Genomic DNA, 72,089 nt, shown 5'->3' with positions numbered 1-72,089 from the left:
ATCCAAGTCTTTAATATAGATTGTAAATAGTTGGGGTCCCAACACTGATCCCTGTGGCACCCCACTAGTTACTGATTGCCAACCCGAGAATGAAGCATTTATCCCGACTCTCTGTTTTTTGTTCGCTGGCCAATCCTCTATCCATGCTAATATATTTCCACCAACCCCGTGAACTTTTATCTTGTGCTGTACCCGTTTATGTGGCACTTTGTCAAATGCCTTCTGGAAGTCCAAATACACCACATCCACTGGTTCCCCTTTATTCACCCTTATCCATCCACAAAGAATTCCAGCTTATTTGTCAAAAATGACTTCCCCTTCATAACTCCATGCTGACTCTGCCTGACTGAATTATGCCTTTCCAAAGGTCCTGCTGCTGTTTCTTTAATAATGGACTCGAACATTTTCCCAACCACAGATGTGAGACTAACTGGTCTATAGTTTCCTGCTTTTTGTCTGCCTCATTTTTTAAATAGGGGTGTTACATTTGCAGTTTCCCAATCTGCTGGGACCTCACCAGAGTCCGGGGAATTTTGGTAAATTACAACCAATACATCCACTTTCCCTGCCGCTACTTCTCTTAAGATCCTCGGATACTAACCATCAGGTTCAGCACTCTTGGCTTGGAATGTTTATTTTTAATCATGGGGAGGAGACAGGTCCACATCTCAAAGTAGTACACAGGCTATTGCTCATTATGTCTGATTGTCAGGCTCCGCGATTTACACTTTTGGACCAGCACCCAGATGGCCATCTATCAATCCTGCCCGAGTAACAAATCACCACCTTCAGAAAGAGGAAATAATGATCTGTAAATTGAGAGAGTGTAAGTGGTAGCTTTTTGACTTGGTGCAGGAACAGTTTAGCAGCACCTGTAATGGTCAGCTTGCTGGGGCAACTTCCGCATCCTTTATGGAACTCACAGTATTTTCTTTCCGTTCACATGATTCGATCAGACCGTGACAAGCTCCTCAAACTATTCTCCTTCATACGCACAATGCTTAGTGTCCATGCAATAAAGATGTAAATATAGCACTAGAGTATGCTGAATGGATGCAGATTTACACCATATTCCGTTGCAACTTCAGTGGAATATCGGCACAAGCCAGGCAGGAAAGCCACTTTCTCTGAAGTTTTCACCGAACGTCCACTGAAGTTACGGTGGGCTATCAGGACAACATCCAGGAGCATTGTATCACCAACATTCGACGACAAGGTACAACACCGCCTCCAGTGCGCCAGCGCAGCCTTCGGCCAGCTGAGGAACAGAGTGTTCGAAGATTGAGAATGTATACTGAGAATGTGTACAGACATTGAAGTTGAGAATGTGGGAAAATGTATAGGGACAGTGAAAATTGAACAAAGGATTCATGGTAATAGCCTTAGGAAACTCATGCTGCAAATGTTACAATATTGACACAACTAACAAACTGACTCCAAGGTATTAATAAATCACACCACTAAACTTGAAACATTAACAGGGAAATAAAGACTTTGTGTAAAAACAGCCCATACAGATGTCAGCTCATGAGTGGACAAAGGAAAGGAGGGATCATAGGGGATAGGCTGAACTAGGATGTCACTCTGATTGTATCTTGTAATGAAAATGAATCACCGTTGTGCCTTTACAATGTAACGTCACTTGTCCGTAGGAAGTGGGTGCGCTCTATCGCGAGAGCATTCCTTCTGTCTGATAAGTCCCGGCTGGTGAATAACAATAAAGTCTGCTTTGTTATAAGCGGTAACGATGTTCGACTCAGTGAATTCGCTGAACCAGATTGAGGGAAAAGAATCCACATTAATATTTGGTGTCAGAAGTAGGATCTCAACAGACGACTGCCGAAAACTTGCGAATTAAGAGCCAGACGAGCCTTGGACGAGACGGAAGGAAAGTGGCCACTGGAGTGAGTATAATTTCAATACCGCTCCAAGTTCCTTTGGTTTCAAAAGTCTGAGGAAAGTTTAGCCACTCGCTGGTTCTCAGGTAGCATCCGAACGAGATCCAGGACAATCTGGTGAATACCTTTTAAACTTAGAATAGGGAAAGATAGGGAATTCGTGCGCCGACGCGAACCGGGCAGCGACACGGAAGGATAGGTTAGAATAGGTAAATCTGGAACCTGGAACAAAATAAGTAAGGCTTACCGCGCGGAGATGCGTAGGAAGGAATCGCGCGTCGTCGCGAACAGGAAAACCTCGCGGAGGGATAGAGAATCGCTCGAGACGCAGAGGTTCGGGAGTTAGGTAAATTAAGCCGCGGGGCACGCGGGACTGTGTAAATTTAAAATTGTACTTACTCCAGGTACGGCGTCAATCTTGTATATCACTTGGTCCGCCTACGCTCTGGGTAAGATAACTGAAACCACCGCAGGGCGAATCGGGATTAATTAGGACCCGGACCAAACGCGGGGCGACGCAAAGGATCGGGATTAATTAGGATATCCTACGCGGGGCGACGCGAGGATGGGTAATCATTTAGATAGAACCACGAATACCGGTAGTCCACTACAAAAGTTATGTGAGGAATTCCCTGGAAAAGCTGAATAATTTAGACTGTTATCTGGAACTTTGAATAAGTTACTAGGAGATGATCAATGGCCACTAGGGGGCACCAAAAGCTCGGAGGTAGTAAAACGGGCGCAGTGAATAATCTGTTAGAAGGGACGGGGGAAGGAGATATGGACGGGGGAAGGAGATAGGGATCTGAAGGAGATAGGGATCTGATAGCCACATGGAGGCATTACTGTCAAAAGCTAAAAGATGCATCAATTCTATCGAGTTGGCAGGAAAACGCTACTAAATTAGGGATTTCCTTTACAGAAGGAGGACATATTAAAACCATAGACATCTTTAAAGAAAGAGTGCGCACACGAGAAACTTACTAAGAGTTCCACTGGGACCTCTGAGAAAGGTATTGACCGACTACGTAGTCAAATGTTTAGCCTTACGTTGACCGAGGCTGATGAGGAAATTGATAAATGGTCACTGACTCGACGCCCAACGACGCTTTCCGCAGCCCCTGGCCCCTTACCACAGTCCTCTTCCCGTCCACCTCCACCTTACACTCCGGCTGTAGGAGGTAAAGATAAAGATAACCCCACACCAACGAACCGACAAGCCCAGACGGACCCTTCATCCTCTGATAGCGACTCAGATCCCGAGTTCACGAGCCATGTAGCCGAGAGGAACAGATCTCACACTCGGAAGGGCAGATCGACATCTCGAAAGCGCAGGCAGTGCCGTGAATCCACCAGTCAGAATACCAGTCGTGAAAGGCAAAACAAACCCTCCCGCCGATCGGGATGCGGAGGTGCTGCATAGTCAGACGGCTCCGAGCCACCCTCCGACCCAGAAACGTCTTCCGAGGTTGACGTCCCCATTCCAAAGCCCCTGCAACAATTCCCAGTACGACCAATGCCAAACCCTGATGCACAAAAAGCTGCAGACCATAGATGTCTATGTGCCTTGGAAACCGAACGAAATTATGGCCATTCTGGCCACCATGCCAGATTGAAAGAGAGAACCTGTCAAGTTTATAGATCATCTTCGAATTACGATTGCAGTTTATAATGCAGAGTCAAGGGACCTGTGGGCCCTGGTACAGCAGACCCTATGCCCAACTGAGCATGCCCGATTTCTAACTCACCTAGGGCGTGCTACTCACGATGCATTGGTGGCTGCTCACCCTAACAATGCCTTTACTGCTCTCACCACGACCCTTCAGAAGCCCATCAGTGTGGACGCAGTATTAGAAACTAAACCCACACGAGACGAAACTGCCAACGAATTAATGGAAAGATTCATTGAAATATACGGAGGTCACTCAAGAGATAATGCCTTCAGGGCGGGAGAGGATTCACCTCAATGCTGCGCTATCCTACTTCAGTGTCTGCCCTATTCGATTGCTCACGCTATCCGGACAAATAATATGAATTGGGCAGATAACAGTAAAGCCCAGATGGAAAGGGCGGTTAAATATTATTGGCAGGAAAAGAAAGGCGAGTGGGAAGGTGCGCCCCCAACCCGTGTCAAGACTGAATACGTGACTAGAAAGGAAGAGTCGCCTCGGGTGGAAGGACCAAAGCCCGACCGAAGGGGATACCAGATGGAACCGCAGTATTGCGTGCAGGGTTGGGTGGATAAACAGGGATACGGTTATATAAAACACCCAAATGGCCCGAGCCCTGCTAATTACGGACCGCCCTACTGTCCCCGAACTGGTATGGGAAGAGTTCAGGGCTGGGGAAGACGAGATGGATGCTTTAATTGTGGGCAAGAATGACATTGGAGTAGAGTGTCCCTTCGGCACGAAAGAGGAAGAGGAAGAAGAGGGGGGCAAGGGGGGGCGGGGAAAGAGGACGGGGATCTTACACTAACTTCTCCCAGAGCAACCCCTTTGCCCAACCGTCCCCCGATTATTCGTATTGATTATGTAGCTTGATTGTACAGGGAACCTCCCCGGATGACGAACCGATGATATTGGTAAAAATTCGGAATGAGTGGCAACCATTCTTGATAGATACGGGAGCCTGTATGTCTTCTGTACAATCGAAGCTTAAACTCCCCGCCTCCTCTGAGAGACAGGGACTGTTAGGATTCCTGGGACAAGTCTCTACATTCCCGGTTTCAGAACCGGTAAAAGCAGATGACTAGGAAGAATCGGTGGAACATCGATTTGTTATCACAACCAATCTGGACTGTAACTTGATGGCGAGAGACCTCCTCTGCAAATTTCAGTTGCATTTGGAGTGCGGAGATGATGGGATTATTGTAAAACATGGAACCCTTAAGCGGCAGTATTATACCACTAGGACCCCTCAATGGTGGTCTGTGGACCAGCCGCAGGCACCTTATCATGTGACATTAGCATACGATCCCAGTGTCAAGAATCAGGATCTCCAGAACTTTTATCAGGATCACGAAGGGGAAGTGAAGGAAATTCTATTGAGGGCTAGAGTGACTGGACTGAAAGGGAAGGCAGATTTTGTGGAAATGGATAAGAATCTGGGGAGACAGCCCCCGACGGTGGCACCACATATTACTCGTGAAGTATTACCTCCCCACCACGCTAAAGATTTAGGAATTATGGTGTGCCAAGCTGTAGACGAGGCTGACCCTACCAGCCTGGATTTACAGATTGTAAAACATGGCCGAACAGTCCAATTCCACAGGGACACCGAGACGGTCTTTACGACTCTGCAGCATCATACTGGCTCTGACTTACCTGACTATGTGGATCCTCATGTGTGGGCAGAGGACCCCTCCCAAGTGGGTTATACTCCCATTGATACGATTGAGATCCCAATGGAGGGCAATGTGGACTGGCCCTCTATCCGACAGTACCCACTGAAACCACAGGCAATACCAAGTATCCGCCGATTGATCAAGGGCATAGTGGAACAGGGGATTTTGGTCCAATGCCAGTCCCCGTGAAATACCCCTATACTGGCAGTCCCTAAGCCAGGCAAGCCAAACGAATACCGCTTAGTCCAAGACCATCGAGCTATCAATGCTATCGTCCAGCCCCTGCCGGCTCTGGTTCCCAACCCAGCACAGATACTGTCATTAATCCCAGCAAACGCCAACATCTTCGCAATAATAGACCTCCAACACGCCTTCTTCGCTTTGCCGCTAGCCCAGGTGAGTCACTACCTATTCGCCTTCACTTACCAGGGACAGCAATATACCTGGACTAGACTTCACCAAGGGTTCATCCACTCCCCGACCTTATTCTCAAGGTGCCTGCAGAGACAGTTACAGTCCCTCACGCTGACGAAGGGATCCACTTTGATTCAGTATGTGGACGATTTACTGGTAGCCAGCGCAGATGAACCAAGTAATCAGGAGGATGCTAATCAGTTACTGAATTACTTTCCTCCCTGGGATACATAGTTTCCCCATCAAAGGTCAAAATTGGCCAGTCTCAAGTCAAGGTCCTTGAAATCATTTTATCAGGCACCCACCGAGCCTTGGAGGCTAGCCGAGTCGCACCGATTTTCCAGTTTCCAGTCCCGAGCACGGCTAAACAAATGCGACAGTGGTTGGGATGATCAATTACTGCAGATCCTGGATCCCTAATATTGCCCTGATGACTAAGCACCTCACACCGTATACAAACAAGGAAGGCAGCTTTAAAATAAAAACCTCAGACGTCCAAGCTTTTAAGGAACTAAAGACAGCCCTGCTGCAAGCTCCGGCTTTCGGCCGGCCCCTCTATGATCGGCCCTTTCAACTGTATTGTACGATCCTGAAAGCCTGTGCTACCGCTGTCTTAACTCAGAAACACGGGGATAAGCATAGGCCTGTTGCCTCCTATTCTTCCAAAATAGACCCTGTTGCCTTGGGGCACCCTGTATGTACTCAAATATAAACCGCCATCTACAATAGCCTTCAATCCGCTGCCAACCTTACCCTCCAACAGGATATTGTTGTATACACCTCTCACTCCGTAGCTGCCCTCTTTGGTCAACTGCAGACTCAACATCTTACCATGGCCAGGGAAAGCAAATATGAGATCTACCTACTAAATAATCCTAAGCTGAACTTTCGGCACTGTACGGCCATTAATCCCGGCCTGTTTTCTTATTGAGCCACCCCAAGATGAGGAAGAACCCAGTCATGATTATTTATCTTTAATTCAAGAGTCCACCTCGGTCAGGGAAGATTTAGTTGATGTACCAATGGCGGACCCAGACTGTATTATGTATGTTGACGGAAGCTCTTCTATTGATCCACAAGGTACACGAATCTCAGGATACGCCACAGTAAACCAGGAGAATCAGGTCTTGCAATCTGCCGCCTTTGAAACCACCTTTGAAGATCTCAAGGTCAATACCTACACCGACTCTAGGTATGCCTTTGGGGTAGCCCATGATTTCGGACAATTGTGGAAAAATAGGGGATTCCTAACCTCACAGGGTAATGAGATATCCCGTAGGCAACTAGTGTCTGACTTGTTGCAAGCCCTCATGCTCCCCAATCGCATTGCCATTGTTGAATGTACTGCCCACACCACCTGAAAATCCCCAGTTGATATAGGGAACCACTGTGCTGACAGAGAGGCAAAACAGGCCTCTCGTGGACAACAAATGGTCGTGCCCAGAATGATGAATCAGACTAAAAGTCCTGCAAAGGATAAGTTAGCATCGGAAAAACCAATGCCAACGATCCAAGATGTCATTAAAGCACAGGAGGACGCTCCTGAAAAAGATAAACTGTTGTGGAAAAATTATGGATGTACTTATGACAATGTTTCTAAACTCTGGACTACTCCCGCGGAACAGACTTGCATGTCTGATGAGTTGGCCTTATGGGTTATTGAATGTATGCATTTTGCTACTCATTGTGGAGCTAGGACAACAAGTGACAAACTTTTGGCTACGTGGTGGCATCCTAGACTCCAGGCGCTGGCCCAGAACATCAGTAGTCGTTGACTGGTTTGCCAGCAGCATAATCCAGGGAAGGGAGTCCCCTGTGATTGGGGTAAGATGCCCCTCCCGAAGGTCCCTTTGAGACATTGCAGCTGGACTACATTGAGTTGCAAAGATTTCAGTGTTACAAATGTGTTAGTAATAGTAGATATGTTTAGAAAATGGATTGAAGCCTACCCTACCCTGGACAATAAGGCTCAAACTGTTGTTAAGGTGTTAATGAGGGAAATTGTTCCGAGATATGGTATCTCAGCTTGACTGATGACCACCTATGTTCTTTCTCTGACTCAGGCTCTGCGACTAGTCCAGAACTAGGTTCAAGATGCTCACCTCGACCTCCCAGTTTTACCTGAATTGCCCCTCGTGGCACCAGGGAAGTATGGATTCGGAAGGGATTAGATCTACAATGGGAGGGGCCTTTTCAGGTGTTACTCACTACCCCCACTGCAGCCAAGGTTGAGGGGAAAAGTGCCTGGGTTCAACTGCACCACTGCAAGCTCACTACCCTCGAACGAACATATTGTACTGGTTATTGTAACTCCTGTTTCTGTTCCAGACTTCCTCTTCTCCATAGCTGAACAAGGCCGTTGACATCCTAATTGGAACGTGGACCAGTTTGAACTTTTACCCATGGTGATAGACAGCCAGCTACGCCGACGGTGACCTAAGAAGAGAGACGGGAGAACCGAACTCTTTTCATCAGCAAAATAATTGGACTATTTATCAGAATCCTGAGCCATAAGATGAAACTGTGTCTGTATGCCACAGTCTGTAAAATATGGCAGTTTCGGCGCATGGGAGGGGAGACAGAGACAAGAGCTCCATGTAAACACCTTTTTGTACATGTCTTATGTTTATGCGCAAAATGGGAACTTTTCTAGATGCTGGGTGTGTTCACATTCCCTATACATTTCCCTATACAATCCAAAGGGGGAATTCCTTTGCGCCCCATTCCACTGACCCTAACTGAGACTGTCAGATGGATTCAGAGCCAAATTATGACGAGAGGAGGGGGGTCCAATACAAATACGAGAGAGGAAAGGCAGGTCAAAAGAGGGATCACAGAGATCAGGAGGAGTATCATACCGTTACCACATGAACGACCACGGGGAGGTCACCAAGTTGGAGAGTGCTGGAGATCCCATTAGTCAGACATTCTAGGGATGGTACCAACCAACCTACAACCGTGAAAAGAAACCCCCATTCAAAGCCCTGACCAATACCTCAGGAATTGGGAGGCCAACTGGGGACAAATGTCGAACCCGAAATGACAACAGTAACAAGGAACATATCGTAGGGTACAGCAATTGCCCACACAGTCTCAACCTCACCACAGGTGCACGAGTCACCATCCACTCTCACGATCCGAATTCCTGGTTGTCTCGGCGATGGACAGGGTTCTGCTATCTGGGATATGTGGTGCCATTTGTGCGGCAAGTACGTACCCTGGTGGAAGCACATGGCTCCAGCCGATACAAGCGAGCCATCACCCACACCGACAAGTTCTTTGGGGTCTTAATGTTCCCAATCGGGATAAGACGTCTCATGGACGAAGTACAGAACCTAGAGACAATATTGGAACAGATAGCTAACAATACTGCTGAAGCTCTGGAGGGCATCACAGCTGAAATTGTAGCAATAAGGACCATAGCATTACAAAACCGAATGGCCCTCAATTACCTGTTAGCTGAGAAAGGGGGAACATGTGCCCTGATGGGATCTGAATGTTGCACTTACATTCCTGATAGTTCAGAAAACATAACCAATCTCGCTGATCACATAAGAAGGGAGGTGAAGAAGTTATCCACACCAGCAGAAGGATCTAGCTGGTTTGATTGGCTATCAGATGGATCTTGGAGATGCTATCTAATTGTTGGTTGCCTTAAACTTTGTTGTAAAGTAATGATGGCAAGGTTAGCAAACCCTCTTGTGGTCAAGGGCTCCCGAGTTATGATCCAACGAACTAAATAACTACTCGACACTAACAACAATATGGATCAGGAAAGAGAGTGCGAACGGCTCAATGCGATACTCCTGGAACAGTCACCAGAGTTATCATGGAATGATAAAAGGGGGGAATGTGAATGTGTAAAAATGTATAAAGTCGAGAAGTTGAGAACGTGGGAATTGTATAGGGACACTATAAGCTAACAAAGTATTCATGGATGAACAGCCATGACATCTCAGACTCGAGACTGCGAAATGTTACAACACTAACACATATTGAAACAATACCCACAGCTTACAGAAAAACCTCAAGGTCTTATTAAATCATGTTATTAAACTGAAACATTAACAGAAGGTCTTTGTTTAAAATCAGACCATACTTAGGTCGGCTTATGAGTGGACAAAGGGAAAGAGGGATCAAAAGAGATAGGCTGAACTAGGATGTCACTCTCGCCCTATCTTGTTATCTTTTGCCGAAAATGTATAACCCTCGTCTCTTTACAATGTTACGTCACTTTGTCCGTAGGAAGTGGGTGCGTTCTATTAGAGTTGCATTCCTTCTGTCTGATAAGGTCCTCGATCGGGATTTACTTTTTAAATAAAAGCTTGCTTTGTTTAAAGCACAAACGGTATTCGTTTCAGTAATTTTGCTGAACCAGATTGAGGTAAAATAATCCAGAAATCAACACAGGTACAACACGGGTTAAATACAGAATAATGCTTCCTCAAAAGTAGTAATCTCAGGATTTCTACCAGTACCACGTTCTAGTCAGAGTAGGAATAGCAGGATATCTCACATGAATACGTGGCTTGAGGAGTGGTACAAAAGCAAGGGATTCAAATTCCTAGGACATTGGATCCGGTTCTGGGGGAGGTGGGACTACTACAAACTGGATGGTTTGCACCTGGGCAGGACTGGAACAAATGCCATTGGGGGGAGGGGGGATTGTTTGTTCGTGCTGTTGGGGAGGAGTTAAACTAATATGGCAGGGGGATGGGAGCCTATGCAGGGAGACAGAGGGAAGTAGAATGGGGGCAGAAGCAAAAGATAGAAAGAAGAAAAGTAAAAGTGGAGGGCAGAGAAACCCAAGGCAAAAAGGGCCACATTACAGCAAAATTCTAAAGGGGCAAAGTGTGTTAGAAAGACAAGCCTGAAGGCTCTGTGCATCAATGCGAGGAGTATTTAGAATAAGGTGGACGAATTAACTGCGCAGATAGCAGTTAACTGGTATGATGTAATTGGCATCACGGAGACATGGCTTCAGGGTGACCAAGGCTGGGAACTTAACATCCAAGGGTATTCAACATTTAGGAAGGATAGACAGAAAGGAAAAGGAGGCAGGGTGGCATTGTTCGGTAAAGAGGAAATTAATGCAATAGTAAGAAAGGACATTTGCTTTGATAATGTGGAATCGGTATGGGTGGAGCTACGGAACACCAAAAGGCAGAAAACGCTAGAGGGAGTTGTGTACAGACCACCAAACAATAGTAGTGAGGTTGGGAAGAAATTAGGGATGCATGCAATAAAGGTACAGCAGTTATCATGGGCGACTTTAATCTACATATTTATTGGGTTAACCAAACTGGTAGCAATGCGGTGGAGGAGGATTTCCTGGAGTGTGTTAGGTATAGTTTTCTCGACCAATATGTCGAGGAACCAACGAGGGAGCTGGCCATCCTAGACTGGGTGATATGTAATGAGAAAGGACTAATTAGCAATCTTGTTGTACGAGGCCCCTTGGGGAAGAGTGTTCATAACATGGTAGAATTCTTTATTAAGATAGCGAGTGACAGTTAATTCAGAAACTAAGGTCCTGAACTTAAGGAAAGGTAACTTCGATGGTTTGAGGTATGAATTGGCTCGAATAGACTGGCACATGATACTGAAAGGGTTGACGATGGATAGGCAATGACAAACATTTAAAGATCACATGGATGAACTTCAGCAATTGTACATCCCTGTCTGGAGTAAAAATAAAACTGGGAATGTGGCTCAACTGTGGCGAACAAAGGAAATTAAGGATAGTGTTAAATCCAAGGAAGTGGCATATAAATTTGTCAGAAAAAGCAGCAAACCTGAGGACTGGGAGAAATTTAGAATTCAACAGAGGAGGACAAAGGGTATAATTAAAGGGGGGCAATTTGCCTACATATTTTATCTGCCATCTCCCTCCCACAGTTTTGGGGTCTATAATGCACACGCAGCAGTGTGAACGCCCCTTTTTTATTAATCAATTTGACCCATATGCCACATTTGATTATCCCTCTAACATATCATCCCTCTTGTATTCTATGCCTCGACAAATTAAGGAAACCATTCCATATGCCTTCTGCACGATATTTTGTGCCTGTCCTGCAACATTCAAGGATTTGTGGACATGCATTCAAAGTTCCCTTTGTTCCACTACACTTCTCAGTGTCCTGCCATCTAACGTGCGACCCTCTGCCTGGTTCGCCGACCTCAAATTTATTACGTCACGTTTGTACACATTGGTTTCTATAAGCCACGATTCTGCCCAGCTGACCATTTAATTGATATCTTCCTGCATTCAACAACGTTATTTTTCATTATCTACCACACAGCCAATTTTTGCATCATCTGCAAACGTTTTAATCATATGCCATTCATTCACATCCAAATCATTGATACATACCTCAAAGAAAAAGGATCCTACTACGGATTCCTGCGGATCCTCCCTCGAACAGCTTTCCATTTCCAAAAACAGGTTTTGGTCATTGCTTCCTACCTCCGAGACAATTTTGGATTCAACTTTGCCACTTTGCCGTGGATCCCATGGGCTTTTACTTTCGTGAGCATTCTGTCACATGGGACCTTGTAATAAGCTATGCGAAAATCCACCTGCACTACAAAAAAATGCAATTGTTACCTCCTCAGAAAATGAAATCTATTTACGCAGACACGATCTTCCATTCACACATCCATGCTGATTGTCCTTGATTAATCTGTATCTTTATTTATGAATATTTATCCTGTTCCTCACAATCTTTACAAATAATGTTCCCACAACCGATGTAAGGCTGACTGGTCTTTAATTGTTCATCAATCCATTTTTAAAGAAAGGTACGGCATTAGCAGTCCTCCAGTCCTTTGGCACGACACCAGTAGCCAGAGAGTATTGTAATGATCAGACCTTGTACTATTTCCCCTTTCCTTCTCTCGGCCCTGTGGATTTTTGCACCTTCAAAGCTATTAAATCCCTCAATACTACCTTTCTCGCTATGATTATTTCAATTAATATTTCACACTTCTCACCGATTGCAACGTCTGCATCGCCCCTCACTTTTGAGAAAACAGTTGCAAAGTATTCATTAAAAGCATACACACATATTCTGCCTCCACACACAGTTTACCTTTATTATCGCTAATGATCCCTACACTTTCTTTTGATATCCTTTCCTCTGAATGTATTTGTCAATCTTTGCATTTTCCTTGATTTACTTGGCAATATATTTTCATTATCTCTCTTTGCTTTCCCAATTTCGTTTTAAATTTCAACTTTGCACTTTCTTTACTCCTCTAGAGTTTCTGAACTATTGAACCCTAGCTTTGGCTTATGTACCCCTATTTTCTTTATTCTGCGCTGCAAGCACCTTGACATCAAGGGGCTTTAGATTTGTTAGTCTCACACTTTTCCTTTAAGGAGCATATTTATCTTGAACCCTGAGGATCTGCTCTTTGAATGCCTCCCAATGCTCGAACACAGTTTTTGACTTCAAGTAGCTATTTCCAGTCCACATTGGCGAAATCCGATCTCTGTTTGCCAAAATTGACTTTTCCCAACTTGAGATTATATATTCCTGATGTAACTTTGTCAATTTCATAACTGCACTAACTCTAACTGAGTTATGATCACAAGCACCAAAATGCTCCCGATTGATGCACCTTCGATCTGCTCTGCATCATTCGCTCAATCTAAGCACAGAACGGCCCCTATCATGTTGGACTTGCTACATATTGACTAAAAATGATCTCCTGAATAACTTTCAGAAATTCTGCACCCGCTGTACTTTTCGCATCAATTCTATCCTAGTTGATATTAGCGTAGTTGAAATCGCCTACTATTATTGCCCTCAAATTGTTGCACTTCTCAGACATTTGCATATATATTTGCTCGTCGATCTACCTCTGGGCACCTCTACTACACTCCCTGCCCCTTTTATATTCTTCAATTTATCTCATATAGCCTGAATTGAAGACCCTTCGAACACATTATCTCACCTCACAGCTGCAATTGTTTACTTCATCAATACTGCGACCTCCCCCCTCCCCTCGGCTTTATCCCCCCTCTCACCTGCCTGACAAACATGTAACCACGAATGTTGACCTATCATAACTGCCCTTCTTCCAGTCATGTTAGAGTAAATGCTCTAATATCATTCTCGTCGCTGGCACGTGACACCGGGCATAAGCCGAAATTACTAACTTTGTGGTGCTGCTTTTTATCATCAACTTAGACGATCTTTCGAACAAGGATGACTTGTTTGAGCATGAGTTTACATTTGTTTCAATGAAGGACCCGATAATTCAGTCCGGGACACAAATTGAAGGGGTGGAAGATGCCTGCGAGTGGATGTTTTTAACGTGTGGTGACCTTTGCACATAAGCTATCATAGGGACTTGACAGAGCTAGGAGTTTATCTCGTGGCATGGGTTAAGCTGGATCACTGGAGAACTGCTCTGCTGCATGGAACAAGTGCACACAAATTTCTCAGTGTGGGCTAGCCCGTGCTGCCCATGGGCCGACGCCTATACTGTGCCCTGTACCTACATTTGTCGCACCTCTGCCACGAACTCTCACCACTCCTCTGCCACAATCATTCGCTCCATTTCCACCGCGGTCTCTGACCTTTTCGCCACCACGATCTCTTGCCGTTCCTCTGCAACAAAAGCATTCGCTGCACATCCACCACGATCTGTTAATGCTCCTCCGCCAAAATATCTAGCCGCTTCTCCGACACAAACATTCGCAGCATCTTCGCCATGATCTCTCGCTTCTCCTCCACCACAAAAAAAAAGGCTGCACCTCATGCTTTTTAATCCCTCTCCAAGCTCCCCCAAATAAACACGCAGTGCCTCATCCCACTTGCGACCTCTGACATTTGTCCTGAACCCAGGGGATCTGCTCTTTGAATGCCTCCCAATGCTCGAACACAGTTTTTGCCTTCAACTATCATAATGTATCAAGTCCTCTGGCTGTTCACCCTATCCGCCCAGCATCCCCTGCAACCGCTCAGTTATATCCTTGACCCTGGCACCATAGAGGCAATATATCATTCTGGAGTGATGTCTGCGGCGTGTCTGCACTGAAAACTATTGAATCTTTCAAAAATATTACTCCCACTCGTCTTCCTACCTTCTGGGCAGCTGAGCCGGCAGTGGTGACGTGGATTTGGCTCTGGCTGCATTCCCCGAAGAACGATCCACCCACCCACCCCCACACCAGTACTCAGAACAGAAAGCTGGGTGGAGAGTGAGAAGAACTCAATTGAATCCTGAACTACATGGCTATTCCTTCTCTTCAGTCTGGCGGCCGCACATTCATTCTCACCCTGCACACGTTTAAGCTGCGAGGTGACCACATCAAGAAACGTGCTATCCACGAAGTTCTCAGCTTCGCGGGTTCACTGCAGTGACTCTCCCACTGATATGATTTACATCTGCCCAGCTTAATTACGTTAAACTAAATACAAAACCATTTTTTGGCTTGCTATTAATTGGCTAACAAAAAGATATCCTGAATGCAATTGAGATATCTGTGCCGTCAATAAATTTTCACTACTTATATCACAGTTAATATTAAAGTAATTGATATCGTCCACTATTGCTACCTAATATGTGTGCATTTTTCAGATATGTTCCAACAGATTGCTTCTTCTAACTCCCTCGGATTGTATGGGGGCCTGTAGTTCAATCCCTGTAATGCGTTTGCCCATTTTTGTACTTATGTTGAACCTATTTAGCTTCTTTTGAAAATCCTTCTAACTTATGAACTATTCTCACAGCTGTAATTGTTTATTTTAAAAAAATTGTAAAGCCTTCATTTTTATGCCCATCCTTATCTTGTTTGAAAACCTTGTAAGCAGTAATCGAGAGATGCCTACCCTGGCCTCTTTATGCCATGTTTCTGTAATCGTTAATGTGTCTATCTGTACGTTCAGCTCCTCCACATTATTCAACCATTCCTTACATTTGGAATATGCCATCATGCACAGGCAAGTCAAATATAACTACTCACATTGGCAGAAGGTGAATGGTGGTGTTGCACGGGAATCAATGCTGGGACTACTGTAGTTCATAATTTACATTAATGATTTAGATACATAGAAACATAGAAACATAGAAAATAGGTGCAGGATTAGTGCATTCGATCCTTCGAGCCTGCACCGCTATTCAATATGATCATGGCTGATCATTCCTTCAGTACCCGTTCCCTGCTTTCTCTCCATGCTCCTTGATCCCATTAACCGTAAGAGCCATATCTAACTCCCTCTTGAATATATGCAGTGAACAGGCATCAACAACTCTCTGCAGCAGGGCATTCCACAGGTTAACAACTCGCTGATTGAAGAAGTTTCTCCTCATCTCAGTCCTAAATGGCTAACCCCTTATCCTAAATATATGGCCCCTGGTTCTGGACTTCTCCAAAATCAGGAACATTCTTCCTGCATCTATCCTGTCCAGTCCCGTCAGAATCATGTGAGTTTCGATGAGATCCCCTCTCTACCTTCTAAACTCGAGTGAATAATGTTCCTGTTGATCCAGTCTCTCCTCATATGAAAACCCATCAAACTCTGGAATAAGTCTGGACAACCTTCGCTCCACTCCCTCAAGAGCAAAACGTCCTTCCTCAGACTAGAAGAGCAAAACTGAACACAATATTCCAGGTGAGGCCTCACGAAGGCTCTGTACAGCTGCATTCAGACCTCCCTGCTTCGATATTCAAATCCCCTAGCTATGAAGGCCAACATACCACTTGCCTTCTTTATCGCCAACTGTACCTGTGTGGTCACTTTCAGTGACTGATGAATCATGACACCCAGCTCTCGTTGCACCTCCCCGACTCCTAATTTGCCGCCATTCAGATAATATTCTGCCTTCGTGTTTTTGCCCCCAAAATGGATAACCTCACATTTATACACATTATACTGCTTCTGCCATGTATTTACCCAATCACCTAACCTGTCCAAGTCACCCTGCAGCCTATTAGCGTCCTCCTCACAGCTCTCACCGCCACCCAGTTTAGTGTCATCAGTAAGATTGAGATATTACACTCTATTCCTTCATCTAAATCGTTAATGTACATTGTAAAGAGCTGGGGTTCCGGCACTGAGCCCTGTGGCACTCCACTAGTCACTGCCTGCCATTCGGAAAAGGACTCGTTTATCACGACTCTCTGCTTCCTGTCTGCCAACCAGTTTCCTATCCACGTCAGTATCTTACCCCCAATACCATGTGCTTTGATGTTGCAAACCAATCTCTTGTGCGGTACCTTGTCAAAAGCCTTTTTAAAGTCCAAATGCACCACATCTACTGTTTCTCCCTTGTCCACTCTGCTTGCTGCATCCTCAAAAAATTCAGGAAGATTCGTCAAGAACGATTCCTTTTTAATAAATCCATACTGACAAGATCCGATCCTGTCACTGCTTTCCTCAGGCGCTGCTATTTCATTCTTAATAATTGATTCCAAAATGTTGCCTACTACTGATGTCAGGCTAACCGGTCTATCATTAGCCGTTTTCTCTCTCCCTGCTTTTTTAAAAAAGTGGTGTTACATTTACGACCATCCAGTCCACAGGAACTGATCCAGAGTCGATAGACTGTTGGAAAATGATCACCAATTCATCCACTATTTCTACGGCCACTTCCTTGTGTACTCTGGGATGCAGACTATCAGGCCTCGGGGAATTATCAGACTTCAATCCCATCAATTTCCCAACACAATTTCCCGCTTAATAAGGATATCCTTCAATTCCTCCTTCTCATTATACCGACTATCCCCGAGTACTTTCGTAATGTTATTTGTATCTTCCTTCGTGAAGACAGAACCGAAGAATTGGTTCAATTGTTCTGCCATTTCTTTCATTCCCCACTAGAAACTCACCTGAATTTAGAATTTCTAACTTTGTGCATGGCTAAACTTTGTATGGCGGGGGCGGTGGTGGAGTTAGTGAATACAGAGGACGAATGCAAGAAATTGCAGGAGGACAATACTAAACTTACAGGTTGGGAATACAATTGGAAAACGAGTTTCAACGCAGATTAATGTAAGGTGTTATATATTGTAGGAAGAAGAGGGAGATCTCTTATTATTTTGAGGATGCGACCCTGTGTCGGGTAGACAAACAAAGCGAACACGGAGTACAATTATTCAAATCAGTAAAAGTTGCCATACAGGTTAACAACGTCAAGGAAGGCAAATCATGTGCGTTGCTTTATTTCTAGAGGTATAGCTTTGAGAATCATGGAAGTTATCCTGGTTATCCTTTCCTTTGAAAACAGAAGGTTGAAGGGTGACCGAATTGAGGACCTTAAAATTATGAAAGGTTTCGATAGAAAAGATACAGAGAGAATGTTTCCACTTGTGGGGAGCAGCATAAGTAGAGCGATGAATGTAAGACAGTCAACCAGAAATCCAACAAGGAATTCAAACGAAACATTCTTACCAAAATATTGGTGGGGACGTGTAGCTCGCTACAACAGGGAGTGGTTAGAGCAAATAGCATAAATGTATTTAAGGGATGGCTAGACATGCATATGAGGTAGAAGGCAATAGACGGTTATGCTGATAGATTTAGATGAGGAAAGAATCCGAGGTGGCTGAATTGGATCATGCATGACAGCATGGACTGGTGTGGCGGAAGGGTCGGTTTCATTGCCATTGATATTGAAGAAGAAAGCTGCCGATAGCTGGAAGGTATCAATGTACTGGTGTTGGGATAAAAATCTATTTCCAAGAACAAGATTCGAGTCACCCATCTGCTTTATTTGGGAAAATACATAAATTTAATATACGTATTTGTAGACGTGGTGACATTCGAGATCTTTGCTCAGTTACCGCAACCCATCACGCCAGAAACACCGCGACTGGCCCAGAGTGCCCCCTATTTAAGGTCGCAAACTAAAACTGCGTGTGTTATCAAGGTTACAACGGAAGAATAGACACATTCCGCAACAACGTATATGAGACCATGAGGTCATTGTTTCAACATTCCGTTACCCTTTATCCGCAGAAAAACAAACAGATATCAGTAAGAACAAACGAGTAGCTGTGTGCCCTCTCCATCCGTCCATTTTTTTGCTTCCCCTATCTTCGTGACAGATGGTCAGCGGATATTGGAGTCCAAATTAGGTTCATAGCAGGAATTACCAAAAAGTCCCCCTACAATATCCCTCCTTTTGATCCTTGCTAGCCCAATTGATCACCTTTTGCACTCCGCTTCTCATTTTCCCCGCACCTGCTGTCATTCTCAGCCGCTAGGTTGGGGAGAACTGAGAGCCAGACCTTTCTGAATTAGATTCCTGTAATCAATAATGTCTTTATCTCCAATACAGTAGTCAGCGTTTGCTTCTTTGCCCTGCGGAGTTTATAAGAAGTCCAACAGAGAAACAAGTATCTCAATGACAAAACCAATTCTACAGCCAGTAATATGTGTGAGATTATTCATATCCAATGGTGTATATTAACATTCAGTCCCCAGTTCCACGCCTTCTATACGAAGGTGTATATTGAAGGCCTTTTGCAATATCTTTTTTCCAATATACGTAGCTGCTTTTCAATAATGTGGTATCGTTTTATGCTTGCCAGAGTGAGGTATTTGATATACATCACGTCCGCAGGCAGGTGAAGTATTGGGCAGCCAGCTTACTGTGGTATTGGTATAAAGCTTGCTTAATTTCATCAGTCAAGTTCAGCTTAATAGTTTCTCGAGCATGGATATATTTCATTCGCACTCGGCCAATCGTTACTGGTAGACTCGCGGTGAAGCAGAAGCTGGGGTTCGGGATGTTACAGTGATAAATGCCATAGTCATCAGTTAGTTGGTTGGTTACCACACAGTATTCACCTTTTCCACGGGAGGCTGAGTGAGTTGGTTGTAACTCTGATGGGCTTATTTCTAAGACATATCCCTTTGTCCGATTAAATCCGCACTTGTCGTTACTATCCCAGTCCACTGGATGTGGACATATCGTTAGGCTTCCTATCCTGCGGCAACCTGATAATGAGACCCCACTCGTGCTTCCATTCCGTTTGATTGCATATTGATCCATCGGTAATACCGCATCTAGTTCTCAACCCAGATTAGACGCAGTGTCTCCACCTCAAACTGGGGATAATGTCCATACTCCCCCTTTGCCATTACTGGAAGCATGAGGACCATCCCCACCAGGGCAGCATGGGAATCGTTGCATCACCCTGTCGATGGAAAGACTCTTGTCATTCCTTTCATCGTCCACGCGTCCAGTTGCACCGGATGCTCTGCTAGGCGGAACAGATGGTTGCTATTAACCCACTCCGGTTCTTTGCCCCAGTGTATTTGGTCCAGGTCTTTTCTGACCTGCCCGATCATCCAACCACCGTAAGTGTGGCAGATGTCTGGCTGAAACTCATCCTTATCATTATTAAATTCTAGGTTAATCCGGTGATTAATGGTGGCAGGGTGGTCCACCACGACAATAATCCCTTTAACGAAGCTCGCCGCTGTCCCATCTCTTTCGCTAGCAACGTCCTCGGTGTTTCCTACCCCTTTCTGCAGCAGAAACCTGACTGTGTCTTTGACACGCACTGTTTGTTCCTCCAGACATTGCATACCTTGGGCGTTAACAAATGATGTTCCCGTGTTTACTCCTGTCAGGATATGATTGACCCAATCCCGTTTATGCCTCCGTGTATGGCTTGTCTTGAAAGGGTCTAGAAACCTAGATACCCCTGAGCCATCCCGATAGTCTTCCAATATCTCCTGCAGCAAACGGGTTTATAGCAGCCTTACTTTCGGGTTAACCCTTTTCTGGCAGTCCTAAATTGTTTATATTTACTATTACAGACAGAACTTCAGGGTATACATTCTCATACAGCATTGTTCCCTCCGATCTCCATACCAGACTGTTTGCGGTCCCTTTCCTTTTGGTGGGGAAAAAGTTGTGGAGTGGGTCGCACGGGACTATTCTCCAGGGCACTCCCCCACTGCAGGTATGGATATTCAGGGGTAAATGCTTTCTATCGCTTGACTCTCTACGTTTGGTATCGACTGAACTTCCTACCTTGTCGGTACACAATATCTTCACTTCGTTCTCCGCATTTCCAGCGTATAATTGTACTATTTACCAGTGCGAGCTCGTACAGACTTTTAATTCTAGCTTATCATCAGTCCATTTTAACTGTTCTATTTCCCGCTCACCGGACCATTTTCCATTAAAGCGCTCTGTTTGCCACCTTATTTTAAATTTATTTACAGAGATTGTCTGTACTTCTGTCTCCACAGAAGTGAACTTTCGATTATTCCCATCACAACCCTTCCCCCCACACCCCCCACCCCTCCACCACCACCTCGTTATCATCAACCCATGTAGTCCCACAGAAGTTTCTTTGTTGGCTTAGCTCCCTGAAGGGGTTACGACAGTCAATAGTTGTATTGTGCGAGTGGGATCCTTCTCGGGACACCATCCATCCTTAAGCATCTTGTCGATTAAGCCCTTCCGGTCGCCTGCATAGAATTATTAACGGTGCCTTCCTCACCATAGTCTAATTCTTTCCCGAACACCATTCTGTGAGCCGGCTATGGGCGGTAACACCGCACTGGCCCCTTCGCATGACTTTAATCCTACCCAAGATCTCCCAGTTCTTCTAACTGCTCACTTACAATTACTAACCGGTCCTTTGGGTCAACCACATTGTCACTAACTTATAATTCCTACTTTAAGACGTATTACTGTAAAGTACCGATTATTAAAATTGTGTCTTGCCCGCTCCGCAGACCTCATTTGATTCAAATCTGTGCCCGATCTGATCATCGACTTCCAGGTCACCGAATTTGTGCGTGTTAATTAAAAGTCACTCACTCTTGTTGTGACCCCTCCGCCAGGTCCCACCCGTGCCACCAATTCCTGCCGACAATGCTAAAAATGTTGAAGTACAAATCTATGTCAAAGAAGAAGACTCGAGACAATCCGTCTGCTGTAAGTGGGAAAATAAGCAAGTTTAATATATGTATTTTTAGACGTGGTCAAGTCTGAGGCCTGTTCTCAGGTTCCGCAACCCAGAACCCAAGAAACTTCCCGACTGGCAAAGAGTGCCCCACATTTAAGATCGCAAACTACAACTGCGTGTTTCATCAAGGTTACAACAGAAAAATAGACACATTCCGCAATAAGGTACGTGAGACCCTGAGGTCGTTGTTTAAACATTCATTTCCCCTTTATCAGCAGAAGAACAAGCAGATATCAGTAAGAACAAACGTGCAGCTGTGTGCCTCTCCATCCGTCCCTTATCATGTTTCACCTATCTTCATGACCATGGTTCAGCGGATGTTGGAGTCCAAGTTAGGTTCATTACCGGCATAGCCAAAAAATTCCACGACAACTGGCAAGGTGGGCAGAACAGTAGCAAATGGAATTCAATCCGGATAAGTGAGAGGTAATGCATTTGGGGAGGTCCAAAAAGGCAACGGAATAACCATTAAACGGTACACCACTGAGATGTGTAGATGAACAGAGGGACGTTGGGGTGCAGGTCCACATATCTCTGAAGAGGCCTGCTACATAAGGTGGTTCGGAAGGAATGAGGAATACTTGTCTTTATTAGTCGAGGCATGGGATACAAGAGCAAGGACATTATACTTGAATTAAAAAAAAACACAGCTTAGGTCGTATTACTGAAACCTGCTTGTATTTCTGGTCAACACGTTTCTGGAAAGATGTGCTTGCATTGGAAAGTGTGCTGTGGAGGTTTTCAAGAATGTTGCCTGGACTGCAGGCATTTGGCTAAGTAAAGAGTGCAGATGCTGCTTGTGCTTTCTTTGGAATAGAGCATGCTGAAGTGAGACCTTATTGAGGTGTAGAAAATGAAGAGAAGTCTGGATAGAGTAGATAGGAAAACCTGTTTCCATGGCAGACAGGACACAAACTAGGGGCCATAGATTTAATGTAATTGGAGAGGATTCCACGAGTTATGAGGCGTAATTTATCCACCCAGAGTGTCGTAGGGGCCTGGAACTCACTGCTAGACAGGGTGATGTGGGAAAAGTCCTCACCACATTTAAACAATAAATGGATGTGCAATTAAAGCGCCGTAACCTACAGGACTATGTCCCAAGTGCTGTAAATTGCGATTAGGCTAGATAGCTCTTAGTTGGCAGTTGCAGACACGATGGGCCGAAATGCTCTCCGTCTGTGCTGTCAATTTTTAAGATTCTATGATTCTGCATGCTATGTAATCCTACGTAACACCATGTAATCCGATATAGGATCGGGGCAGAGGGAGGATATTCTGCTGATAGATTCTCACCTCCAACTCCAGAAACACTTTCCAACATCTGCAAGGCACAAATCTGAAGTGTTTTGGAATACATTTACTTCCCTGGATGTGTGTAGCTCCAACGACACTGAATATGGTTGACAGCTTCCAAGACAAAGCAACCCGCTTGATTCGAATCCGATCGACCACCGAAAACATTCACTGCCTCCACCAGTGGCGCACAGTGACTGTAGTGAGTAACATCTAGAAGTATAACCGCAGCGACTTGCCAAAGCTTCTTCAACAGCATCTCCCAATGCCGCAACTTCGTCCACCTTGAACGGCAAGGACAGCAGGAGTTCGGGAGCAGCATCGCCTCCAAGTTCCCCTCCTAGTTCCACACCTTCCGGAGATGAAAATATATCACTGTTGCTTCATCATCAGTGGGTCAAATCCTACAAGTCCATCCTTCACAGAACCTTCAACACATGGACAGTAGTGGCTCAAGAAGGCGGCTCACCACCACTTTCTCAAGGAAATTAGGGATGGGCAATACATGCTGGCCTTGCCAGCGATGCCAAAATCCCAGGAATTAATTAAATTAACTTAAAAAATGAATGAATATATTTGGCAAGATTGCAGAGCTTTGATCTGATCCGTCGGCTTTCGGTTCGCTTAGCCGTGTCTATAACATGCTGTTCCCGCTAATTTTTGTGTATGTCGTCCTGTGTTCGAATGTCATGAGATTTGCATCTCACTTTAAGAAGTCTGGTGCTGCTGCTGGCATTCTCTTCTACTATTCTCACCGAACAACTGTAGGTCCTCTTTTCAGAAGTTGAAGTTGGAGTGAGGGATATATTGGGCTGTAAGAATACAGATTGCGTGGAATACAATTCTCCTGCTGCAAATGCCCGACAGCACCTCATGGATGACCAGTTGTGAGCTGCTAGATCTGTTCAGAATCGATCCAATTTTGCACAGTGGTAATGCCAGACAACACGATGCAGCGTGTCCTCCATATGAAGAAAGGCCTTGTTATCCACAAGTACTGTGCAGTTTTCATAGAAACATAGAAATATAGAAAATAGGTTCAGGAGGTGGCAATTCGGCCCTTCGATCCTGCACCACAATTCAATGAATTCATGGCTGAACATGCATCTTCAGTACCCCATTTCTGCTTTCTCGCCATACTCCTTGATCCCGCTAGTAGTAAGGACTGAATCTAACTCATTTGTGAATATATTTAGTGAATTGGCCTCAACAACTTCCTGTGGTAGATAATTCCACAGGTTCACCACTCTCTGGGTGAAGAAGTTTCTCCCCTTCTCGATCCTAAATGGCTTACCCGTTATCCTTAGACTGTGAGACCTAGTTCTGAACTCCCCCAACATTGTGAACATTCTTCCTGCATCTAACCTGTCTAAACCCGTCAGAATTTTAAATGTTTCTGTGAGATTCCCTCTCATTCTTTTGAACTCCAGTGAATAAAAGCCCAGTTGAGGCAGTCTTTCTTGATATGTCAGTCCCGCCATCCCGAGAATCAGTCTGGTGAACCTTCGCTGCACTCACTCAATAGCAAGAATGTCCTTCGTCAAGTTAGGAGACCGAAACTGTACACAATACTCCAGGTGTGGCCTCACCAAGGCCCTGTACAACTGTAGAAACACCTCCCTGCTCTTGTACTCTGATCCCCTTGTTATGAAGGCCAACATACCATTTGCTTCCTTAACCGCTTGCTGTACCTGCATGCCAACCTTCAATGACAGATATACCATATCACCCAGGTCTCGTTGGACCTGCACTTTTCAGAATCTGTCACATTTCAGATAATAGTCTGTCTCTCTGTTTTTACTACCAAAGTGGATAACCTCGCATTTATCCACATTATACTTCATCTGCCATGTATTTGCCCTCTCACCTAACCTACCCAATTCACTCTGCAGCCTCATAGCATCATTGTCGCAGCTCACACTGCCACCCAACTTAGTATCATCCTCAAATTAGGAGATACTACATTTAATCCCCTTGTCTAAATCATTTATTTACAATATAAACAGTTGGGACCCAACACACAAACTTGCGGTACCCTACTCTTCACTGACTGCCATTCTGAAAAGTATAATTTACTCCTACACTTTGCTTCCTGTCTGCCAACCAGTTTGCAATCCACGTCAGCACAATACCCCCCAATTCCATATGCTTTAACTTTGCACATTACTCTCTTGTGTGGGACCTTGTCGAAAACCTTCTGAAAGTCCAAATATAACACATCAACTGGTTCTCCGTTGTTCAATCGACTGGAAATATCTTCGAAAAATTCCAGAAGCTTTGTCAAGTATGATTTCCCTTTCACAATTCCATGCTGAATTGGATCTATCCCGTCACCTCTTTCCAAATGCGCTGCTATGACATCCTTAATAATTGATTCCATCATTGTACCTACTACCGATGTCAGCCTGACCGGTCTATAATTCCCTGTTTTCTCTATCCCTCCTTTTTTTAAAGTTGGGTTACATTGGCTACCCTCCACTGCATAGGAACTGATCCAAATTCTATGGAATGTTGGAAAATGACTGTCAATGCATCCGCTATTTCCCAGGCCACCTCCTTAAGTACTCTGGGATGCAGTCCATCAGGCTCTGGGGAACTATCGGCCTTCAATCGCATCAATTTCCCCAACACAATTTTCTGACGAATAAGGATATCCCTCAGTTCACTGCTATCAAAACTGTCAAGGAAAGCTGCATCTGCGACAGACAGATTGGTGTGGAGGAGGTCGAGTTGGTTTTTCGCTGTTGTTGAGACAAAGCTAAGGGAGCTATGCACTGTCGGAGTTGCTAACTTGAGGATGAGATTTTAAACCGATGCCCGGTCTGCCCTCCGAGCTGGACGTAAAGCATCTCAAGGCCACTATTAGGAATAAGAGCAGGGGTGTTCAGCCAGTGTCCTGGGGCCAATATTTATCCCTCAACCAAAATTTGGTCTCTTTCACATTGTGCTTTCTTGATGGTGAAAATCTGCTTTTGCATTCCCTACGTTACAACAGTGACCACTCCTTACATGTCATTTATTTGCTCTGAAGCGCTTTGTGAAATCCTGAGATGAAAGTCGCGGTGGAAATGCTCGGTTTGTTTCTATTACAGCATCTGAGAAAGCCCCATGCGAACAAGGCTGATTAGGTCAGTTGCCTACCAGCGTTGTGGTAATAATGATAACTTCATGGTTTCGATCGTCTTATTGTATATTTATTTTATTTTTGGGGGTGTGGTGCTGGTATATTAGTTTTATTATTTCAGAGCAGTTTAAACATTGAGGAACGGAACTCACACGGGACCTGCAACACTTTGAAGCAATGCTGCAAAACGTTAGATCTGCCGAGATCTTATGGACCTGCGGAGTTATTCCATAATTTAATGACCAATTCCATACCCACAGGAATATTTTTTCTTCTTGAATTTCAATCAGTGAATGGCTCACTGCCACCTATTGGTTTGTTGTGAAAAGTAAGCAACTGAAATAAATGCAATTCCCGTGTGTTCGGTCGTTATCACCATTTGTTTGATTTAAACTGCAGAGGGCGTTTGGACTAATTGATAAGGTGTTTTACATCACTGCAAATCCCGATGTTCTCAGAAGATCGCAGGTTCGAGTCATTATCGTCGTCGTTGTATTAAATCTCGTTCAACTTTACGAAGCCAAATCACATTTGCCCTAATCAGCTGACGGTGAATTCCACCTAAACATTGCAGGGCTCTTTGTTAAAATGTATTTGTTTCATGATGCCTTCTATGAATATTCCTCACTGAAGTTTGCAAACTGTTTCCTACAAACTAATAACTGTTTAATGTCGATAATGTATCCATTTTTCCAATTCGAACTACTGCTTTGCGTCATTGAAGGGCAGTACATGGAACGGTGATCACATTCTGGTCGAGTGATATCCACAGGGAAACCATTAAAAAAATAGTTTCGCTGCACAATCGCTGCGAGCAGAGCTTGAATGTGCGCGGGGAAACCCCTTTAAATTTGGAGTTCAATGCCTTAACCACTCGGCCATCGCAGCTGTACAATGGAATAGTTCAATAATCCAATGTTCGGTGCGAAATATCAGAAAAATCGAACCAAGTGCTTGCACTGTTGTATCTCCCAGTAGATGTGAAAATTAAATCGTCGTATTGTGGATTCTCACAGCACAGAAGGGAGCAATTCGGCAAGACCTGGAAGGATTTACTTATCGGAAAAGACTGAACAAACTGGTGAGCTTTTCAATGGAAAAGACAAGGCAGATACGGACTTTAACATTATGAATGGTTTTGGTCGGGTCGACATAGAGAAAATATTTGCTATTGTATGCGAGTTGAGAAATAGTCGTCTTACATATAAGCTAGTCTCCGATAAATTCAGTAGAGAATTCAAGAGTAACTTCTTACCAAAGAGTGGGTAAAATGTGGAAGATGCTACCAGGAGAAGTAGTTGCAGCGACTAGCACAGATGCATTTAAGAGGGTGTACCTCAGCACATGTGTGAAAAAGTATTAGAAGAATATGCTGATCGGAGGAAGTGAAGTAGGGCAGGAGGGCGCTCGTGTGCCGCCTGCAAAACCTGTTGGGGAAAATGTTCCCTTGATATGTTGCAGAATCTATACAACATTAAGTAACATCACTTTTAAACATCAACAACAACATGCTCATATAGCGCCTTTAATGTAGTGAAATGACCCAAGGCGCTTCACAGGAGTATTATGCAATAACAAGTTGACGCCGACATGAATAAGTAGAAATTAGCGCAGGTGTGAAAAACTAGTATAGTTGATATTGAGGAAGAAATCTGTCGACAGCTGGAAGACATCAATGAATTGACCACGTGTGCAGGACAATGACTAATGGAATTCAAGTCGGAGAAGTGTGAGATAATACATTTTGTGAGGGCTAATCAGGAATAAACATTAAATGGTAGGTGACTGAGAAGGGCAGAGCAGGAAAGGGACCTTGGAGGGCATGTCCACAGATCCCTGATGGTAGCAGGCCAGGTAGATAATGTGGTTAAGAAGCAACACGGAATCCTTGCCTTTATTAGCTGAGCCAAAGAGTACAACAGCGGGGACGTTTTACTTGAACTGTGTAAAACATTAGTTCGGCCACAACTAGAGTACTGTGTGCTGTTCTGGTCAACGAATTGCAGGAAATATCTGATTGCTCCCGTGAGCGGACAGAGTCGTTTTTTGAGAATGTTGCCTGGACTGGAGAATTTTGCTATGAGGAAAGATTGGATAGGCTGGGCTTGTTTCCTTTGGAACAGAGGAGGCTGAGAGTGGACCTAATTGAAGTGTATAAAATTATGAGTGGACCATGTAGTGTGCATAGGACGGATTTATTTCCCATATCAGAAATATCAACAACCAGGAGGCATTGATTTAAAGTCATTGTTGGGAGGCTGGAGGGGATCTGAGATGAAATGCTTTCAAGCAGATGGTGCTGGCGGTCTGAACATCACTGCCTTAAAGGATGGTAGAAGCAGAAGCCATCAACCAATTTACAAAGTACTTCGATGTGCTCTTGAAGCACCATAATCTACAGGGATATGGACCAAGAGCTGCAACGTGTGATTCGACTGGATAGCTCTTTGATGGACTGAGCGGAAATGATGAGCTGAAATTACCTCCTTCCGTTCTGTAAATAGCTATGAATCTCTGAGAGGACGAGGTGAAGTCGGGTAGAAGGGGGCTCGTGTGGAGCATTAACTCTGGTAAATCCAGTTGTATAAATGGTCCCTTTCTGCGGCGCAAACTATATAACATTAGGAAAAGCACCTTTGATACAACAACAAGAAATTGTATTTCTACAGCATCTTTAATGTAGTAAAACGTCCCAAGGCACTTCACAAGAGTATTATGGGATAATAATTTGACTGTGTTCCGCATAAGTGGAAATTAGTGCAGTGGACTAAAACGTGGACAAACAGTTATGGTTTATAATGATCAAGAAAGCTGTAGACTGCAGAAAGATATCAATGAAATATTCAGGCGGGCTGAAAAGAGGCTAATGGAATTCAATCTGCAAAGTGTGAGGTATTGAATTTGGGGAGTGCTAATAAGGCAAGGGAATATACATTAAATGGTAAGTCACTGAGTAGTGCAGAGGAGCAAAGGGGCCTTCGAGGGCAATTCCACCGATCCCTGTCGGTAGCCGACCATGGAGATAATGTGTTTAAGAAGCACCACGGAATACTTGCCTTTATTAGCTGAGCTATAGAATACAAGAGCGGGGAAGTTAAGCTTGAATTTTATAAAACACGAGTTGCGGCACAACTGGAGCACGACATGCTGTTCTGGTCAGCGCATTACAGGAACAATCTGATTGCGCTCGTGTGTGTCGGGAGTTGATTTTCGTTGATGTTACCGGGAATGGATAATTTAACTCTGAGTAAAGATTGCATCGGCTGTGGTTGTTGCCTTTGGCACAGAGGAGGCTGAAAGGGGACCTTATTGAAGTGAATAAAATTATGAGTTGCCTCGATAGAGTGCATTGATAGGATATAAATCCCTTAGAAGTGGTTAACAACCAGGGGGCACATATTTAACGTAATTGGTAGGAGGGTAGAGCGGATTTGAGGGGAAATGTTTTCATACAGAGGGTGGTGGGGGTCTGGAACTCACTGCCAGAAAGGATGGGAGAGGTAGAAGCCCTCACCACATTTAAAAATTAGATGGATGTGCACTTGACGCAGTGTAATCTTCTGGGCTACGGAACAAGAATTGGAAAGTGGGATTCGGCTGGATAGCTATTTTCAGATGGGGCGCACATGGTGGGCCGAAATGGCCTCCGTCCGTGCTGTAAATTTCTATGAGTCTCTGACAGCACATCATTTTAAAATAGACACAGAATGATCCAGAACTGACGGCACATCCCGTTTAAACAGACACAGAATGATCGAGTTGCGATGAAAGTTCATCGACCTGAAACTTGAAAATTCTTTCTCTCTCCGCAGATTATGCCTCGTCGACTTAAGTGTTTTCAGATTTTTCAGTTTTTAGTTACAATTTCGGTATCAACACTATTTTACTTTTGTATTCGTTTAGCTTACGGCGGCTCTGTGGCGCAATGGATAGCGCATTGGACTTCTAGTGAAGAGTTTAGTAAGGTATTCAAAGGTTGTGGGTTCGAGTCCCACCAGAGTCGGATTTTGCGTCAGGCTATCCTGTTTACTGGGCCGCACAATGCATTTTGCAGCATATCAACAATTCAGAGAGGGAAACTGCATCCGAGCACTTCTTCTAACAAAAGTGGCTCCAATCCAACCCTGTTTTCCTCTGAGTTCTCTTAGCGCCCTGAATTGATTATACAGAAGCAGGAGAAGGCAATCGAGATTGCAAAACATGGACAGCATGAGTCCATTAACCCCCCAAGCTAGTTGTAATGCACAGGAGGAAGGCATTTAGCTCCTGGAGACTGATATACAGGGACAGAAGGAGGAAAGTAACTATTCGGCATTGAGCCAGAGGAGAGGCAGAAGTCATCCAGCTCCTTGAGCCTGTTGTACAAGAAGATTCGAAGCACATTTACCCCTCGAAAATTTGCATAGAAAGATTACGAGGCATTTCAGAAGCACGAACCTGTTATACTGGAACAGGAGAATTCATCAAGCACATTACACAGGCGGGGGCCAATCATAAATGCATGATGTTTATTTTAATGAAAGAGTAATCCAGAGAGAGGAATTCACTGCCCAACACGAAAGCAGTGAAATTTAAATTCAATTATATAAAGCTAGAAATTTAAAAATTATCAGTAATGGTGATCATTTTCGGAACACACCTATATGGTTTACTAGTCTGCTTTAGGGTTGGAAAGCTGCTGTCCTTACCGGTGCAGGTCTATATGCGACTGCAGAACCATAGCAACGTAGTTGACACTTAACTGCCCTCGGAAATGGCCACGTTAGTTACTAAGTTGCATGTGGTGGCTCACCACGATCTTCACAAGGGCAACTAGAGATGAACAACAGATGCTGCCCTCATTAACGTTGCCCATATGCATGAATATATAAAAGAAACATTAGAACCTCTAGTTTGTTAGACAGGAGAAAAAAGTGCCTCAAGCTAGGTCAGTGAATGCGGAGTCATTAGACAACAAGATGAATGGATAAATAACTGGCTTCAAGACAGAAAGCCGAGAGTAGTGGTAAAAAATAGCTTTTCATGTGGCAGATGTTGCGTAGTGGTGTTCCACAAGATCGGTGCTGGAATAACTCTGGTTCACAATTACTGTTAAAGATTTAAACCTGCAAATCAAAAACAACAATTTCAAAATGTTGCAGATGACACCAAATCAGGAGCATGCTCAATTCTGAGAAGGACTGCAACAAACTAAAAGAGGACATATACAAGCTTCCAGAATGGGCATACAATTGGCAAATTAATTTCAAACCATATAAATGTGAGGTAACACAGTTTGGTAGGAGGAAATGGGAAGAATTAGAATGTGCCAGTCTGGGGGGCATAGAGGAACAAAGGAATTTCGGAGTACAAATACACAAAACTCTAAAAGTTACAACACATGTTATCAACCCAATAAAAAAGCAAACCAAGCACGAGGATTTATTTCTTGATGTATTGAATTGAAATGCAGCAAAGTTATGCTAAACTAGTATTTAACCTTGGTTAAACAAAACTTAGGGTACTGCTAACAGTTCTGGTCGCCAGATTATAAAAAGGAAATAGAGTCATTGCAGAGTTTGCAGGGCAGAGTTAGCACGATGGTACCAGAACAGACGGCGTATTTATATCAGGGAAGTATGAACAGACGAGTCTTTTTTCTCTTGAAAAAGGAAGGCTGTGGGATCAGCCTCTTTAAAAGATACTGGGAGAGTGAGGGATGTGCTGGGCCATAATGCTACACATTGTGAGGAATAAAATTCAGCTGGTGCTGATGTCCGACAGTACCTCATGGATACCAGTTTTCAGCTGCTGGATCTGTTCTGAATCTATTCCATTTAGCACGGTGGTAGTGCGAGAGTACACGTTGCAGAGTGTCCTCTGTGTGAAGACAGGACTTTGTATCCACAAGTACTGTGCTGTGTTCACTCCTACCAAGTTTGCCATGGACAAATGTATCTGTGACAGACAGGTTGGTGAGGAGGAGGTCAAGTCGATTTTTCACTATCGGAGTGGCAGTAGTGAGGGAACACTGCACTGTCGGAGTTGCTGTCTTTCGGATGAGATCTTAAACCCAGGCCCGATCTGGAGCTAAAAATGCCCAGCCCACTATTCCGAAGAAAAGCAGGAGAGTTCACCTCAGTCTCCTGTGGCCAATATATATCACTCAACCAACATCTGGTCATTATGACGTCGTGCTTTCTTGCTAGTGTAAATCTGCTTTTTTATTTCCTATATTAGAACTGTGGCCACACTTTAAAAGTATTTAACTGGCTGCGTAACGCTTTGGGAAGTCCTGATATGACAAGAGCTGGAGAAATGCTCGTTTTTTCTTTTATAGCCGATACAAGTGCAAGTTAACATGGCGGGTTAGCTTGGTTGGTTTAAGTGTGGCGTTGACAACTACAAGGCCGCGTGTTTTAACCCTGTTGATGCCTTTCGTTGTTATTTTTGCGGACGGGGAGGGCGTTGCGAGTATATTAGCTTTATTATTTTAGAGCAGCTTAAACATTTAGTAATGAAACTCACACAGTTCCTGCAATAATTTGAAACAATGCTGCAAAATCATGTTTCTGCCGAGAGCACATGGAAATGCGGAACTTTTCCAGCATTTAAAGGAAAATTCGATTATCTCGAGACTTTTCGTAATTCAATCAGTGAATGGCTCAATGCCGCTGATTGGTTTGCAGTTCAAAGTATGGAACTGAAATATATACAATTCCAGTTTGTAAACGCTCATTCTGAGCATTAATCTGCTGCGAACTGCAGGGTCGCGTAACTTGATGGATAAAGCCTCTGATTTTGACAAGAAACCTGAAGTTATCAGAAGAATGCAGTTTTCAGTCCTGTTGCAGTCGTTTTGTCAACTCATCAGCTGAAGATGATTTCCACCTCAACCTTGCAGGGCTCTTTTTCGAAAGGCATTATTTTCATTTTGTTTATATTTCTCAATGATCTTTGCAACAATCACTAATTTTGAACATGCTCGGGATCAAATAATCAGTTTACTCTAGAATCGCTGAGCGCAGCGATCGAACCTGCACGGCGAAATCCCGTTGGATTTTAAGTCTAACGCGGAAGCCACTTGGTCATCTCAGCTATACAATATGCTTTAATTAATTGTCTAGTGTTCGGTGCTAAATATCAGACAATTGGCCTGCATGCTTGTCCTGTTGCATGTCTCAGTCGATGTGAAATATTAAAATTGTAGAATTATAGAATCTCACAGCACAAAAGGAAGCAATTAGCCCAGAACTGAAAAGATTTACTTATGTGGACAGACTCAACTGACTGGGGAGCTTTCTCTGGAAAAGACCAGGCAGGTATCTTTACCTTTATGACGCGGTTTGATAGGGTCGACAAGGAGAAAATATTTGCTCCGATGCAGGATTTCAGAATAGAGATCAAAAATATAAGATTGTCACTGATAAATTCAGTTGGCAATTTAAGAGTAATTTCTTTACAATGAATGGGTAGGATGTAGAAGATGACACCACGAGCAGGAATTGATGCGAATTGCACAGATGCATTAAAGGCGCAGCTACCTAAGCACATGAATGAGAAAGGAAAAGAAGGATATGCTATAGGATGAGGTGAATGTGGCTAGTGTGGAGCATTAACTCCGGAAAAACCAGTTGGGGAAAATGTTCTATTTCTGTGATGCAATTTCTACATAAAATTATGCGTCACAACTTTTAAACAACTACATCCACTTGTATTAATATAATACCTTTTAAGTAGTGAAATGTCCCAAGGCACTTCACAAGAGTATTATGCAATACAAATTCGACACTGAGCCAGATAATTAGAAATTAGTGCAGGTGACGAAAAGCTTGGTCAAAAAGTTAAAGTTGATAATGAGGAAGAAAGCTGTAGACTTGCAGGAACATGTCAATGAACTGATCAGGTGAGAAGAAGAGTGGCTCATGGACTTCAACCCGGAGGAGTATGAGCTAATGCATTTGGGGAGATCTAATAAGGCATGGGAGTACACATTAAATGGGAGGACGTTGGAGTGCATGTCTACTGATTTTTGACGGTAACAGGCCAGGGAAATAACATAAATAAGAAGCAAAACAGTATGCTTGCCTTTATTAGTCGAGACATAGAATACAAGATCGGGGAAGTTACACGTGAACTGTGTAAAGCACCAGTTAGGCCACAGCTAAAGTACTGCGTGCTTTTCTGAACAGCGCATTACAGGAATGATCTGATTGCACTCGTGAGTTACAGTGTTGGTTTACGAGAATGTTGCCTGGACTGAAGATGGTAGTTGTGTGGATCGATTGGATGGGCTGGGGTTGTTTTCTTTGGAAAAGTGGAGGCTGAGGAGGGACCGTATTGCAGTTTATACAATTATGAGTGGCCTAGATAGAGTGCATAGGAAGGATTTATTTCCCTTTGCAGGGTTGGAACAAAACATGGGGCATAGACTCAACGTAATTGGTAGGATTGTAGAGGGGATTTGAGGGGAAATGTTTCCACCAGATGGTGGTGGGTATCTGGAACTCATTGCCAGAAAGGAATGATAGAGGCAGAAGCCGTCGCCACATTTAAAATTACTTGGATATACACATGAAGTACAGTAACCGACAAAGTTACAGACCGAGAACTCGTCAGTGGGAATAGGCTAGCGAGCTCTTTATTGGACGTCACGGACACGATGGGTTGATATGGCCTCCTTCCGTGCTATAAATTACTCTGCTCTATGAGAACACAATTGTCTCAAACAGACAGAGGTTGAAACGCTACTGAAAGCACTTCCCTTTTAAACGAACACAGAATGTTTCTGCTCTGACACCACATCTCTTTTAAACAGACCAGTTGCGATGAAAGTTCATTGACCTGAACCTTTAACTCTATTTCTCTGTCCGCAGATTGTGCCTGATCTGCTGAGTGCTTGCAGAGTTTTCGGTTTTTAGTTCAGATTTCCGGCATCAATACTATGTTACTTTTTTATTGCTGCAATATTTGGCAGCTCTGTGGCGCAATTGATAGCGCATTGGACTTCTAATCAAGGGCATATAAGGCACTCAAATTTGTTGTATCGAGTCCCACCAAAATAATTTATTCTATGAGTTCTCTTGGCACTTCGAGTATGTTATACAGAAGCAAGCAATCGAGCCTGTTCCACAGGAATTGGTGAAGTCCATTAATCTTTAATGCCGCTTACAAAGGACAGGAGGAAGGCAATCAGCTGCTTGTGCCTGTTATATAAGAACAGCCGAAATCCATTCGGTCGCACGGAGCAGTTGCACAGCAATGGTAAACCCTTCAAATGTGAATAAGGGCAGGAGGTGTCTATTAACCACTCGAGCTTGAGGCATAGGCAAGCCGGAAGCAGTTCAGCTGCATAGGCCTGTTCTACAAGAGGAGAAGAAGTCCATTTAACCAGTTGAATCTGTTGCATCGGAAAAGGAGGAATTATTCAGTCGCCAACCCCTCGAGTACATTATACAACCCGAGGACAATCATAGCAGCATGATGGTTATGTCGCTGGACTAATAATGCACAGATGAAATCACAGCCCACCTCGAGAGCAGGGGAATTTAAATAAAATTAAATAAATCGTGAATTTTAAAACAAACCCATCTGGCTCATTAATCTCCGTTCGGGAAGGAAAGCTGCAGTCCTGAAAAGTCTGGGCCTATAAGTGACTCTTTAACCACAGCAATGTGGTTGACTCTTCACGGTTCTCTGAAATGGCTGCGCGAGCCACTCAATTGCAAAAGGTAGCTCACCACCACTTCACAACGGCAATTCGAGATGGGCAACGAATGGCGATGAACACATGCATGAATGAATAAAAGAAAATTTAGAAAGCAGCGAGTATGAGAAAAAGCTACTTTTTCATAGCGGCAGAATGTGGGTATTTGTGCTCCACAAGAATCGAGTCTGCGACCACTGTTGTTCACCATTGAAATGAACGATTTAGAACTAGGAATCAAAAACACAATTTCTAAATTTGCGGATGACAAAAAATTCGGGAGTGGGATAGTTAATACTGAGGACGACTGCAACAAATTTAAGAAGGACATTAATAATTTGCAGAATGCGCAGATAATTGACAAATTAATTTCTAACTCTATAAATGTGCGGTATTACATTTTGGAAGGGGAATGGGGAGGTCACTTATTATTTGGCGTGGGGGGTGGTGGCGGTGGGGGGCGGGTGGCAAAGTTTAGTTGCCGCAGAGGAACAAGGGGAACGCAAAGTACAATTACACAAACCTGTAAAAGTTATGACACAGGTTAGCAAGGCCATACAAAAGCAAAGCAACCTGTAGGATTTACTTCTTGACGTATAAAATTGTAAAGTGACGACGTTATTCTAAAACTGTGTCGAACGTGAGTTTGGCCACACGGAGAGGACTGTGTACTGTTCTGGTCGCCATATTATAAACACGGAATAGAGGCATTGCAGAGGATGCACAGAAGATTTGCAAAGATAATACCAGAAGAGCCAGCGGATCAATATCAGAATAAGATCAACAGGCTGGCTCATTTTCCCTTGAACGGTGGTGACCTAATCGAGACATTTAACATTATGAAAGGAGTTGATGATGTCTACAATAGGAATGATCCACTTGTCTCTAAGAACATAACCAGAGGCCATCATTATAAGATTGTCACCATTAAATCAGATGGGGAATTGAGAAGAAACTCATAATCCCAAAGCAGGGTGACATTCTGGAACTCGCTACTACAGGGAGTGGTTGAAACGAATAGCATCATTGCATATAAGGAGATGCAAGACGAGCATTTTCAGTAGAAGGGAATAGTGGGTTCGGCTGATAGATTTAGATGAGGAAAGACGAGAGGAGGCTCCAGTGCAGCATACCGACTGGCTGAGTCGAATGGCCTCTGCATGTGCCGTTTCTGTGAAATAATCCAATGTAATCCTAAGAGAGCTTATCGCGCATGAACTGGAAGAAGCCATATAGGACCTTAAATCTTTGACACAGGAGCAGGCTCTCATCCCCTCAAACATGTCCAATAGGAACAGGAGGCAGCCATTCAGCTTTTTAGGCATCTTACATAAGAACCTGAGGCGGGTGTTTCAGCATCTTCCAGACAGTTTTTGGAATAGGGAAACGTTATTCAGCCCCTCGAAACTGTTGTATAGGAACAGGAGGAGGCCATTGAACCATATAGTTTATTTCACTGGAAAAGCAGTCGGACATTCAAAATCCCGAGCCTGTTATATAGGAAAAGGAGAAGGATATACAGCACAAAGAGGCAGGTTGCACAAGAACATGAGAAGTTCATTCAGCCACTCAAGCCTGTTGCATAGGCGCTGAAGGAGGCCATTCATCCCCTTGACCAAGTTACACTGTTCCGGGATGAAACTTAGTGCACGGCAGCACAGTGGTAATGTTACTGTATTTGTATTTCAGAGATATAAGTACAAATCCAACCATGGCGGCTGGGGAATTTAATTCAGTTAATTAAACAAATCTGGCATTAAAAAGTCGTTATCCTGCCTTTACTTATGCAACTTGATCAGCATAATGCTCTATTCCCTTCTCCCTCAAATGCTTAACTAACCCACCCGTTAAATGCATCTACACTATTTGCTTCAACCAATCCCTGTGGTAATGAGTTCCACATTTTCACCACTATCTGCGTAAATAATTTGTATTTGACTTTGCGGTGACTATTTATATTGATGCCCTCTGGTTTTGTTCCAAAGCACAACTGGAAATACTCTCACTCTAATTGCTCAGTCCAAGTATTTGATAATGTTAAGAGCTTTATTCGGTCAACCTCACCCTTCTCTTTTCAAGGTAAAATAAACCATGCATGTTCATCATTCCCTGTTCTGTATACCCTTGCCTTTATGGTATCTTCATCGTTAATCTTTTTTTCTGCCCTCTCCTGTGTCTCCTGTTGTGGATTCAAAATACCAGCGTGACCCAAGTCTAATAAAGTATAAAAATATGTTTAATTTCGAATACCTATACCTTGGCCAAGGGAGAACAGCAGTTTGAATTGAGTTCACGCAAACCATTAATGCCTCCTTGGCTTGTGGCGATCAGCTCTCGATACTTAATGCAAAAAATGCAATTCACTAAGTCACCTGCTCCACTACACTGAGGAATTTTACACTTTGCAGCTATGAAACAGCAAGCCATGTTTCCTGTTATTCAACAGCTAGCCTAACCGCAAGTCTGCATTTTATATCTATCTTTGTTAAGCTTGCCACCACATCCTCTTGCAGATAATCTGTTTTCTGATTGGCCTTGCGAGTTGTTGCCAGACAAATACGACTTGATATGCTTTATTCCCTGATGCTGATCCTGAAACTCAATTTTACTACTTGTCCATTTCAGAAAACATTTCCCAGACTGCAACATTATTCCACTCTGGCGGTTTCTAAAAATTCCACTTCAATTCCCCCTCTGGTCCTTGGCTCCCCCGAGCCCATGAGACCAGTAGAGCGAAGCTATCTAATGCTTCAGACTTCCCGCCGCATTTTGCAGTGATTTGCCATCAAGTTTGTGATGTCTATTTCTTAATCCGGGGTATTAATGTCCCAGTTGCAACTCCAGTCTATCTTTCTCTTGCATACGTGTCATTGCTTTAGTTTGCTGCCGGGGTCTACACTTTCTACAAGCTGCACATGCCATTATCAACCAGCATAGTGACAAAATCAGTTGAAATGCCACCAATAAGTGAGAAATGATACGTATCCATGGCTGGATATTAACTTTCAGTCCACAGTTTCATGCCTTCTCGTACCAGGTTGTACTTTGAAGGGCTTTTCCAATGTCCTAAACCAGTTCGCGCCGTTACTGTTTGAGCACGTGATATAGTTTTATACTTGTAGGCAGAAGATCCTTTATGTCTCACACGTCCTTGGGCTGGTGGGGTATTGGTGCAGTCAGTTCACTTTCAAATGGGTGCTAATCTTGTTTAATGTCATCATTCAGTCTCAGGCTAATGGTTTCTCGACCATGGATATACTTCATTCGTGCTCCTCCAATTGTTACCGGTAGCATCGGGGTGAAGCAGAAGTTGGGGTTAGTGATATTACAGAGATAATTTCCATTGGCATAAGTTGGCTGGTTGGTTACCACACGGCATTCCCCCTTTCTGCGTTATGCTGAGAGGGTGTATTCGGTTCTGATGAGTTTATTTCTAAGACACACACAATGGTTTAATTAAATCCGCACCTATTCTCGCATCCCCAGCCAACTGAATGTGGACATATAGTTAGACATCATACACTGCGGCACCCTGATAATGTGACCCCTTTCAGGATCCATTCGGTTTGATGGCATACTGATCCATTGGTTAATTGCGCATGGACTTCTCACCCGGGATTAAGCCAGTTTTCTCCCTCTAACTGTGGGTGTGATCCAAACTCCCGTTCGACATTACCAGAGTCATTCGGACTATCCCCACCAGGGCAGAAAGTGAATCTTTGCATCAGCCGGTTAACGGAAAAACTCTTGTCATTCCTTACATGGTGCACACCTACAGTGACCCTGGGTGCTGTGCTCGGTGAAAAGCCTTGGTTGCTGTTAATCCATTCAGGGAGTTCACCCTTTTGCATTTTGTACAGGTTCTCCCTGACCTGCCCAATCATCCATCCCCCACAAGCGTGGCAGAGGTCTCCCTGAACCTCTGCCTTTTCTGCAGTGAATTATCAGTCAATCCAGCGATTAAGTTGGCAGCATGGCCCTACAGAACTGTAATCCCTTTGACTAACCTCCCTGCTTTCCCATCGCCTTCACGCCCAGGCTCTTTGACGGCATCTGTCTGCCCCTGCAGCAACTTCCTCACTGTGTCTTTAAGACTTTCCAATTGTCACTGTATACCAAGGGCATTTATAAATCAGGTTCCCGTATTGAAAATTGTTAAGACGTCATTGATCAGACCACGTTTCTGTCTGTCGGTCTGAACCGCTTTCAGACGGCTCCGGTATCTGGATGCTCCTGAGGCGTCCCGGGATTCTTTCAACACTATGCTTAGCATTCGAGAGTGAAATGCCCGTACCTTAAGGTCACATTTTTCTGTTAGCCCTATGTACGACAGGTTTACTATTACAGCGAATATCTCATTGTATATATTTTCTTACAATTGGATTTCCTCCGTTTTCAGGACAACCCTGCATGGTGGTCCCGCATTATGTGTGGAACATTCTAACGGTTTCGTTGGTGTTGGCGAGGCGGGCGGTGTCGTCGTTAATGGTCACTCGTCTGCCCATCTCCCACGTATTATTGGCGAGGGATCTGACCTGTATTTTTAAATGCAATTATAATATCTGGGTCGAAGTGTTCGTTCTGCCATGACGCATACCTCAATTACATTAGACTTATGAATTATAACTTGTGAATCTGCATCATAGTAGTGTTCCCTTTTTTTTGCATGATTCCTTAAAGTCTTTATGGTCATAATAATGTTTGCGATAATAGTTGCGATCGATAAGGAGTATCCATATAAAGACACAAACAATTTTATAGGATATACATGCCGTTCTGTGTGATACCACAGAGATTCCTAAGATTTTTGGTTGCACCCACGAGCATCTTCGGATGGTGCCAGTCGGTGTCAGACTAATGTCCACCAGACCTCATTCTAAACGAAATATCCTCTCTATGTGGATTCCAACTCCCACAATTATTCGATTGAATTCGGGATCCATGGGTCTTCCTCGTGGTGTTGATCCGTTGTCTGGATCATCCATAACTGTATCATCGTCCGCCAGGCCGTCCTGTAAAAGGGAGGGACGCCCTTGTGCTATTCGCTATATATCACTGTATCTTTTCAACTGGGACCAAAGTTTCGACCGTCCGTCTCCATTCATATGCACACATGCACAAGTATCAACACTGATCAATATCTCGTGTGGTCCTGACCACTGCGGTGCGAACCCAGTTTGTCCCAGTAGCCCCTTAACCATTACTGTCTACACCACTTGGGGAAGACCTACCGGGAACTCTAACTCTTCGTATTCATTCCGGCCTGCCTACCGTTCTCTTACTTCCAGCCCCATATCCTTAAGTTCCTTACATAACTCAATTACATATCTCCTAATCTGATCCCGCAATTGGCCCACATCGGACCCTCCTGTAATTGTAACATCGGGCAGTCGCAATTGCTCGACCAGGCATGAGTTCACATGGAATTACTCCTGTTTTCTGTTTAGGTGTTGCCCTTTGTCTCATCAGGATAGCAGGGAGAAGATCAGCCCAAGCCTGTCCGTTTCTTGGATTGCTTTTGACAGGCATGTCTTTATTCTCCGATTCATGCGTTCTACCACCCCCGAAATCTGCGCGTAGTAGGGGATGTGAAATTATTCTTCGTTACCCAATATGGTGCAAAGTAATTTTACCATCTGTCCTATGAAATGGGTTCGCTGATCGGAGTTGATTTCGTTGTGGATGCCCCAGCGGGGAATCACTTCCTCGGCTATGACACGACCTGCTGTGGTTGCCGCACAGTTTAGGGTGTGGGAAACTTCCACCCACCGTGTAAACAAATCAATTATTACGAGACAGTATTTCTTTCGTGTATAGTATGGCAGTCGTCCCGTGAAATCAATTTATATTTTCTCCCATGACCCTCGCGACCGTGTTTGATGGGGCATTCTAAATTTAATGATTTTTCACAGATTATGTCGGGCACAGGAAATGCATTGCAGGCATTATTTATCAATGTCACGTCCCATGCCTGGCCACCACCAATCCTTAGAGACATTATTGATCATGGCACTTCGCCTGGCATGGTTAATGTCGTGGTGCAGTTCCATGAGCATCTTCCTCATACAAGTGGGGTCTGCAACCTTGCCGTCCATTCTCCACAAGGAGTCTGGATCTGGTGCCCCTCCATGTCTTTTCCATTTGTCTTTTCAACATGACTTGCATCTGCAAGTAATTTTGCAATATCAATATCTTCTTTAGTGATGATACTAGTTACTGATTTTCCCTCACTTCAGATGAAACTGTTGCCTCCTGCGTTGCCTTACCACAGAACCATTACCTCTCTGGACATAATCTTTCACTTTCTGATGGCCTTTGACCTTTTTACAGCTGCCACGGCAGGTTTACTCGCTGCGTCTCATAGCAGCCTAATTCGGCCTTCATGTTTGATGGCCTCCCCGCCGGAGATGACAAATCCTCGCCTTCCCCAGGCGGTCAAGTAGTCATGGAGTACTCCAAAAGCATATCGGCTGACTGTGTAGATATTTACACGCATGCCTTCAGCTAACTGGAGGGCTTCTGCCAGGGCAGTGAGTTCTGCCACTTGTGCAGAAGGTCCTCCGTCCAGTCTCTGAATTAGGACAGGGTGAAGCGCTCCATTGACCACCGCCCAACCTGTATGTGGGGACATTTGGAGATATTTGCGGGACCCGCCCACATGAAAGATTAAATCGGGGTCCTCGAGTGTGATCTCACATATATTACGGTGTGAGTCTTCCCACTCTCGGGTGTGTCACTCATGGGGTTCATTTGTGGTCAGGTGACCCTTTGCAGGGTCCTCCCCTGTGTCTCGTACTATTTTAACGGTCTCATCATTGGAGAGTGTAACTGCCTCCCATTTAGCCTGCTTATATTGGGTTATGGTTAGGGTTAGGGTTAGGATCTCAGTTTTCCAGTGTTGAGCATTTCTACCAGCGTGTGTTTAGTGTGCTGTACAATTTCCCCGATTATCACTACCGGTTCACCGATTTTCTCTACCTACCTTGTGAAATCCAGAGCTGCCACACACTGGAACAAACCGACTGGCACGAGTGGCTTTTGGGTTGAGTAATAGGCTTGAGGACGCATCCGGTCCCCATACATCTGAGTGATCGGCGCCATGTAGAATACTTCCTGATTTTCGCTGTAACTGTGGAAAGATATGTCGATGTTCGGGAGACCCAATCCAGGCACAGATATTAAGGCTACTTTCAGATTACCATATGCTGTTTCCTGCTCCGGGCCCCACTCTATACTTTGTAGGGAGTGTTTCCCCCCTTTTACCAGTTTCTGCATTGGATCAACTATGGCTGCGAAATTGGCTATAACGGTTCTGCAGCAATTAAGGAGTCCCAGTACTTTCCATACCGCTCGGAGCGTCTTTGGACGGGACATGATTCTCATAGCTTCTTTCCTATCTCCAGACATTGTTCCAGTCCCCTTTGCTATCACATGTCCCAAATATTGTCCCATCTGAGCTTTCTTGGCATTGATTTTAATCCCGCCCTTTGTAGGGTTTCAGGATTTCTATTGAACGTAGAAATATAGAAACATAGAAAATAAGTGTAGGAGCAGGCCATTCGGTCTTTGAGCCTGCAACACCATTCAATGAGTTCATGGCTGAACATGCAACTTCAGTACCCAATTCCTGCTTGCTCCCCCGAGTAGTAAGGACGACATCTAACTCTTTTTTGAATATATTTAGTGAATTGACCTCAACAACTTTCGATGGGAGAGAAATCCACAGGTTCACCACTCTCTGGGTGAAGAAGTTCCTCCCATCTTCGTCCTAAATGGCTTACCCCTTGTCCTTAGACTGTGAGCCCTAGTTCAGGACTTCCCCAACATTGGGAACATTCATCCCACATCTAACCTTATTGAAACCGTCGGAATTTTAAACGTTTCTATGAGACCCCTCTCATTCTCCTGAACTCCAGTGAATACAAGCCAAGTTGATCCAGTCTTTCTTGATATATCAGTCTCGCGATCCCGGGAATCAGTCTGGTGAACCTTCGCAGCAATCTCTCAATTGCAGGAATGTCCTTCCTCAAGTAAGGAGACCAAAACTGCACACAATACTCCAGGTGTGGCCTTACCAAGGACCGGCACAACTGTAATAACATCTCCCTGCCCCTGTACTCGAATCCCCTCGCTATGAAGGCCAACATGGCATTTGCTTTCTTAACCGCCTGCTGTACCTGCATGACAACCTTCAATGACTGATGTAGCATGACACCCAGACCTCGTTGCACCTCCCCTATTCCTAATCTCTCACCATTCAGATAATAGTCTGTCTCTCTGTTTTTACGACAAAGTGGATAAACTCAGATTTATCCACATTATACTTCACCTGCCATGCATTTGCCCACTCACATAACCTATCCAACTCACTCTGCAGCCTCATAGCATCCTCCTCGCAGCTCACACTGCCACCCAACTAAGTTTTATCCGCAAATTTGAAGATACTACGTTTAATCCCCTCGTCTAAATCATTAACATAAAATGTAAACGGCTGGGGCCCCAGCACAGAATCGTTGGTACCCCACGAGTCACTGCCTGTCATTCTGAAAAGCACCCATTTATTCTTGCTCGACAAAAGCAGGTAAGTTCTACTGCAACTCTACAGGGTATTGGAGAGGCCACACCTTGAGTACTGCGTCCAGTTTTTTTCTCTTTATTTAATAAAGGATATTCCTGCATTGGAGGCTGTTCATTGAAGTTTTAGTAGGTTGATTCTGGAGAGGCGTTGGTTGACATATGAGGACTGTTAACATAGAAACGTAGAAACATTGAAAATAGGTGCAGGAGTAGGCCATTCGGTCCTTAGCGCTTGCACCACCATTCAATAAGATAATGGCTGATCATTACCTCAGTACCCTTTTCAAGCTTTTCTCTCCATGCCTCTTGATCCCTTTAGCCATAAGGGCCATATCTAACTCCCATTTAAATATATCCAATGAACTGGCATCAACAACTCTCTGGGGCAGGTAATTCCACAGATTAAAAACTATCTGATCGAAGCAGTTTCTCCTCATCTCAGTCTTAAATGGCCTATCCCTTTTCCCAAAGCATTGTCCCCTGGTTCTGGACGTCCCCAGTATCGGGAACATTCTTCCCGAATCTAACCTGTCCAGTCCCTTCAGAATCTTATAACGTTCTGCGAGATCCCCTCTCATCCTTCTGAACTCTAGTGTATAAAGTCTCAGTTGATCCAGTCTCTCGTCATATGTCAGTCCAGCCATCCTGGGAATCAGTGTAGTCAACCTTCGGATCAGTCCCTCAATAGCAAGAACGTCCTTCCTCAGATTAGGAGACCAAAACTGAATACATTATTCCAGGTGAGGCCTCACCAAGGCCCTGTACAGCTGCAGTAAGAGCTATCTGCTCCTACACTCAAATCTCCGAGCTATGAAGGCGAAGTTACCATTTGCATTCTACAACGCCTGCTGTACCTGCATACCAACTTTCAATGACATATGAACCATGACACCCAGGTCTCGTTGCACCTCCTCTTTTCCGAGATGCCGCCATTCATGTAATATTCTGCCTTCGTGTTTTTGCCCCCAAAGGACATAACCTCACATTTATCCACATTGTACTGCATCTGCATACATTTGCACACTCACCTAACCTGGCCAATCACTTCCACCTCATAGCTCACAACGTCACCCAGCTAAGTGCCATCTGCAAACTTGGAGATGTTACACTCAATTCCTTCATTTAAATCAGTAATGTATATCGTAAAGAGTTGGGGTCCCAGCACTGAGCCCTTTGGCACTCCATTTGCCACTGCCTGCCATTTTGAAACGGACCCGTTTATCCCAACTCTCTGCTTCCTATCTGCCAACTACATCTCTTTCCACGTCAGTACATTCCCTGCAATATCACGTGCTTTGATTTTGCTCAACAATCTCTTGTGTTAGACCTTGTCAAAAGCCATTTGAAAGTCAAAATACACCACATCCACTGGTTCTCCCTTGGCCACTCTCCTCGTTACATCTTCAAAGAATTCCAGAAGATTTGTCAAGGAAGATTTCCCTTCCAGAAATCGATACTGACTTGCACCAATTCTGTCACTGCTTTCCAAATGTGCTGCTATTTCATCCTTAATAATTGATTCCAAAATTTTACCCACTACTGATGGCTGGATAACCTGTCTATATTTACCAGATTTCCCTCGCCCTCGCGTTTTAAAAAGTGGCGTTACATTAGCTGCGCTCCAGTCCATAGGAACTGAACCTGATTCTATAGACTGTTGAAAAATTATCACCAATGCATCCACTATTTCTAGGGCCACTTCATTATGTACTCTGGGAGGCAGACTATCAGGCCCCGGCAATTTATCGGCCTTCAATCCCATCAATTTCCCGAACACAATTTTCTGCCTCATCAGGATAGCCTTCAGTTCGTCCTTCTCACGAGACCCTCGGTCCCCTCGTATTCCGGAAGTCTATCTGTTTCTTCCTTCATGAAGACTGACCAAAGTATTTGTTCAATTTGTCAGCCATTTCCTTGTTCCTCATTATAAATTCACCTGAATCCGACAACAAGGGACCTACGTCAGACTTCACTAATCTTTATCTCTTCAGATATCAATAGAAGCTTTTGCTGTACCTTTATTGGATGCATCTCTTATTTCATATTTTATGCTGTCCCCAAACTCACTGCAACTGGTTGGTGATCTGCACACAACTCCACGAGCGTTTTCTGCCTATTTTACTATCACCTGAAAACCTCTTAATCATAACCCCTATATTCAAGTTTAAATAATTGATAAATACCATAAAAAACAATGGACCTCGCACTGAAAACTGCTGAAACCCTTGGAAACGTCCTTCCAGTCACAAAAATACCCAGCAAACATTGCCCTTTGCTTCCTGCCTCTGTGCCAAATTTGGAAACAATTTGACACCTCGCCCTGGATCGCATGGGAATTTATTTTCATGATCAGACTGCCATATGGGACCTTAGCGAAAGCATTTAATAAAATCAATATTCAGTACATCATACGCACGACTTCATCGACACACCTGGTGAACTCCTCCAAAAATGTAATCAAGTTATTCAAACGCGAACCTTCCTTATCATATCGTGCTGACTGTCCTGATTAACCAGTATCTTTAGAAATGTAGAAAATGTACAAACTTTCAATGCTATCCTGTTTTCACGGGAAAACATCATTAATTAACTAATGATCTTCATTTGCAAAAATAAAGCAATTTTAACTGATGGAAAGTCCTGAATTGAATAATTTGCTTGTGCTCTGCAATTTACCTCTTAAACAATAAACCATTTTAGACATTGTGCTTTAATTGTCTGCTTCATCATGTACATTGCTGCTAACATTTACATGGGACTGGGGAAACTTTGAGAGAGTCTATCGAGCAAGGGAATGATATTTGTGAAACACCAAAGAAAATATACATTCTGGAAGAAGAACATCGACAAAAAATGTGACCCATACAGCCAGAAATAAGATTAAATGCTGAGGCCCTTTCAGCAAAAAATTACTTTCCCAAACATTTCTCCGACCGAAACTTCACAAAACAAAAATGTGGCTTTTAAAGTCATTAATCCCGAATTTGCGCGAACCCGAATCTTGTGAATCAGATGCCTGTAGTTTTGCAGAAACAATCCACATACCTTTGCAATATTCTGTTTTCATCCACACTATTAAATATGCCACGAACTGATATAATCACAGTCTAAGGAAAATATTACATCACGGTAGAAGACCATTCGGCCGGTCGAGCCAATGACAGCTATCAAGTAGTCCCACTCCCCTGTCATTTGCCTGCAGAAGTGGATTTTCTTTTCCTTTAAATACATATCCAACTCCTTTTTGAATTATATGATTGACCACTTATAAGAATGGAGGGGGAGAGAAAACTGGTAATTATAGACGCTTTAGTCTGACATCAGTCGTGGGGAAAATGTTGGAATCAATTATTAAAAATGAAATAGCAGCACATTTGGAAAGCAATGATGGGGTCGGTCCAAGTCAGCATGGAGTTATGAAAGGGAATTCCTTCTAGACAAACCTTATAGAATTTTTTGAGGATGTAACTGGCAGAGTGGACATGTGAGAACCAGTGGATGTGATGTATTTGGACATTCAAAATGCTTTTGACAGTGTCCCACACAAGAGATTGATGTGCAAAATTAAAACACATGTTATTGGGGGTAATGTACTGACGTGGATAGAGAACTGGTTTGAAGGCAGGGAGCAGAGAGTCGGGATAAACGGGTCCTTTCAGAATGGCAGGCAGTGACCAGTGCGGTACCGAAGGGCTCAGTGCTGGTACCCCAACGATTTACAATATACATTAATGACTTAGATGATGGAATTTAGTGTAATATCTCCAAGTTTGAAAACAAATGGAACATCGCTGTATGGTAGTGTGAGCTGTGAGTAGGACGCTCAAAGGCTGCAGGATGAAGTGGACCGGTTCGGTGAATGGGCAAACGCGTGGCAGGTGCAATATAATGTGGATAAATGTGAGGTTATCCACTTTGATGGAAAAAACCCGAAGGCAGAATGCTATCTGAATGGCGGCAGATTAGGAAACGGGTAGCTTCAGTGATACATGGGTGCCATCGTACATCAGCCACGCCATGCAGTTTCAGCAGGTGAGGAAGAAGGCAAGTGGTATGTTGGCCTTAATACCTGGGGGAATTGAGTATAGGAGCAGAGAGGACTTACTGCAGATGTACAGGGCCTTAGTGAGGCCTCACCAGGAATATTGCGTTCAGTTTTGTCTCCTAATCTGAGAAAGGACGTTCTTGCTATTGAGGGAGTGCAGCGAAGGTTCACCGGATTGATTCCGGGGATGGCAGGACTGACATACGAGGAGAGACTGGATGGACTGCGCCTTTATTCACTGGAGTTTAGAAGGATGACAAGGCATCGCATAGAAGGATATAAAATTCTGATGGTACTGGAAAGGAAGATATAGGAAAAATGTTCCCGATGTTGGTGAAGTCCAGAATCAGGGGATATCAAGTAAGGATAATGATTAGGACTGAGATTATGGAGAAACGTCTTCACTAAGAGAGTGTGAACCTGTGGAATTCCTTGCGGCAGAGAGTTGTTGCACCCAGTTCATTGGAATTATTGAAGAGGGACTTAAATATGGCACTTACGGCTAAAGGGATTAAGGGGTATGGAGAGAAAGCAGGAAAGGAGTACTGACGTGAATGATCAGCCATGCTCTTACTGAATGCTGCTGCAGGCTCGATGGGCCGAATGGCCTCCTACTGCACCTATTTCCTGTGTTTCTATGTTTCCTTGATTCTATTCAGATTGTTGATAGCATTCATGTATGAGCTGACAGAAATCAATAAGTTGCTGTCTGTCACTGTTTGAGGAAAGAGAGAACCAGCTGCTATATCATTATGGCCATGTCAGTCTGAAAAAGTCTACTCTCGGAGGCGAGGCAGACAAAAGACCGGTAACTATTTGCAATGAGACCGACTGTGATTACCAGGTAGTATCGACTTTTGCTGCCACCACAGTTTGCTCACAACATTGCTCTCTTACAATATTTTCCGCCTCTTAATTAAACACTTATTCTTCCTCTTTTGAATTGTAAATTTCTCACATTTCTCAGGTTTTTTGCTTTTTCTCGCCAAATTATGTGCCTCTTCCTTGACATTAAAACAATCATTAATTTCCCTTGTTAGCCATGATTGACCCACCTTGCCCGTTTTATTTTTACTCCAGACATGGCTCTACAATTGCTGAAGTTGATCCATGAGATCTTTAAATGTTTGCCATTGCTTATCTACCGTGAATCTTTTGTATCCTTTGACAGTCTATTCTAGCCAATGCACGCCTCATAACGTCGAAGTTACCTGTCCTTATGCTGAGGAACCTACCTTCCGTAGTAACTGTGTCACTCTCCATTTGATAATGAAATCGACCGTATTATGGTCACTCTTCCCCAAGGGGCCTCGCACAACAAGTTGGCTAATTAGTTCCTTCTCATGACACATCACCCAGTCTAGGATGGCCAGCTCTCTAGTTGGTTCCTTGACATATTGATCTAGAAAACCATCCCTAATACACTCCAGGAAATCCTCCTCCACTGCGTTACTACCAGTTTGATTAGCCCAATCAATATTTAGATTAATGTCGCCCATGATTGTTGTATCTTTATTGCACACATCCCTAATTTCTTCATTGATGCTGTCGCCAACCTCACTACTACTGTTTGGTGATCTGTACACAAATCTCACTCGCGTTTTCTGCCCTTTGGAATTTCGCAGCTGTATCCATTCCTATTTCACATCATTCAGGCTAATGTCCCTCCTCACAATTGCATTAATTTCCTCTACATTTAGTAATGCCTCCACGCCTCCTTTTCCTTCTGTCTATCATTCCTAAATGGCGAATACTCTTGTATGCTGAGATACCAACCTTGGTCATCCTGGAGCCATGTCTCCGTGATGCCAATTACATTATACCCATTAACTGCTATCTGCGCAGTTAATTCGTCCACCTTATTTCGAATACTCCTCGCATTGAGGCACAGAGACTTCAGGCTTGTCTTTGTACGCATTCTGCCGCTTGAGAATTTTGCTGTAATATGCCCTTTTTGTTTTCCGCCTTGGGTTCTCTGCCCTCCACTTTCACTATTCTCCTTTATATGTTTTGATTCTGACTCCATTTTATTTCCTTCTGACTCCCTGCATAGATTCCCATCCCCCTGCCATATTAGTTTAAATTCTCCCCAACAGCACGAGCAAACATTTCCCCGAGGATATTGGTTCAGGTGCATACCGGCCGGATTGCAGCGGTTCCACTTCCCCCAGAACCGGTTCCAATGCCCAAGGGTGCATTCTCTGTGTGCATTGCTCAGTTGAGAGCTAGTGTTGCACTGTGGTATGCATGATTCTAAATCTGATTCTATGCCGGGCCACCACACATCGCATCTCGCTATGGCTTTCAGCATTACGAGGCCAGGGTGGGTGCTGTTTAGATAACGTATGGATGTTTCCCTGCCTTTCTTGAGCAAGACCAAGCGATTACCCCACAAAAGACCGTCCGCCTGCAAGGACATTTCTTCTTTGCGCATGTGTAATGGCTTAAACTCGTCCTGCATCTCCGCTGGGACACTGGACCAGCTCCCATGTATTTTTTTACAAGGGACAGTAAAGGATCCTGGCTAGTCCAGGTCCAGATCTGGTGGGCCGCAACGGGTGACCTTTCATTTTCGAATGAATACACCACAAAGAGCAAGTCCGCAGGTTGTGCCTTTTCCACCATGGTAGTCAGCAAAGTTAGCTGAGTGACAGCATTTCTGTGGCGGATTGCATCGTTGTATGCCGACAGCCTGAGCGCCCATCTTTGGATGCAGGCAGAGGCATTGGTGTTAGTCCCTTTGCTCTCTGAGAATAGCGAAATGTGCGGCTGATGGTCAGTTTCTAGCTAAAACTTTCAACCAAACAATTGCTGATGTATATGTTTCACCCCGTAAATGCACGCTAGGGCTTATTTTTCAATCATCCTGCATATTCTTTCGGCCTTCGACAAACTCCTGGACACATGGACGACCAGTTTAAAAATCCCCTATTCGTTAGCTTGTTGTAACGAACAACCGACCCCTCATGATGACGCATCGCAAGCTAGCACTAATCGTTTACATGGCTAATACAGAACAAGTTTTTTGTTTGAAGTAAACAGAGTTCTTGCTTTCTCAAAGGCAGCCTCTTGTGAATTCCCCCATACTTAGTCCTCTCCCTTGCATAGTAGCGAATGCAACAGTTCTTGCAGGGTGCTTATCCCAGGTAGCAAATTATAGAAGTAGGTAAGGAGTCCCAGGAACGACCGCAGCTCCTTCACATTCAGTGGTCTCGGCGCGTTCTTCATGGCCTCCGTATTTGCATACCTCGGCCTGGTGCCCTATACTGTGATTCATCTTCCTAACAACTCGACATCTGGCGCCCCGAAAACATGCTTTGAGCGCTTCAACCTGAGTCCCGACTTAGAAACTCTTCCAGGTACTCCAAGTTTTCGATGGTGTCACGAACTGTGACCAGTAGGTCGTATTGGAACACCACTGTGCAGGGAACAGACTTTAGCAGGTTTTCCATGTTCCATTGGAAAATTGCCACAGCCGAACGAATCCCAAACGGGCATCTGTTATATATGAATAGACCTCTGTGCATGTTGGTGCAGATGAGGTCTTTCGAACGTTCACCAGCTCCTGCATCATGTCGGCTGACGTCAGCTCCAACTCGATTAACGTCTTTCCTCCAGCCAGGATAGCAAATAGGTCGTCTCGCTTGGGTAGCGGGTACTCGTCCTGTAGTGAAAAGTGGTTAATCATTATTTTATCGGCCCCACAAATTCTGACCGTTCCGTCACCTTTGAGTACCAGGACAATCTGATTGGCCCATTCATTGAATTCTACAGGCGCAATGATGCATTCTCGCTGGAGCATTTCGAGCTCGATTTCCACATTCCCTCGCATTTTAACCGTACCGCCATGCCTGGTGGTTGATAGGTCGTGTACTGGGATCCAAGTGGATCTGCACCTTCGCCCCCGAGAAACGACCAATGCCTGGCTCGAACAAAGAAGGGAATCTGGTCAGGACCTGGGCACATGAGTCATCGTCGACGGAGGAAAATGCTCCGATGTCATCCCAGTTCGAGCCATTCCGTGGTACGATCCATAGTGGGAGATCTTGCACCGCTCCATCATAGGAGACTTTTACTTCTGCGCTGCCAATTACAGGGATCAGCTCGTTGTTATAAGTGCATAGCTTGGTGTGAATGGGGCTAAGCTTGGGCCTCTGTAGCTTGTTGCACCATAGCCTTTCGAAGGCCATATTGCTCAGTTTAAACTGACTCGCACCTGTGTCCAGATCCATGGATAATGGAATTCCATTCAGTTCGATATTTAACATAATTGGTGGACATTTCGTGGTGAAGGTATGTACTCCGTTCATTTCTGCCTCCTCGGTGCGATTCTCTAGTTCAGCCTGATCCACCATGGATCGGTCTTCCTCTGTAACGTGGTGGTTTGCAGTGTTTTTAGGGTTTGCAGCTGGCCTGTAATTTCGCTGGAGGTGTCCCATTGTTCTGCAGCCTTTACACGCATAGTTTTTGAAGCGGCATTGATGGGCCCGATGATCAGCTCCACAACGCCAACAAAGTGTTAACTGCCTCACATTAACGATTGAGAGCGGACTCTGGGTCATCTGAGGACTTGCAGAAGCCGGCGTGTGCGTTATACCATTTGAATTCGTGCTTCGAAACGACTTTCCTTTGTGCACAGTACGAGCCGAAACGTTTTTGCTGCGAAATGTGTTTGGTTTTATCGCTGGTGGACATAAATGCCTGGGCTATCGTTGTTGCCTTGCTCAGATTTGGTCTTTCAACTGTCAATAATTTGTGAAGGGTAACCTTATGGCCACTGCAAAGCACAAAAACCTCTCTTCGTTTTTGCCCAAGAAATCCCTGAAACTCACAATGTCCTACAAGACGCCTTAGTTCAGTGACATAGCTCGTCACTTCCTGGCCCTTCGACCGTTGATAGATGTAGAACCGATTCCTCGCCATCAAAACGCTTTCCTTCGAATTTAGGTTCTCCATGACCAGCGCACGTAATTCTTCATCGGATTTGGTTGTTGGTTTTACCGGAGCTCGGAGATTCTTCATGAGGCCATAGATTGTTGCACCACAGAGGGTGAGGAGGATCGCCCTTCATTTGGCAGTGTTCTCGTCCCCTTCCAACTCATTGGCCACGAAGTATTGGTCGAATCGCTCCACGAAGGCCTCCAAATCGTCCCCTTCTTAGAATTTATCCAGGATACCAACAGTTCTTTGCATTTTCGCGCGTTTGTACGTTCTTTCGTCGCCAACTGTTATGCTCATAATAACGACGAAGTTGAGTAATGTATGCAATGAGTAAATGTGACCTTAGCTCCTTTAATTGAACTGCAAGGTGGTGATAAGCGTGGGAGTCCTGCTTACATACAGTGCTCCCAAGGGATGCTGAGATCCGTTGGGTCTGTAACAGCTAAGCATACTGGTGATGGTGTGATACAGGTTTCCAAGTTTTACATAAGTAACACTATTAATGGTAGGTAATTTGGTGCATTCTTTTACTTGGCTGATCAAGTACGGCCATTTAACGTTTGAGGGTATTGCTTCCATATTCGTGGAATGGTGGAGATTGCTTCAACAATAGCCACGCCCTCCGCCCGTTCTACCAGGTCTCGTCTTTGTGGGCTCCCATTCCTGAAAAGGAACCCCGCTCTATCTGACTTCGTGCAGAAAATTTGGGAGTGCATCCCCACCGTCAACGCCTTGCAGGCTTAATTGCCTTCCTGAAAAGTGCCAAATCGACATGCCTGACCCTTAAGTTGCAGCAAGTAACCAATGTCCCATTTTTTAAAAAAGTATTTCCGGGATGTGGCCATAACTGGCAGGCCAGCATTTATTCACCGTCATTATTTGCTCTTGAGCATGTGGTGGCAAGCTCTCTTCTTGAACCGTGTGTCTTTATAACCGTTTGGTACAAGTGAATGTTTACCAGGCCATTTCAGGGGGCATTTAAGATGAACCACTTTGCTCTGGGTCTCAAGACACATGTTGTAGGAGGTAGGCACCTTTAGAATATACCAGAATACTAGGCATTAGGCACCTGCTAGATATATCTAAACGCATATAAGTTTAAAGTGGCCACACATAAAATGGCTGCCCAGGCATGATGGGAAATCAGGTAGTCAACCTGTGAACTGTTGAATGTTCAATGACCGAGCAATAACCCTGTGAGGCCCACTATAGGAATGCCTTGGATGCAGGATAAGAATAATGAGGAGAGAACCCATCTCGCGTATTCAAGGCCATAAACCAATTAATTCCCCAGGAAGAAAGAGATTAGAGAACCCATCTCCTGTAAAAAAGGTTATAAACCAATTATTTCTCCAAGAAGAAAGAACTAGTGAGAGAACCACTAATCTCCTGTAGTAAAGTTATCAATCAGCCCAAGCTGACAAGAGACGAACACATGGTTCCTGAGACATAAGGGGAATTCTATTGGGTTAAAAGAACCTATTTTTAATCTATAATCGTTGTGATTGGCTTGTGTCCAGCCGTGATGTGCTGTGTAACAGTAGTAAACTGTTTGTAACTGTTGTAAAACATATAAAAGTGAATGTAACCCTTTGTTCTGTGGAGAGAAACCTGGATACGGTCCTGAGTTTTCCTCCCCGCTGAGCGTAATAAAGGCCGCCAGGCGTTGGAACCGACTCTGAGTGTTGAGTGATTTTTCAGAGAAAACACTAACGCTAACAATGGTGTAGTCGACGGGATTTCCCGGAGTCGCTGGACGCCCTTGGAAAAAACCCGGGTGAGTACAAACAACAATGTTTAATTATAAAGGGTGCGGAAGGTGGAAGCTGGTTGATCGACACGAGGAGACGGTCTAATATCTCAAACGTCTAGCCTGAGCCTGAATTAAGAGGGCTTTTGTCCCACGTGACGGGCAGGAACCAAGTAGGCATAGAGAACACACTTAGACCGTGGGATCGTGATACCGAGAGACATCTTCCGGACCCAATAGTGTAATTTGAAATACCCCGGGGTAGAACCAAGCGGTGCACAGCGGCTAACGGAATCCAAACCTGTGAACAGGGTCGGACCAACGGGCCGAGCGGTGGTAGGTAGGCGTTAAGGTTAAAGTAAGCACTGCGGGAATTGCTTAAACGCGTTTTAAGAATTGTATAAGTTTGTGTAACAGCAGAACTTGTGACCTGACAGTAGCTAGGAGACGGTTTACTACAAGTTACGCTCGGTAGAAAGCGGACCTCTGAGAGTAGATTCCTAACGGTTCGAGTCCTATCCAGGAATGGCCATGAAAGCAAGTAACCTCGAGTGGGGATCAGAAGGGTCCATTACCCGCCATCTGGCGGAAAAAACAAAAGAAGCTAATCGAAAAACAAAATGATTAGCTCAGGGTGGAATCCTCAGGAACTACCAGCAAAGCAAAGGGAATGGTGGGAGAAGGAACGGAGAGTCAAAAAGGAAAAAAAAAGGCTGTGGTCTTGATAATGCGAGCCCATGTAAATTAACACAGGAAACTAAGATTAAAAACAAAACTGACGGTGATTGTCTTAAGTGAAGTATGGAAGAGGAATAGAACCGGCCAAAGAAAAAGATTAATATGAAAGAAGAAAGACTTTTGTGAACGTGTGTATTAAATGAGAAGTGCCTGTGTGATTTTTGACTGTGGAATGAATTTTTTATGTTTTCATGTTCCAAAAGCCTGGTTGGAAGATGAATGCAAGTGTCTGTTTACTTAAGAAACAGAGTGAAAGTCTTTTTTAACCCTTTGTATTGTTGTCCTGTATGTGGGAAGTTTTAAGACATTTAAGTTAGAAACGCAGGTGTGGATTTATTCGGATGATAAGTTACGGAGCTAGGAAAGTAAACAAATGTATAAAGGATAGGTTTGTTGAGCAAGAGATTTATTTGACACGCTCACTTACTTGTCGAAAGAAAACATGCAATGATTGATTGGGTTGAAAGACATAAATTTAGTCTCGGAATGAGATAAAGAATGCTTCAAAAAAAAAAGAGCTTCTAGCAAAAAAAAAAGTTTTAAATAAAGATTGAAATTACAAAGTTTGAATTGGGATTTTGAGATATTCAGAGAAGGCACAGAAAATACTGAGGTGGATTTAAAAAAATATAAAGATTAAATTAAATCTGATCAGGTCAAACTCCTGGGTAAGTGGCGAGCTATCTGCGAAGGTGTAAAAGGAAATTTTGGAAAATGTTAAAAACAGCAAGCTTTAGTAACGACTTTGACACTGGAGCATTTTGAGATCACTAAAGGCAGCCCTCAAACTCTCAAAGCTGGACTCCATTCCAGATATGAAAAAGAAAAAGAAAAAGATAAAGACGCCACTTTGAAAGTCAACAAATGAATTTAAATTAACAACTTTATGGAGTTACGAACCCTCCATGTAAAATACAAAACCTAGTTTGAAGAAAGAAAAAAAACATGTAACGGACTAAATGGAAAAAGACATAACTTACTAAATACTAGTTAATGTTTGCTGTGAAAAAGATATTGGTTTAATTAGAAGGAAAAAAACATTGAATAAGTAAAAAACACTCTACATGGATTCGAATTTTAAATTATGAAAATGTTTCAATGCAGTTTGAAAAGATTTCCAAAATGGACAGTGTTTATCAAAAAAAAGTCCCTAACAGTGTAAACAAGCAGGAGGGTTTTGAAGATAACGAGGAGAAAGAGAGAAATAAAAAAAAACAGAATTGAATGTCAGTGAACAAAATTGGTATTGTATGTGTGGTCTTGTTTTGAAACAAGTTAAAAAAATAACATTCTTTGGCAAGTACTTGAATTAGAAGTTAAGAAAACATTGGAGTTTACTCTAATGATTTATGCTGTTTTTAACGGATTCCTAATTTCGAAGACAGTTTTGAAGGCACAAAGACTTTTTTTCAGATGATTACGTGAAGTCACGTAATGAAATTAGGTCTTCTTACAAACCTGGAAAGGAGTTAACCCTTTCCATTGACAGCCGTTTTAAACTGAACATTAATTTGGATTTCTTAAAAAAAAGTCTCACGAAACAGAGGAAACAAAAATAAAAACAGAACTAGCTGTTCTAATAATACTTGCCTGATACAATAAAGAAATAGATATGCAATAAAACAAATTGAAGAGTTAAAAGCAAAGATAAACAGGCTGGAAGAGATAACGAGACTAGACGGATAGTGCAGTGCGCAGCCATAGCACCATCACCTACGGCAATAGCGCCAATGTACCCCACGGTGGGAAGGTGTAGTCCACAAACCCAACCTAACGGTAAAGCAGGCAGCGATGTTTGGAGGAATAGCTTTGGCCTTGGTCATAATAGGAGTTTGGGTGATATTTAAGTGGGTAAAGACATGGGCGCACGCCCCACAGATTCAGCTCGAAATCGTTCGATTATAACCTTGTGCTTCTGTTTTGCAGGGTGACAGGGACACTCGTAGAGCAAAAAAACTTAACCGCTGGTGACGACCAGGCCGTCTGTTTAAAATTACAGATAATACTTACCGGAATGGGAATACGAAAGGCGCTACTCGTAATATGGATAGCCCTGCGACATGCACGTACCCTGGGCAACACCGACGGACAGCAGAGCACGCTGGAAATAAACAACTACATGAACTATGGAGTCTTGTTAAATTTAACGGACGGAATGTGCATCCCAGCAGCCAAGGACTGGAGCAAGGACAGGACTTATTTTAATGAATGGTTACAAGTGAATCCTAATAAGAATCCTAATAAGAATAAGTGTATGTGTACAGTGCTCCACGGGTATAAGGCGCAGATGCATTAAACGGAGGGAAGACAAAGGGCCTGATGAATGTACTTTCGGCATAATTTGTGCGCCTCCGGGACAATCCCAGCAATCAGTCATCCGCAAGAAGGTAATGGGGCTGTGTGGGTATTATGAGGAGGCGGGGGCGGCTGCAATATCATTATATATATGTTTCTCACCCACTCCGACACCGCGCCCCATAGGAACCACTACATTGCGCGAGGAAGTGCCTTGTCCCATAACTACGAAGGGACCAGAGAATGGGATTGTAATGTACAACGAGGGGGAACTGTTTTATGATAATGTTAAACATGAAGTTGTGCCTGTTCTGATCAATATTTCAGGCATCCAGATGACGGAATACTGTACCGAACAGTCAAGGAATATGTACAATGTATTAAGTAAAGTTGTAATGCAGCAGGCTGCCGATGCAATGGGTGCCAGTACGTTCCGGGGACAGAGGTTAGCCCCCAGGATGAAGAGGGAAATAGTTGATGATGTTGCTACTGTTTTCAATACAGGGATCTCCGTAGTCAATTCGATAGACATAGAATGATTAAATGAGAGGGTGGAACAGCTCAGAGGGGTGATGAACGGGTTATTGGAGAGGGTGGAGCAAAACCAGGAAGACCAAGCCAACCTAGGAAAGGAGGGTGCCAAAATCCAGCTGGATGGCATCTCAGTCCTGGAAGCTCACGCCAGAATCATCAATCACCTCATTGATAGAGAACAGGAAGATACAGGGAAAGCAAAGATAGCGGCAACACTGTTACGCTTATGGTCTGTGGATGGTGGGACAGATCCGCCACAATCTCGACCAGATCCAAAGCGGGGAAGTTCCCGCTTGGATGGACAGTTCACATTAAGCGCAGTTGGCTAACCAAAGGGGGAAACTGGATAATTGTACTCTGAAGGGACTGACCAGAGTATACCCAGCAATTCCAGATTGCCAGATGGGTAGTCCTGATCATCCATATAGCCACGCCGGACTCAGGGCCGTTACCCCTATACCAACGAGAGAATATCGGAATAATACTGGAAAATGTCTCCATACGCTACTACCTGACCACCACCTCTGCCGTTCGTCGAAACAACATACTTACCGGGATTTCCCTAGCAAATTGCAAGCAAAAGGGGGAAATCATAGTATGCCCTCACCCGGTCTGCAGAGGGGAGCTAGACGAGTGCGGGTTTAACCGAACCGACGGGTGTGTACCAGAAATAGTGGCCGCACACATGCACTTCGCGAGGGCAGGCTACGGAGGGAAGGGACGATACTGCGTCTCTACTACTGAGCGTTCATTCCAGTATAATGACCTGCAGTGCCCTATGCCACAGCCAAACTTTTGCTTTACACCACTACGACCTGTCGCGATCGGGCAAGCGCATATCACCCAGGATAGGCGCCGGAAGTCCGAAGTTATTGAGGTAACCGATCAGCTCCATGATCATTTACAGGATTATGACGAACCAGATCAGGTCCCTATCCCACGTCTAACCGAAGTATTACGAGAGTTGAGGCTCAGAGTGGGTCAATCCGTAAATCTCTACCACCAACTACAAACTAAAGGCAAAGAACTGGAAGAAGATACCGAGGTAGACTTACAAAGTCAGAGTTGGTGGAGAAAGGTCTGGGACTGGGGAATAAATATGAACATCCACCCATGGATTCGAATAATTTCACATCTACTGGTCGGGATACAATTGATCTTAGAAATAACATGGGGCGTAATGGCCTGCCAGGCATGCAGACACCACGCACAACGAAGACGGACAAATCAGAGTGCCCCGGATACTAAACAAGCCTGTTTTGTAAGGGGCAGGAGGATTTGACCTTTGTCAATTCGATTTATGCAACCAGGACTCCTGAAACCGCGTGACTGGCCAGCACGTTGAGGCAGGGAGTACCGGGCCGTGCACAAAATCTAATAAAGGTTGAATGGTCGGTTAAAAGGGGACTAGGACTAGTCCCTTTACCGAAAGGGCGAGTTGTTGTAGGAGGTAGGCACCTTTAGAATATACCAGAATACTAGGCATTAGGCACCTGCTAGATATATCTAAACGCATATAAGTTTAAAGTGGCCAGACATAAAATGGCTGCCCAGGCATGATGGGAAATCAGGTAGTCAAGCTGTGAACTGTTGAATGTTCAATGACAGAGCAATAACCCTGTGAGGCCCGCTATAGGAATGCCTTGGATGCAGGATAAGAATAATGAGGAGAGAACCCATCTCCCGTATTCAAGGCAATAAGCCAATTAATTCCCCAGGAAGAAAGAGATAAGAGAACCCATCTCCTGTAAACAAGGTTATAAACCAATTATTTCTCCAAGAAGAAAGTACTAGTGAGAGAACCACTTATCTCCTGTAGTAAAGTTATCAATCAGCCCAAGCTGACAAGAGACGAACACATGGTTCCTGAGACATAAGGGGAATTCTATTGGGTTAAAATAACCTATATGTAATCTATAATTGTTGTGATTGGCTTGTGTACAGCCGTGATGGGCTGTGTAACTGTAGTAAACTGTTTGTAACTGTTGTGAATCATATAAAAGTGAATGTAACCCTTTGTTCTGTGGAGAGAAACCTGGATACGGTCCTGAGTTTTCCTCCCCGCTGAGCGTTATAAAGGCCGCCAGGCGTTGGAAACGACTCTGAGTGTTGAGTGATTCTTCAGAGAAAACACTAACGCTACCAACACATATAGACCAGACCAAATAAGAAGGAATATTTCCTCACCTAAAGTACATTAGCGAAGCAGAGGGGTTTTTAGAACAATCCCGTAATTTTATGGTCACCATTACCAACACTAGCTTTGTATTCGAGATTTATTTAGTTAACTGAATTTAAATTCGCCAGCTGCAGTGAAGGGATTTGAACCTCCAGCACATTAGTCCAGATGTCTGGATTTGTAGTCCAGTAACATAACCCAAATCTACCGTACCCAAATATTTCTGGTGCTTTCAAAGCCAGAAGCTTGGCTCTGTTATGATATTGAAGCTCGCCGCTGAAATATATAAAGGGCTGGCTAGGTGTTCTTTCTGGACCATCTCTTAATCTTAATGGCAATTGGAAAATCTATCAATTGAATGGGCAGGAATTGAGGTACAAGTTATTGGTGAATTGGAAGTGGAAAGTACATCAGAAATATTCCAGAAAGATAATAGGATAGAAATTGTGGTCGAAAGCTTCCTGTGGGCGGCTGCCACCGACCGGCAAACAATCGACAAATTTACCTGCCGGTCCTGCTGTTTCAGCGACTTGCACTCCTTGGTCTCGATACGTAAGTCTGCCTGGAGGCTTACTTATTGCAGGAGCAAATGCGGTTGGCAAGCTCGCCTGGGATCATGTGGGCTTGCCCAACTGATAAAATTATGGAATCCCCAGTGATAATTTTGGGGATTTGTAAGGATCATAAGTGTCAATGGGAATCTCTTAAAACATATACGAGCACATGAAATAATAAAACTTTGGTCTGGGGGATGGGGCAGTAACTTGGGATATGAGATGGGGCAGGAAGTTCTGCTGGCTGAAGGGCAGGAACTTGGGCTGGGGTTGGATAGGAACTTGGACTGGATAATGATGCTCGAACGAGGGCTGGTGAATGAGCAGGAAAGTTCTGAGGGATGGGCATGGAATTGGGAGTGAATGGGAAAGGAACTTGGGCTGGTTGATTGTTCAGGAATTTTGGCAGTCGGGTGGGGCAAGAACTTGGGCTGGTTGATTGGTCAACAACCTGTGCTTTCGATGGGCAGGGACTTGGTTTTAGCAATGGGCAGCAACTTGGGCTGTGTGATGTGGCAGGAAATTGAGCTGCGTAACGGACAGAAAATTGTACAGGGGTTTCCGCAGGAACTTGGGCTAGGGTATGGGCACGATTTGGGCTGTGAGATAGGGTAGGAACATGGACTGTGGAACGGGTAAGGAAATTCGCCTATGGGATGGGGCATGGAATTGGCGAGAGGATGGGCACGATCTAAGACTGGGGGAACGGGCAGAAATCTCTGCTGGGGGATGGGACAGGAACTTAGGCTGCGATGTGGGCTGGAACTGGGGCTGTGGGATGTGGCAGTTATTTGGGCTGGTAGATGGGGCATTAGTTGGGCTGGGGGATGTTCTGGAGCTTGGATTGGGGCAGAACTTGTGCTTGGGGATGGAGTAGCAATTTGTGCTGTGAGATCGGGCAGGAACCTCATGTGGGTGATGGTCAGGAGCTTGCACTGGGGAAATGGAAGGAATTTTGGCTCTGGGGTGGGGCAGGATCTTTGGCTGCGTGAGGGGCAGGAACTTGCGCTGGGGCATGTGATAGAACCAGAACTATGGGATGTGGCAGAAACTTGGGCTGGAGGTGGGTAGGAAATTGGGCTGGGGGATTGAAACTATCTTGGCCTGGGAATGTTCAAGATCTTGTGCTGTGGAATGGTGCAGGAAGTTGGGCTGGGGATGGGCAGGGTCTTGTTGTGGGGGATGCGCAGGAAATTGGGCTCGGGGTTGGTCTGTGTCTTGGGCGCTGAATGCGGTAGAAGTTGGGCTGGGGGCTGGGCAGGATCTTGGGCTGGAGATGGACATGAATTTGGGCTGGAGATGGCCAGGAACTTCGGCTGATTGATGTGGCAGCATATTCGGCTGGGGAATGTGGAAGGAATTTGGATTTTGTGATTGAGCACGAAATGGGTTAGGTTATTTTCAAGAAGTTGGTCTGGCGAATGTTCCAGGACTTTAGCTTAGGTTGGGGCGGAAACTTCGGCTGGGGGATGTGGCAAGAAGTTGTGCGGCGGGATGATCAGAAACGTGGGCTGGGGAATGGGCTGGAACTTGGTCTGGGGGATCAGCATTAACTTGGCTTGGGGATGTGGCATGAAATTTGGCTTGGTTTGGGGCAGGAAATTGCGCTTGGTGATCGAGCAGGTAGTTGCATTGGGTCATGGCCAGGAATGTGGTCAGGCGGCTGGGCAGGAACTTAGGCTTGGATGGGGCTGGAACTTGGCCGAGGTGATGGGAAGGAATTTGGGCGTAAAGTTGGGGTAGGAATCTTAGCTGGTGGATGGGTCAAAAATTGGGGTGCGGGATTTGCAGGAACTAGTGCTGCGGATGGGCAAGGCATTCGGTCGAGGCATGGGGTATGAACATGCAATGCGAATTATTCTCCTTATTGTGCGCTCTGCTAATTCCCCTGCTACAGTAACAGCTAGTTTGCCTGTTTCTCGAACCAACTCTTCTCTACCTAAATGATATTTAATTTTTTTCAGGAGCTACTTCCGTTGTATTGAAAACCATCCCGTGTTTCTGGAGCTCCGAATTCCCCAGTTTCTACAGTGCCCCATTCGGCCTATCCTTTAGCTCCTAATTTTCATCTTTCTAGCCCTAATTCCCCTGTTTCTGTAGCTAATACTCTTGTTTCTGAAATAATTCCAGTATTCCTGGAAATCCTTATACCCTTCTGTGCAGCTCGTAATTCCACCTGTTCCTGGAGCTAATTCCCCTGTTTCTGGAGCTCATCTTTTTTCTGGAGTTCCTAATATCCCAGATTGTGGATCTCCTAATGCATCTGTTTCTGGAGGTAACTCCTCGGTTTCTGTTGTTAATTCAATTGTTTCTGGAGCTAATATCTTTTCTTCTGGCGATAATTCCTGTCGAGCTTCTAATTTCCCTTTATCTGGAGCTACAAATTGTGCGGTTTATGATGCACATAATTGTGCTTTTATCGTGTCTACTCGACGACGATACATATGGCTCCGAATTGTCCTGCGTACGGTGCGTTCTCCTAATTATCCTGCAACATGAACAGAAAATGCATCTTTTCACGAGGTAACTCTCCTCTTTATAAACGCAATTCCCCTGTTCTGGAGCTAATTGCGCTGTACTGCGATTATTCCTGTTTTCCTTGAGCTTGCGTCCCATGTTTCTGGAGCTAATTCCACTGTTTTTGGGGCTGCTAATTTCCCGGGCTGTGGAATTCCTTATTGCTCTGTTTCTGGAGCAACTTCCCCTGTTCCTGGAGCAATTCACTTTGAATCAGCTGCTGAAATGGCCTTTGATTCTGGAGCAACTGATGCTCCTTATTTCAAGAGCTCTTCGCGATATTTCTGTACATAATTCCACTCTCTCTGGAGCTCCTAATTCGGGTGTTTCTGGGGCACTTAATTCCCAGTTTATGGAGTTCACTCGAATATTTCTGGAACTAATTCTTCGGTTTCTGGAATTTATTCTGGTATCTCAGGTAATCCCATTCGCACTGTTCCTGGAGCTAGTAGCCTTGTTTCGTTGTTAGTTTCAATGTTCCTGCAGCTGCTAAATCCCATTTTATGCGAGCTCCCAATGCCGCTCTTGCTGGAGCCCCGACTACCCCAGATTCTACAGGTTCTAGTTCCCCTGTTTCTAGAGCTATTCCGGTTGTTTGTGGAGATCGTAGTTCCCCTGTTTCTGGAGCTTCAAATTGTACTGTTTATGCAATTAAGCAATTCCTAATTTTCATCTATCTTGACCTAATTCCCCTGTTCCTGGAGCTAATTCCCCTGTTTATGGATCTCATGCTTTTTCTGGAGTTCCGAATATCCCAGATTGTGGATCTCCTAATGCATCTCTTTCTGGAGCTAACTCCCCTCTTTCTGGAGCTCATGTTTTTTCTGGAGTTTCTAATATCCCAAATTGCACATTTCCTAATGCATCTGTTTCTGGAGGTAAAGCCCCTGTTTCTGTTGCTAACTGAAATATTTCTGGAGCAAACTTTTTTCTGGGGAAAATTCATGTGGAGCTCCTAATGTCCCTTTTTTCTAGAGCTCCAAATTTTACCGTTTATGAAGCACATAATTGTCCTTTTCTTTTTCGTGTCCAGTAGTTAGCCGATATATATGGCGTCGAATTGACCTGTTTAAGGTGCGCTCTCCACTTACCCCGTAAAATGAACAAAAACAATTCACTTTTCCTGGAGGTAACTCTTTTTTCCTAAACGTAAATCCCCTGTTTCTGGAGCTAATTGCTCTGTACTGTGATTATTCCTGTGTTCCTGGAGTTCGCTTCCTCTGTGTCAGCAGCTCTACATTGCCCTGTTTGTGGAGCGAATTCCACAGTTTCTGGAGCTGCTAATTTACCAGTTTCTGTAACTCCTAATTTTCATCTTTCCAGACCTATTTCCACTGTTCCTAGACCCAATTACCCTGTTTCTGGCGCTAACTCCCTTGTTTCTGCGCTAATTCCCGTGATCCTTGAGCTCCTACTTCCGCTCTTGCTGCGACTCCTAATTTCCCTCTTCCTGGATGGAATTCGCCTGTTTCTGTGGCCAATTCAGCTGTTTCTGGGGAAATTTTCAGTTTCTGAAGGTCCTCTTTCTGGAGATATTTCTGTTGTTTGAGGAGCTCCTAATTCCCCTATTTCTCATGCTCAAATTTGCACTGTTTATGAAGCAGCTAATTGTCCTTGTTAGCTGTCCACTCGCTTGGCGATATATATAGTTCTGAATTGTCCTTTTTATGGTGCGCGTTCTTAATTCACCTTCTACAGGAAGACCTAATCAAACTGTTTCCGGATGTAACGCTCCTATTTTTAAACACAACTCCCTGTTTGTGGAGCTAATTGCGCTGTACTTTGATTATTCCGGGGCTCCTGAAGCTCCTGCTTCCCCTGTGTCTGCAGTTCCTCAGTTCCTTATTTCTGGAGCGAATTCCACTGTTTCTGGAGCTGATAATTCTCAAGTTTCTGTAACTCTTATTTTCGTCTTTCTGGAGCTAATTCCGCTGTTTCTGGAGTCAATGGCTCTATTTCTGGAGCAATTCCCTTGTTTCTGCGCTAGTTCCCGTGTTGCAGGAGCTCCAACTTCCCCTATTTCTGCGGCTCAAAATTTCCTTCTTCCTAAAGTTAATCGCCCTGTTTCGGTAGCTAATTCCTCTGTTTCTGGAGCGAATACCTATGTTTCCGAAACTAATTCCCCAATCTGTGCAGGTCCCAGTTCTCCTGATCCTGCAGCTCCTAATTCCTCTGTTTCTGGGACACCAAATTGCCCTGTTTATATTGCAACCCAATTGCCCTTCATGTGGCCACTAGTTCCCCGATATATATAGCTCCAAATTGGATTATTTATGGTGCGCTCTCCTAATTCCTGTACTATAGGATCAGCTAATTTACTTGTTTCTGGAGCTGGCTGCAAATTTCCCAATTTCGAGAGTCTGCTCCAAAGTAAAACGTTGATACTGCCCTCTGCTAATTATGCTGGATCGGGATCTCCTGAATCTCCTCTTTCTTTTGCTCCAAATTAATTTGTTTATGGAACCATACTTCACTCGTTTGTGGTTCGTAAAATTCCCCTGTTTTTGGAGCTAGTTCCGCTGATTCTGGAGATGATTCCACTGTTTCTGCAATTGTGCCCCCTCTTTGTGGAGCTAATTTCCTTGTTTATGAACGTATTCCCGTGTTCCTGGTGCTAATTCCCATGTTTCCGGAGCTAATTCATCTTTTAATGCAGATTCTAATATCCCAGTTTGTGAAGCACCAAATTTCTCAGTTTCTGGAGGGAACCCCCCATTTTCTGTAGCTATTTCAACTGTTCCTGGAACTAATAATTCTGCCTCTTGAGCTGAATGCCTAGATTCTGCAGGTACTAGTTTCCCTATTGCTGTAGACGTTTCCGTTGCTTGGAAGATCCCAAAAACCCTTTTCTATAACCCAGTATGTTTGTGGAGCACGTAATTGTGTTCTTCCATGGTTACTAGTTTCCCTATATATATATAAAGCTCCGAATTTTCCTATTTATAGTGCACTCTCCAAATTCCCTGATACACTGAGCAGCGAATGTTTCTGGAGCTGTCTCCAAATGTGCCACTTTCTGGAGCCTGCTCCAAAGTCCTACGTTGATGGAGCCCTTTCCTAATCTCCTCTATCTTTTTTCCAACTTACTTTGTTCATGGAACCACACTTCCCTTGTTTCTGGATCGTATATTTCACCAGTTTCAGGACATAATTCCACTTTTTCTGGAGTTAATTTCACTTTTTCTGAAGTTAATGCTCTTATATCTAAGCTACTTCCCGTGTTCCTGTAGCTTCTCGATCTACAGATCCCAATTCCCCTGATTCTGAATCTATTACCACTGGTTCTGGAGGTGATTCTTATTTTTCTGGAGCTCCTAATATCCCAAAATGAGGAGATCCTATTTCCTCTGCTTCTGGACAACACTGCCCTGTTTCTGTAGCAAATGCAACAGTTTCAGTAGGTAATACCTCTGTTTCTGGTGCTGATTCCCCAGTTCCTGGAGGTCCCAGTCCTGTTGTTTCTCGAAATTATTTAATTGTTTGTGGAGTTCCTAATGTTACTGACAATGGAGATCCAAATCTCGCAGTTCATGGATCACATCATTATCTTGTTCTTGTAGCTACGCGTTCCCCTATAAATCCTAATTATCCTGTTAATGGTGCGCTCTCCTATTTCCGCTTCTACAGGAACAGATAATTTGCCTTTTTCCGGAGTTGTCACCATATTTCCCACTTTCTTGTGCCCTCTCCTATGTTCCATGTTGATGGTGCCCTTTCCTAATTTCCCTGTATCTGGATCTACTAAATCTCCTGTATCTCTTGCTCCAAATTACATTCATTATGGAACCATAATTCCCTTGTTTCGCGATCTGGTAATCTCATGTTTCTCAATCTAAACACCCTGTTTTTTTGGTGCAACGTCTTCTCTTTATGGAACTCTTGATACTGTGACTTGATGGAGCTAATTCCCATATTTCTGGAGACAATTCCCCTGTTTCGGGAGTTCCTATTACCTGTGTATGTAGACCTCCTAATTTCTCAAAATGTGAAGTTTATTCAAGAGTTTCTGCAACTCATTACATGTTCTGGGGATTCGCCTTCTAGTTCGGGAGCTGGTATCTTCAATATTCCTGGAGTTCCTAATACCCGAGTTTCGCTACTTTCAATTATGCCTGTTGCTGGAGCTATTTCACTTGATTGTGGAACTCCTCATTGCGCAATTTCAGGGGCTCAAATTGCACTGTTCATGGAACACCTAAATTGTCATTTTTATGTGGCTACTCTTCCCCGACATATATACCACCGAATTGTTTTGTTTATGGTGCACACACCTAATTCCCCTGTGGAATTAGCGCCAGAAACATTGGAAATAGTAGCTGCAGGAACAGTGGAATTTGTTCCAGAAACAGTGGAATTAGCACCAGAAACAGTGGAATTAGCTGCATAACAGTGGAATTATCAGCTCCAGAAACAGGGGAATAAGCAGCTCCAGGAACAATATAATTTGCAGCTCCAGAAGCAGTGGAATTATTTCCAGAAAGATGGATATTACTCCAGATGCAGTGGAATTTGCAGCTCCAGGGATAGGGTAATTTGCTTCATATATATTGGAATTACCAGCTGCAGAAGCAATCAGTGGAATTAGCTCCAGAGACAAGGGAATTATCTCCAGAAACAGAAGAATTATCAGCTCCAGGAACAGTGTAAATAGCAGCTCCAGAAACAGTGAAATTAGATCCATAAACAGGGGAACTAGCTCCAGAAGCAGGGAATTAGACCCAGAAACAGTGAAATTTGCAGCTCCAAGAACAGAGGAATTAGCAACTCCGGACACATTGGAATTAGCTTCAGAAACAGAGAATTAGCAGCTCCAGGAACAGTGGAATTAGCTCGAGAAACAGAAAAATTAGCTCCAGAAACAGTGCAATTAGCTCCAGAAAGTGGAATTAACTCCATAAAAAGGGTAATTAGCAGCTCCAGGAACAAGGAAATTAGGGGCTCTAGAAATAGGACAATAACCTGAATTCCCCTGTTTCTGGTGTTAATTCCACTCTTCCTGGACCTGCCAATTCCCTGTTTCTGGAGTTAAATCTACTTTCTGAAGCTAGTTCCACTGTTTCTGGAGCTAATTTCACTCTTTTTGGAGATGCTAATTTCCCTTTTTTTGGATCTAAATCCACTGTTTCTAGACCTACTCATTCCACTGTTTGTGGAGCTAATTTTACTGTTTCTGGAGTAAATTCCACGGTTTGTGGAGCTCCTTTTAAAGCCCCGACCTGCCGCTGATAGTCATTCACAGGTCAGGGCCGCCGCGCCATAAGGGGAATGATAAACGGCACGATCGACAGGGCAATTAGGAACACCAGAAATAGCGGAATTAGAAGCAACAGACAAAGGGCAATTAAGAGCTTCTGAAACACGGGATTTAAGAGCACCATAAACAGGGGGGACTAGCAGCTCCACAAACAGGGAAGGAAGATGAATTATTAGTTCCTGAATTTGAGGAATTAGGATCTTCAGCAAAAGGCAAAATTCGGACAGGGCACGACCCTGGAAAAAGGACCTTCAGAATCAGGAGAATTCGGAGCTCCACAATGTGGGAATTTGGGGCTCCCGAAATAGGGAAAATACTGGGGCCCACCCCAGTTTCACCATTTACTGGGACTTCCCGAAATTCTCAATTTAATGGGGTCCCTCCCCCAATTCCTCCACATAACAGCGCCCTTCCCCCAAATCTCCTTTTTACTGGGGCTCCTCCCCTAATTCCACATTTACTGGGGCCCTCCCCCAATTCCAAGCATATAATGAGGAATTTCCGCATCTTTCTGGAGTTCCTTCCACAAGTCCTGCCTATTCTGTGGCCTTGTCCAACCCCGCTTTACGGGGGCACCTCCCCTATTTCACTGATTTAGTGCGGCACCTCCCCCTATTCCCATTTAATGGGAACATCCCCCAATTCTCACATTTACTTTGCCCCTCCCCTAATTCCCGCATTTACTGTAGCCATTCGCCCAATTCATGCATTTACTGGGACCCATCTCTCAAATCGCCTTGTTACTGGCGCCCCTCCCATATTCTCCAATCAGGGGAATTAAATCCCGAAGCAATGGATTAGGAGCTCCTGAACCTAGAATTATGAGTTACAGAAACATGGAAATTCGGAAGACCAGAAACAGTGGAATGAGGATTTCTAGAAACAGGGCAATTAGTGTCCTCTGTTCCTGGAGCTGCAAATTTCACTGTTTCTAGATCTAATTCCACTGCTTCTGGAGCTGTTAATTACACTGTTCCTGGAGCTGATAATTCTTCTGTTTCTGGAGATAATTTATTTGTCTCTGGAACTAATTCCACTGATTGATTCTGGAGTTAATAATTCCAATATATATGAAGCAAACTACCCTGTTGCTGGAGCTGCAAATTCCACTGTTTCTGGAGTTATTTCCACGTTTCTAGGTCCGTGCAGCACAGCAGTTCTCCAATCGTTCGATTTACCGTCGCCACTGGACCAAGACCCAGCTCGATCATGCCCATGTGATGGATAGTGTGCAATGGTCAACCCACGTTTCAAACAATCCACGAACAGCCATCTTCCACCATTCAGGATGTAATTTAAGACCTGAAATATTAGGTCTTTCATTGAAACACTGTGAACACATCATTTTTTGGCGTGGAAACAATTCATCCTCTTTTCGAAGAACTGCCTATAATGAGATGCTGGAACACCTAATTGCCCATATCCAGGAGCTCTCTCCTAATTTCCCTGTTTCAGCAGCCTGCAGCTAATCCCCCGTTGATGTTACCCTATTGTAATTCCACAGATTCAGAGAATCCTACTTCCTGTTTTTCTGGAGTCTCTCCTAAATTGCTTCTTTCTGGAGCTCCTTGTTTCAGTTTGTCTGGAGCTCCTTCATAATCGTATTATTTCTCGAGCTCTCAATTTTCCTGTTGCTGGAGCGTCTAATTCCCGGCTTTCTGAACCTATAATTGCTCTGTTTCAGTAGCTAATCCCCAGTTTCTGGTGCTCATAAATACCCTTTTACTAGAGCTAATTCTCCTGTTTCTGGGGTTCCTTTTCCACAGTAACTTGGAATAAAATTCCCTTGCTTCAACACCAATTCCCTTAATTCCAGAGCTCTTAGCTCCATTGTTTCATGATCCACTTAATTCCCTGTTTCTGGAACTAAACCTCCTGTGTCTGAAGGTGATTGTCCTATTTCTAGAGCCCCTAATTCCCCTCTTTCTGGAACTCGTAATTCCGCTGTTTCTGGAATTAGTTCTCCTGTGTCTAGAGGTAATCCCCCTGTTTCTGTAGCTCCATATTCCGCTATTGCCAGAGCTAATGTCCCTGTTCCTGGAGCTCGTAATTCTCCTATTTCTGGAGTTATAATTCCATTGCTTCTGGATGTACTCGTTCCCCTGATTCTGGGGATGCAATCTCTAATATTACAGGAGCAAATTTCCTTGTTTCGCGAGCTTCTATTCTCCCTATTTTTGGAGTTCCTATCAGGCGATAGTTCCATTTCTGGAGCGAATCCCTGAGTTTCGAGAGCCAGTTCCCCTGTGGCTGGAGCTATTCCGCCAATTTCTGGAGAAAATTCCTCTACACCTGGAGCCCCTAATTCCAATATTGCTGAAGCTAATTGCCCAGTTTCCAGAGCAAATTCTCCTGTTTATGCAGCCACTATTCCTCCTTCAGGAGGTCCTTATTCCCCATTAGCTGGAACCAGTTCCTGTTTCTGGATTTTATTCCCAAGTTTCTAGAGTTATTATTTCCCAATTTCTGGAGCTAATTTGCTTGTTTCTGAAACATATTCTCCCGTTTCACATGGTGCTTCTAATGTTTCTAGATCTTCTAATATCCATGATTCAAGAGCTGCTACTTTCCCACTTTATGGAGCTAAATTGCCTGCTTCTGGATGCTTGAAATTTATCTACATCTGGAGCTCATAATTCCAATGGTTCTGGAGCTAATTTCGCTGTTTCAGCACCACCTAATTCCTCCCTTTCTCGAGCTATGTCCCCTGTTACTGGAGCTCTAAATTCGCCCTTTTCGAGCTCCTCGTAATCCCCAGTTTCTGGAGCTAATAACTCCCCTATTTCTCGAGCCAATTTCCTTCTTTTTTGGTCTACCAGCACCCCCACCCCCTCTTTCTTGCTCTTCCGATTTCCCTGTTTCTCAGTCTCTTAATTCCCAATTTTGGAGCCCTTAAGTCCGCTCTTTCTAGAGATCCTAATGCCCTTGCCGCTATCGATCATAATTCCATGCTTCTGGTGTTCTAATATCCATTATTCTGGAGCCGCTAATTGCCA

General features: G+C 44.2%; 2 non-coding genes across 2 annotated transcripts; one reads left to right on the top strand and one right to left on the bottom strand.

The window, feature by feature from the left end:
- Positions 1-26,830: 26,830 nt before the first annotated feature.
- trnaw-cca (transfer RNA tryptophan (anticodon CCA)) lies at positions 26,831-26,912 on the bottom strand. The gene has a single exon. It is a non-coding gene; the product is annotated as a tRNA-Trp (tRNA).
- Positions 26,913-29,935: 3,023 nt separating this feature from the next.
- trnar-ucu (transfer RNA arginine (anticodon UCU)) lies at positions 29,936-30,027 on the top strand. The gene is given in 2 exon segments: positions 29,936-29,972; positions 29,992-30,027. It is a non-coding gene; the product is annotated as a tRNA-Arg (tRNA).
- Positions 30,028-72,089: the final 42,062 nt, after the last annotated feature.

This window comes from Pristiophorus japonicus, unplaced genomic scaffold, assembly GCF_044704955.1.
Source record: "Pristiophorus japonicus isolate sPriJap1 unplaced genomic scaffold, sPriJap1.hap1 HAP1_SCAFFOLD_94, whole genome shotgun sequence".
NCBI classification, from domain to species: domain Eukaryota; kingdom Metazoa; phylum Chordata; class Chondrichthyes; family Pristiophoridae; genus Pristiophorus; species Pristiophorus japonicus.
The sequence above is the reverse complement of the archived record's forward strand: the minus strand, read 5'-3'. Positions and strand labels throughout refer to the sequence as shown.